Source organism: Bombyx mori, chromosome 21, assembly GCF_030269925.1.
Source record: "Bombyx mori chromosome 21, ASM3026992v2".
Classification (NCBI taxonomy): Eukaryota; Metazoa; Arthropoda; class Insecta; order Lepidoptera; family Bombycidae; genus Bombyx; species Bombyx mori.
Genome location: NC_085127.1, coordinates 10,719,735 through 10,791,823, shown reverse-complemented (window position 1 = coordinate 10,791,823; position 72,089 = coordinate 10,719,735). Strand labels below are relative to the sequence as shown.

The 72,089-nt window shown below is 39.5% G+C and overlaps 1 protein-coding gene across 1 annotated transcript; it reads left to right on the top strand.

Annotated features, from left to right (window-relative positions):
• Positions 1-33,559: 33,559 nt before the first annotated feature.
• Positions 33,560-64,852, top strand: LOC119630099 (uncharacterized). Its single transcript, XM_038018418.1, has 3 exons — positions 33,560-35,480; positions 35,708-37,203; positions 64,640-64,852. Exons 1-3 carry the CDS (start codon positions 33,560-33,562, stop codon positions 64,850-64,852), a joined length of 3,630 nt encoding a protein of 1,209 aa, XP_037874346.1.
• The last annotated feature ends 7,237 nt before the right edge of the window (positions 64,853-72,089 follow it).

Below are 72,089 nucleotides of genomic sequence, written 5' to 3'. Positions count from 1 at the left end.
TTAAAAAATGAGTAAAATTCTAAAAGTTATACATTTTTATTTTCATGAACAATGCGAAATTCGAATTCAATAAACTTTTTTGTGGCCAGCATTCTAAAAGAAAAGTTTTTACTGTGTGACAATACTTATGACCTGACTAGTTATATGTTCATTTTTATATGACTACCGTCACAACGGATGGCTTCTAATATTTCAATGCACTCGTAAGTATCTTACTATTTTTGATTTCACACAATCACTTTTTGAAGAATTTTGTATCAAAAAAAAAAGCGTTGACATCCTTATTCTAGTAAAATACCGCATACAGAATAAGTTTTTGCAAATTGTCATACTCAAAAGCTTGATGTAATTTTTATTTTTTGGTGCTTAGATGGGTGCGCTCGCGACTCGGCTGCTTAAGAGGTTTAGAGCTCATAGACGTAGACAACGTAAATGCCACCATTCACCTTGGGACATGAGTTCTATGTCTCAGTTTTGTTGTAGAACGGCTGCTCTATCAGAAATAGTTTTTTGTACATGCTCAAAGAGAATTATAGGATCCTGATTACGCAGAAGCAAGTCACCGTCGTCGCCCTAGAAACGTCCTTACGGATCCATCAGATCCGATAACTCTTGCATTAGACGCCTTCAGCTCTAACACTAGGAGCAGGCTTAGGGGCCCCGGTAACCGTACTCGTCGAACTCGACAAAGAGGTCGACGTGCAACCTAACCCATGAATCAGCTCGCTGAGTTTCTCGCCGGATCTTCTCAGCGGGTCGCGTTTCCGATCCGGTAGTAGATTCATTCGCGAAGCAGCTGCTCTTGAGTTGTTAGGTTTCCATCGGAGGCGCTCGGGCAACTGTTAGCAGATCCCACCCCTCCTGACTGAGCCTTTGCTCGCCCACCTGTCCTGGTGAAACTGGAAAGGCTTTAGGGCCACCAGTAAACTCTCAATCATAAAAAAATAGAATTATAAAATAGTGAAATAAAAAAAATGAACACAATTTCAAAGTGTTCTTAATCCCGGTTATAAATATCGAAATTATACTATTTTTTTCATTCTAAATTGTATTTTTATCCCATATACTTTATAGGTCTGAGTCACATCTAACCCAGGCGACGGGGCAATGCAAAACCGCCGTCACATGAAACATGTCTTGTCGGATGCCCCGGAATAACTTCGATGCTTTTAGGCTCTTCAAGCACCGGTCACCGCCTTCGTAAAAATCGTCGATTATAAATTAGAGTTTGACTAAGAGCGAACTAACCCATAGACACAGCCAGTGAGTCGCCATTCCGATCCGGTCGTAGATAGGCGAAGCACACTGCTCTTGCTATGACCAGTGTTAGCAAATCCTCTCAGGTAGAAATCAGACATAGGTCTGAGTACGCCGCGATATTAGTCTTATCCTAAAGTCCCTGGAAACCACTTCACATCAGGCGGGTCGTGAGCTCGCAAGTCTATAGTTATAAGTCTAAGGTTTTTAATCTGCTTTTAACCATATCAACACAATATAAATCAAACGAAATGTAACTTCAATGCTCAAATAAAAAAAAAAGCTCAATTATCGTTTTTATTATGACAGCGCGTATTGACACACACCGGATAAATCGAGCCTTGCATCAGTAAATCTCCATATCCATTCTGAAGTGAAACGATTTCGCAATGGTGTACCGCACCGAGACAAAACTAAGCACGAGTTACATCGTATCGTAAAATTTTATAACCAAGCGAACTGCCTACGTACTATATCGACGCTTGAAAGGCAAATGAGACTAAGCGACAATGCGTGAACTTTATAGTAGACTAACTTAAAGTTGAAATACCTGAAAACAAAATTTATTTTAACGAATCTAGCTGTAGTAGAATCTAGCTAGTAGCTGTAGGATTGAAATGATTTTAATAGACCTAGAAATATATTTTTTTTGCGCATCGAATATGGTTATTGCCTATCATTTATGTACAAAGCAGTTATTGTTGCTTAGTCAAGTTTGCCTTTCAAGCGTCGATATGTAAATGTAGTGTTCGTGAATTGATAGTTTTCGATTTAATGCACCTATTTATTTTAATCATCGCACACAATATGATGTTTACGTTTTGTAATCTGCGTTCACAGCTCGAGCCGCGCTTTGCCTGTCTTCCGTCGAAGAGTCCGCCCGGGTAGGTATCAACACCGCGCCTATTTCTGCCGTGAAGCAGTAATGCGTTTCGGTTTGAAGGATGGGGCAGCCGTTGTAACTCATATCTCAAGGTGGGTGGCGACATTTACGTGGTAGATGTCTATAGGCTCCAGTAACCACTTAACACCAGGTGGGCTGTGAGCTCGTCCACCCATCTAAGCAATAATAATAAAAAATGCTGATTCGGGCTATCGCATAGCTACGACCACTAGAGACTCTTTTCGAACCACGCTTGAAGAATACTAAAAATTCATGGAGTTACGAAAATGAGCGTTGGTAAATGTATTGTTGTCACTACCTATTCTGGTGATCTCGAGGGATCATACTAGACTCATCGAGCCAGTAGGTGAGCTCACGGGGTCTAACCTGGCGAATTTGCTAACACCCGCCCTAGTAAGGGAAGTGCTTCGCATAATCTACCACCGGATCGGAAACGCAACCCACTGAGAAGATCCGGCGAGAAACTCAGTGGGCTGTGTCTATGGGTTAATTTGCTCGTCGAGTCCTTCGTCGAAAGCGACGGGTTCTACGAGAACGGTGATCGGTGTTTGAGATGAAGTCCACTGATGAATGCGTAACTATAATAGTTATTTATATAATAGAAAATTGTTAAAAACATTAAAATCATGTCTCCCAGTGAAACAATAAATTAATATCATGAACGAATCTAAAAACAGGTAATACACGTAAACGGATTGATCGCAATGATATTGTAGTGATAATTATTGAAATTCTCACGGCACGATACCGAAGGCGATTAATTAACAACGATACAACAAATTGTCGCCATCAAAACAGACATAGATTAATTAATTGAAATACAAATTATATCTGAAACTACGCGTTTACTGTTCACTTGTAAAGGTTAATCCTAGGCTGTGGTTCCGATGCTGTACATTTATCAATGTCAAAAACAATATCGATTCTAGTGACGTTTCTTATAGCATATCGATTTATTGTTCTTCAAATTTATATCTTAATGAATATTTATCGCTTGATAATTGTTTTGTGCGATTATATTGTATTTATTATTGACGATATTAATTAATCTAAGATCTTTAATAGGTATTGTAAGTAATCTATGTCAAGTTTATCATAAATTAGTAATTTCTTTTGTACAGAAGTATTTGCGCGTTTTTATTATGTTTTCTGCGCTTTTTTTTAAATTATTCTCTATTAAATATATATCAATAGTAATTTTCTAAAAAAATCATGATCAAATATGTAAATACTTATTTCGATAATGCATTATCTCATCACTAAAATACTTAGCAAGGTCTCAACTAAAAGTTTAATACGAGTTAACGCGACAAATTAGTAATTCACAAAATTGGGCGCGCCCGTGAGAATTTCATCTTTTGGCCTCTAACCGTTATAGCGTTCATTAATTTTGGTAGGATTTGACACGAGACTTTTGACTGCCTTCAAACGATTATCACTTGTTATTATAGATTGCTCGAAGTACCCGTGTGTGGGCGTAGAGCATAAGAGGCACGCGATTTTCACTACATAGTATAAAACAAAGTCGCTTTCTCAGTCCCTAGATCTGTCTGTTCCTATGTATGTTTAAATCTTTAAAACTACGCAACAGATTTTGATGCGGTTTTTTTAATAGATAGATTGATTGAAGAGGAAGGTTTACATGTATAATAACATCCATTAAATAGTGGAAAAATCAATAATAAATTACAGTTTCCGAAGCGAAGCGTGGGCGGGTCGCTAGTTATTGATAAAATAACATGGACATATACAAGTAACAACGTTAATTTAATTCGAATTTTAAAAATGATTTTTTTATGGCCTAGTTTTCATTAGAGACGATTCAGTTAAAAAAATGTCTAATTGACCAAAGGTAAGAGGTTAGCGAGTATAATTTTTTTGAGTCAATTCAAAATAAGTACTGCAATTGAGAAATTAAAATAAAAATTAAATCGCTTTCGCTTACGTTTTATGCTTTAAAACAAAAAAAAGTGTTCTCTCACGGTTACAACAAATGCTTTATCCGAGTGCTAATTGCGCATGCCAAAGTTTTTGTTCGAATCGCGACTTTAGTGCGATCGTATAGGAAATCGATTTGTTCTTAATTGTATCGAATTTGCCGTTCTAATAACAGATAAAATGCATTTTGCATTGTATAGGAACTGAAAGATTATCTGTAAGGTCGTTTTCATCATGATTTTTGTTGAATCTTACTTCTATCAAGTTATCATTCACATTCTAAAAGGAAGAGCGTGATGGTCAGCCGGTAGGTCTGCTGCTATTAAAAATGTTTACTTCATATCAACATTAAATTATACGGTCATTATTAACTTGATTTCAAGTACGTCTGATTTATTAACGATGTGCAATTTCGTGAAGTTGTATTCAATATTAATTTTTAATTTGTATTTTGTATTCGGTTTCTCAGTGATTGTTACTTTAACATCTCTTTTTTAATAACGGTTTTTTAATAGTTGATAGGGGCATCTAGCCGCACTTCGCTGTGATCCATCCACCTTTTTTATTTTTATTGCCAGATGGGTGGATGAGCTCACAGCCCACCTGGTGTTAAGCGGTTACTGGAGCCCATAGACATCTACGACGCAAATGCGCCACCCACCTTGAGATATAAGTTCTAAGGTCTCAAGTATAGTTACAACGGCTGCCCCACCCTTCAAACCGAAACGCATTATTGCTTCACCTAACAAATGTTGATGGTAATTTGAAAAAATCTATCCAAATATGTCAAGTCAGTCGAGTAAAACATGTACTACTACATAATTCACGAACAAACAAGCAGATAAAAATACATTTTTGTATGTGACAATTCACGTCTCACTTTTATATTGTCCTGTATTTCAAAATCCATGTCTTTCGGTCTAAATAAAATAAACTGTTCATGGTAATATTGGTTGTTGTTAGTTGGATGCTATAATTATTAAATCTAGGATCATTTCATTTCACTTTTTGGTAGTTCGGTGAAAAATTCCAAAGTCCGGCTAGCGCACGACTAGTGGAGGCTTTTAAAAAGCATTACAAATGAAGGCGAAACGTAGACTAAAGTAAGCATTAATTAAAGCATAATCAGCTCTGAAACATGTTCAAACAGCCCCCTGAATTTACAATGATTCAAACATCCTTTACGCCGAGCAAATATTTCAACAAAAGATTGTTTTACAAGTTACAACTTCCCTTTTTTGTTGTGTCAAAGCATACTTGATCCTGTCGGTTAAATAAATTCGTTGTGTTATCGTTAGTGGCGTTTAGGGAGGAGAAACCTATGAGATCTATGGGAAAAGCCGCCAAAGCAAATATTTGAAAAGTTCGCCAGTAGCTCGCAAGCACCTGTGGTCACCCTTGTAGTGTCCACTCGATTGGTGAAGTATTAAGAGGTGATACGTCGTATTACAAAATTAAAATTTCAAATTGAGATGTTCTTAAATTTGTTTATAATATTCTGTTTGCTTGTATATTTCACTAAATGACTGTACTACACAGTCATTTAGTGAAATAACCCTCGGCGTCATGTCTGATATGGGTGGTGGCATCCCAGTTATGATGTCGATGGTCACGTGAAAGATAAACAACTCTTACCGGAGGCGGATTAGTTAGTGTCCCTTAGTAGTGGGGGCGTTTGATACCCGCTTCAAGCTAATGTTCATGTAACCAGCAATCTAACTGCTATCTCTGACCTAAGGCGTTAGCTTAAAACGTGGGACAGCGATACAATAGAGATTTTGAGCTCATAATCTCAGGTGGGCGGTGGCATGCATATCATAATCTCTATAGGCTCCAGGAACCTCTTAGTACCAGGTAGGCCGTGATCTCCCCTATCCTAAGTCACGCTTAGTGGTCGCAAACGTCAAAACTCAGCTATCACAATATTTCGTACAATCTATATTATATCTTTCATTTCGCTTCGTCGCTATACTCTTGACAGAGTGGAAGTGACTGCTTTCAGTAACGATTTTTACAAATCGGCGCTTCCCTTCGCCTCGTATATAATTTATAGATGATATTATTTACAATTTTATCAGCTCGATACAATTCCACGCTTACTTACAAAAGGTTTTTCTACAAACTCTTTCCACCCTTATTTTACTTCGCGACTCAATACATTCTCTATTTTGGTCGTTCGTATTTGCCCTTTCCCTTTGTGAGAGTCCTGAGGGTCGGCGAGAAGAATACTGAGCGCGCCCTTTAACTGCCAAGGGCCTGAGTGGCGAGCGACCGTTCCTTTTTCTATTTTATTAGTTGTCGTACGTGGTCAGTAATTGTATTAGCTCGCTTCGATATGTGGGTTCTAGGGATGTTGTTTATTAGAAATATTATGTTAAATAATTAACATTGCTTTTACGGTTTTATCCCGCGTTTCCCATTGTCATTATACACTACTATACTAATATTATAAAGCTGAAGAGTTTGTTTGTTTGAACGCGCAGGAACTACTGGTCCGATTTGAAAAATTCTTTCAGTGTAAGATAGCCCATTTATCGAGGAAGGCTATAGACTATATAACATCACGCTAAGACTAATGCAGGTTAAGCACCAATAAATAATGTTTGAAAATCGGGGTTTTAATCCCTTTTGAGAGCTTCCACTGCGTGCGCTGCGGAAACAGTTAAAGTTTCGCTAAAGTAATGTATGAGAGAATCGTTCCCCTTTAAAAGTTCTAAAAAAGGTCCGCGACAGCATATGTCTACATGTTAAGGTTGGCTCACTATAATGTTTCTTATGCTAACCAAATTTGTTCTAAAGCAAAGCAAGTACATTTGTGAACTATTCCACGCGGACGAAGTCGCGGGCAAAAGCTAGTTATACATATTATTAGAGACGTTTCGAATAGTTTATTGTTTTTATGTTCACGGACGACTAATGTGTTATTCAGCGACATTTGAAAATTGTGGTAATTGATGATCAGGCTCAAGATTGAGCCGCAGAAGTATTTTAAGTTACAAGAGTAAAGAGAAAACAATATTTAATCTATTCTCAATTTGACAGACTATAACTGACAGACTGCAAAGAAAAGTTTGACAATAAACAAATAGTATGCATGCGTGTGTGTGTCAAATACATGGTAGTGTGTGTAATGTTTTCTTTATTGATTTAAAGTATCCTTTTTTGCATTATTTTAAAAAAATATTAGCATCGTGCACTTCTTCTCTATATTCTCTATATGTGTGGAAAATTTCATACTCCTCCGTCCGCGCAATTTTCGTAAAAAGGTATACAAAGTTTTTGCTTCACGTATTAATATATTTTAAGTTATATCTATAACTTCCGAAATCTGAAATTTATTGTGTTATCATTTGTGTAGTTGGTACTAACTAGAATGTCGCTCACAGCTTCAGACTGTTACAAGTTTATTTAAAAAATAATAATCTTAAAGAATAGTTAAAATAAACGAAAAAAAAAATCTTACTACGGCTAATTGATTTCAAGTGTAGTGGTAAGTGACATGGTCACTACACAAGAGGGTCACGGGTTCGAATCCCGCCAAGGGAAGATATTTCTATGATAAATATAAATGTCTTCTCCAGGGTTATGGATGTATATTAAATATATGTATGTGTATAATAAAAATCTTACATTTATAACCGTTATCTGGTACCTGTAACACAAGTTCTTTACGAACTTATCACGGGACCAGTTAACGTGGCGTGAAAGTTAGTAAATAAAAAAAAAAAAAAAAAATTCGCTTAATTAAGTACTTGATTTAGACTCTGATAATTTTACCTACTAAATTAGTTTTGCGGTTTTTTTTTGATAATTGCATTAGGTAAATAGACTAGCTCAGCGCCCATTCGTTGTTAAGTGTTTACCGAAATCCATCATTAACACAACAAATCTTTTTCATCACTTAATTTATTCTAATTAATTATTATGTTCTGCATGATCTCCAAATGCCGCATGAGATTTTTACGAGACTTCAAAATCTCAAAACAGCCTATAGAATTGTTAGACATTAGCGAAGATGTCCATTTTTGTAACATTCACAAAGTACATGATGCAGAGTAGTTAGTTATTCTAGGAAAACATCTGCAGATTGCGTCGTCTTAAATAGGAGTTTTCTGGCATTTAAGTGTTTGGTGGACGTCTAAAATTAATCTTTTTGCCTTTTTTTGGGAACACATAACTGCTTCGCTTTATCTTTTTTCTTTTTTTCTCTTACCTATGCTAATAGCCTTGAGCTGAGACTATATCAGCGTTACACTAGCGTATAGCTGAGCTCTCGGGGCTCAAATCGGAGGTGTTGCTAACACTGGCCCTAGCACGAGCAGTGCTTCGCAGAATCTACCACCGGATCGGAAACCTAACCTAAAAGCACCGTTAATTCATCGGGAGGATCCGTAATGACGTGCTTCGTTTAGAAAGAAACAGTGCTATGGTTTCCATGAAGATTTATTAAATCCCATTACCAATATTTGTTATAACAAATATTTGTAATCATTTACGATGCATGGAGGAATACATATAATTATTTTATATTTCAGTTGAATCAAAACATGTCTACGTGGCTTAATCCTAAACGCAGACAGAGTTAATTAATCTCACGTCGCGTCGTTATCTTCAGAGAGCGGTCTTTCTTGGAGACTATTCCGATATGCCCTGGGCTAAGTTACCTTCTGAGACACGTTACAAAGAGTACCGAATTTAGCAGAACGTACATTAATTTTAAAAGTTTAAAGATTTTAAAATATTTAGTACGGTAACTAAAAAAATAAGACTTAATAGTGAGTCAAACTATTATTGTTATCACTCGCTCACACGTGTACAAATTGTCAAGTTATTCGGATATCTTCAATGTGAAAATTGTGTTGAAAGATTCCATTATTTACATAGATACATAGTTAAGATTTATGTATAAGCATGCGATGTATTTCTGTAATCACTAGACAATACGATTGATATTTCATTCGTTTGCTCTTTGTCTGGGGGTCCCGAATAATTATAAATTGAAATGTTCATATTTAAGTATGTTATATCAGTATCTTGTTATTGTAGCACAGGAAATCCTTATTTAGGGTCATATGATCATGCGTGATTTGTGCCCGATGACTCATTTATTGTCATTTTGTTTACATTCATGCATAGGACAAAAGTAGTTTTAGTATATTTAAAACAAACCAATTGTTTTATTCGATTTCATTATTTGTACGGTTTCTATACATTAGCTGCTTATTTTTTTGAGTTAGTATAAATATAATATGGGTAGGCAGCGACTTGGCTGTGCCCCTGGCATTGCTGATGTCCATGAGCGATGGTAAACACTCACCATCAGGTTAGCCGTATGCTTGTCTGCCTAAAAGAGCAATAAAGACTAAAAACTAAAAGACTAATATTTAAGCAATGGGGTATTTATTGTCGTTAGTAATTCTTCGAAGGTTATTATGCCATACTTTAAGATAGATATAATTCGAATTTCATGCGCTTGGTGATGTTTACAGCTAAGTGTAATAATTAGTATTAGTAAGTAGTAATTAAATACTGTGTCACATTTTGTAACACATAATTATTATTTTTATTGCTTAGATGGGTGGACGAGATCATAGCCCACCTGGTGTGAAGTGGTTACTGGAACCCATAGACATCTATGACGTAAATGCGCCACCCGCCTTGAGATATAAGTTCTCTAAGGTCTGAAGTTCAAAAAATTATGTTAAAATTATGTCTAAATGAATTAAAAACTGAAACTAACTAACTTTTGAAAAATTTTAACTTCTCTATATCAAACTAATCTATGCAACACCTACGCACCGCAGAGTGCTTAGGGCTTAAGCCAAGCCCGTGTCTAATGTTGAAGACAATGCCAGCATTTAGGTATTGTTAAATATCATAATATGATGTGATTTACCTAAATAATGCGATACGGTTGGATCGGCTTACGGCCCACGGGAATACTTTACGTGGATATTTTGAAAATTTGCATGGTGTGGGTGTATTTTAATGATGGTGGTAGGTACTAGTGGTAATTAATAAACGTGGTAAGAATTAAAAACCAAGAAAGAAATTAAAAAGAATTAATTTCTTTTTTAAATTAATTCCGAACCAAAGATCTTCGTCTTGTTTCACTCTCTGCCACCAGCGTGTTTCATTTGCATTACATGAGATGATGATGATCATTAGATGATGTTGTCACCTTTATCATGGAAGTCGTCCGTGAATACATCTTTAGTACGGAATTAATTAAAAAAAATTTTTGTTTTTCTATATGCGAATTTCAATTCCAATGACGCACGCGTTTTCAAATTGAGTGTCATAGTGGGAATTTTGAAAATTTTAACTATCTATGCATAAGCCGGTTTTTCACTAGATGGCTCAATGACGTGACGGCTCAGTTTGAATGGGTTACTAAAGGTCATAGGTAATACAAACATTATTGACATCCACCTTGATAGTTTACTTGGAAGTCTCATTTTTATTATAAAACGCACATTCCGGATTTAAATAAATAAATGAACTATTGATAAAACCTTCCAGTTCGTGTGTGCTTTTAATTAAAAAAAATCATTAAGAAGAGTTCCCTACAACGAGTTGTCATGATCTGATGAGGAAAGAGCAGAGTATCCCAAGAATAAAGCGTAGAATGCCACAGCACAACATACAACAGTAGATCTTCCGTAACTACTCTACTTTTTAGTACGGTGCGACCAATGGGCGTAAGTGTAGAAAGTAACCCAAATATGTAAATAAATTTCCCACCCACTTTCAAAGGTCTCGAAAAAGAAGGAAAAGTTTACTGGTGGTAGGACCTCTTGTGAGTTCGCGCGGGTAGGTACCACCGCCCTACCTATTTTTGCCGTGAAGCAGTAATGCGTTTCGGTTTGAAGGGCGGGGCAACCGCTGTAACTATACTTGAGACCTTAAAACTGATATCAAGGTGGGTGGTGCATTTACGTCATAGATGTCTATGGGCTCAAGTAACCACTTAACACCAGGTGTGAGCTCGTCCGCTCATCTAAGCAATAAAAAAATAAAATTTTTAAGAAAGTAAACAGTTCCCAGTTAAAGCTATACATAAAGTCTAGCAGCACGAGCAGTCCTTGTCGTTTACGTGACGCAGCGATTATTCGCACTATCACGTCTCCAATTGAAATATTGCGCACTTCACGAACAAAATGCAAGCTATTTGCTACCTGTTTAAGTGATTACAGTTCGTGATGCGACACGGACCCAATGCTACAGTTTGACATTTCATAGAATGGCCTGATTTCTGTCCACTGTCTAATGGAAAGGCGCATTAAGCAAACTTAGGAAGACCCTTTTATGGATTTCGTTAACTGTGACACTGAGGTCAATCGAAACTTGTCTTTGTGCCAATGTGTCATTAGATAACCACGCCTGGTACTCGAGCATGAGTATGGTATTATTGTTATTCGAAACAATAATTCCCTTGAAAGTGCATGACATTAAGAAATTGTTAGGTTGCGCTGCATCCGCGTAACGCTTGGGGCTTCTAAGGCTTGCTGCAAACGTTCATTTATACTAATTTCTAGAATTTTTCTATTGCTTGATAAAGACGTAATCGATTTAAGGTTATGTTTTTTTTTTTATTTATTTTTTTTTTTATGATTGAGAGATTACTGGTGGCCCGAAGGCCTTTCCAGTTTCACCAGGACAGGTGGGCGAGCAAAGGCTCAGGCCAAGAGGGGCGGGATTAGCTAACAACTGCCCGAGCGCCTCCGAAGGAGACCTAACAACTCAAGAGCAATTGCTTCGCGAATGAATCTACTACCGGATCGGAATCGCGACCCGCTGAGAAGATCCGGCGAGAAACTCAGCGGGCTGATGCATGGGCTAGGTTGCACGTCGACCTCTTTGTCGAGTTCGACGAGTACGGTTACTGGGGTCCCTAAGCCTGCTCCTAGTATTAGAGCTGAAGGCATCTAATGCAAAGGTTATTGGATCTGATGGATCCGTAAGGACGTGTCTAGGGCGTCGACGGTGACTGGCTCCTGCATGATCAGGATTCGGTGAGTAGTCAGCGGCGGCAACGATAAGGCGATTATCATGACGCATAGCCTTATCGAAGTACCGTTCCGACGCTGACTTCATGTATTTCTGGATTGATTCAAGACCCAGGTCGTCGTGTAGGTCAACGTTCCTCACGAACCACGGAGCCCCGACGGCTAACCTGCAAAAGCGGGATTGTAGGGATTGGAGGGTGTCTATGTGTGTGCGGGCCGCGTGAGCGAACACCACACTCGCGTAAGTCATGACCGGCCTTATGCAAGTTTTGTAAAGTGTCACCTTGTTCCGAAGGGACATTTTACTCCGCTTACAGATCATGGGATAGAGTCTGCCGAGAATGAATGCGGCACGGTCGCGGACTGTTTTTATGTGTGGGCGGAATGTCATGGATGCATCCAGGGTGACTCCCAGGTACTTAACCTTCCTGACCCAGGGTATAGGTTGGCCGAAGAGGGTGATCGGGGGGTTTTAGGTTATGTCAGACACTGGTGTATATTATGAATTATTTATTGAGACAAAAGTGTTTTATGACTGATCCGGTGGTGTAGTGCGATTTCCACATCGGACATTGTTTGATAAACTGGGCCGTTGGCTCTTTGTTTGGGTGCTTATTTTTTTATTATTATTTATTTAATATATTTTGTAAACACAGCTGTTATAAAAGACACGACAATAAGAATACAGAGTTATTTTTTTATTTTTTATTTTTTATTGCTTAGATGGGTGGACGAGCTCACAGCCCACCTGATGTTAAGTGGTTACTGGAGCCCATAGACATCTACAACGTAGACGCGCCACCCACCTTGAGATACAAGTTCTAAAGTCTCAGTATAGTTACAACGGCTACCCCACCCTTCAAACCGAAACGCATTACTGCTTCACGGCAGAAATAAGCAGGGCGGTGGTACCTATCCGCGCGGACTCACAAGAGGTCCTACCACCAGTAATTACGCAAATTATAATTTTGCGGGTTTCATTTTTATTACACGATGTTATTCCTTCACCGTGGAAGTCAATCGTGATCATTTGTTGAGTACATATTTCATTAGAAAAATTGGTACCCGCCTGCGGGATTCGAACACCGGTGCATCGCTTCAACACGAATGCACCGGACGTCTTATCCTTTAGGCCACGACGACTTCCATCACTACAAGGGCACTACTTATTTCATGTTGAAATCTCTTCCAGTAGGCCCGCAAAAGGAAAGAAGAATTAGGAACACAAACCTAGTGCATACAGTAAACATTACATATAATAATATATACATATTACAAGATAAAAAACAATACAAATACACACACACATATATGGTACACACACATATTATACATATATGGTAGGTATAGCATAGGTATGTTTATCGATATATTTTGAAATTCGTAATTCAAATCGTAACTCTCGCGAGAAAAGAGTGCGAATATTGGAACAGTTATCAGACAATTTCCGTGTGCAGTATGCTTTAATTCTGGAAACCTCTAAGACAGGAGACGTATTGTAACATCTGTACGTGGGCGATGGGCCCTAGGCTCCGTATACAGTTGGAACAGGAACAACACGTGGCCGATATTTAGTATAGACGCCCAAGGGTTCAAGTTTACAGTAAAATCACTTTAAAGGTTAATTTGTAGTTGCATCGCCATTGTTCAATGATAATAGCAGTTTAATATTAATGTTAAATACTTGGGTTTTACGGTGATTGTATCATGACCCTATTTTAAAGGTAGGCTGGCCATAAAACAAACATTTGAGATTTTAAAGTCATATTCGGATGTGCGGAAATATTGTTATAAATGTTTTCCTTGTTTGGGACTGAATAGCTGCAAATAGACTCTCCAATCCAATTGACGATCCACTTCAATAATTATTACGTATCACCTGTGCCTTGGATTCTTTTTATGATTTAAACCAAAAAAAGACCAAACGCCGCTACTACGACCATCGAAATATTGCTGAATTCGATAATACCGCCATATATAAAAATACCTGTCGAACAAAACTGGCAATGCTTACAATTCAATAATTCGTGACGATTAAAATGAGATACTAGTTAATAGCTTAGCAGGTTTTGAATAACAATACGAAAACGCTTACAGCTATTAAATGCGTTTACAATAGGTGAGATCTTTCTCAGGGATGCTGCGGGAAATGAAATCCTTTCAAGGTTCGTTAGAACTTTATCGGGGATGTAATATCTGTTAATGGACTCTTGATTTGTGGTAAGCATTTTAATTAGGAATCAATTTAATGAGTTTCGTAATGAATAGTGCAGATTTTAATTCGTGTAGCGATAAAATTTTAAATTAAATCTGGTTCTGTCTAATGCGTAACAAGCATGGAAATATATGTTGCTCGTATTAAAATAACTGTTGGAATTCTATTTATTACAACTAGAGGTCCCCACAGTAGTCGAAATTTATAAGTTTTATCATTCTTATTGGTTATATTGTCAAAGACTATTATTATACTTCTGCAATTACAGATTTCGCCAAGATTACACTATAGACAAATAATGTTAAAGACAAACAATATTAATCTTTTTTTTTTCTGAACAATAAAAAAAAAAAATTTATTCTCAATTTGATCACAGACTTTAAAGAATAACAAAAGTTTCACAATTGAAAATTTACAAAGAGTATATTTATACGTATATGTTGTATCAAATACACGGCAGTGTGAAATGTTTTTTTATTGATTTAACGTATTTTTAATGCATCATTTTTAAAAAATATTTCTCTTTTTTTTATTTTTTTTTTATTACTTAGATGAGTGGACGAGCTCACAGCTCACCTGGTGTTAAGTGGTTACTGGAGCCCATAGACATCCACAGCCCAAATGCGCCACCCACCTTGAGATATACGTTCTCCTTAGAACGACCTTGCCGTTGTAACTATACTGAGACCTTTCTCAGTATAGTTACAACGGTTGCTCCACCCTTCGAACCGAAACGCATTACTGCTTCAGGGTAGAAATAGGTAGGGTGGTGGTACCTACACGCGCGGACTCACAAGAGGTCCTACCACCAGTAAACGCGTCTTGTGATCGCGTGGGTAGGTACCATCATCCTGCCTATTTCTGCCGTGAAGTGGTAATGTAGTTCAGTTCGAGACTCGGAACTCACGACTCGAGCTGGCTGCATTTACGTTGGCCATGTCTATGAGCTGCAGTAACTACTTAGCACCAGGTGCATCGTGAGCTCACGGTCAATTTTGCTGTTAAGTAGTTATCTGATCTAGCGGTAGGCAGCGGCTTGGCTCTGCCTCTGGAATTGCTGAAGTCCATGGGCGACGGTAAGCACTCACCATCAGGTGGGGCGCATACTCGTCTGCCTACCAGGGCAATAAAAAAAAAAATTTAGCTTTGCTCGCCCACCTGCATTGGTAAAACTGGAAAGGCCTCCGGGCCACTAGTTATCTCTCAAAAAAAAAAAACCTTATAGATATCAACGACGTCTCCTACGATAATGAAGAAGAATATAAGAAACGATTAATATAAACACAAGGAACACACAAATAAAATAAAAAATTAAAAAAAGAAGAATTGTAAAAGAATTCACTGACAAAGTTTTGTTAAACAAAAAAGAAAAGGCTGAATTGCAATTATTTTTCGACATTAATCCTAGAACGAACCCTACTATGTGTACTGATGAAGCGAAACTCGAGTCTTTTTGCGATACAAGTACACCTATCTATATAAAATCAGAAGGGGTCGGTCGGTCTGTCTATCACAAGCGAGTAATTACCTTTCTAGTGAGCACAAGGCGAATTCTCAATGTCACGCCATATGTCCCTGAACGGGGGACGGACTTGGGCAGTTAATTTATTTAATGTAAAAAAAATACTGGTAAAATTTTTACTGGCGGTAGGACGTCTTGCAATTCCGCGCGGGTAGGTAGCACCACCCTGCCTACTTCTGCCGTGAAGCAGTATCGGTTTGAATGGTGAGGAAGCCGTTGTACTATACTGAGATCTTAGAATTCATATCTCAAGATGATTGGCGGCATTTACGTTGTAGATGTCTATGGGCTGGGGTAACCACTTAACGTTAGGAGGGCCGTGAGCTCATACACCCTAGTCTTCTTCTTTTGTCTCCACCTTATCCCATTAGGTGGGGCCGGCACAGGAAATTTTTCTCTTCCATTCTCTTCTATCAGCCGTCATCTCAACACTTACTCCTCTCTCTCTCTCTCTCTCTCTCATATCGTCATTCACACACTCCATCCATGTCTACTTCGGTCGACCTCTTCCCCGTCTACCTTGCACTACCATTTCCATACATCTCCTCGTAAGCAATAAAAAAATAAAAAATACATGTGAGAAACGGTGTTGTCATTATTAAAACAACTTTTACAGTCTAATCACGCGTTAATTGTTATCATTATATGAGCTCCGACGTTTCGAATATTTGCAGTAAAATCTTATAAAATGATTAAATAAAAATAGTTAGAATTATGTCTACGACTCGGGAAAACCGTTGAAAAAACTAGTATTGCTAGTACTCAATATAGGGAATACCGCAAAGTCGGTTGACGTCATAAATTACTTTATAAATACTCTTAGTCTCTAAAGTAACATTATGTTTTTCAATATGCAATCTAACGCGAATGCAAACTCACTAACAAACCACACGAAGCCAGAAAATTTGGAAATAAAAAAAAGTGATGCATTTCATACAAAACGTTAGTAAAATATTGAAGTTATATTTTTTAGTGTTGTCGATCTGGTCGTATCATAACTGCCAACTGCTTTGCAGAAGTACTCCAATGTACCCATGTTTTCTCTATGTATGTTTTTGGGATTCAAATTATATAGTTGTGGATAAGGCTAGAAACGCCATAGGCATTTTTTTTAATTTAAAATTAGAACAAACCCTCACGTTTTCAAACACGAACATTATTATTTCGAATGCATATGAAATTTCGAACTAACTTGACAACATAACTTCACCTAGAATAACAAAATTTTTAACAAATATCCGTGGAGCTTGTGGGAAAAACAAGAAAAATAAAATCCGTCGCAACAACTCAGTCACGTACTCTAGTAATGTTGTGGTAATTTATTATGTAATATGTCAGTGGGTAATCCGGCCCTGTTGTCGTTGCCACCCCATCACTTAACGTCTGAAGGACACGCTGCTTCAGTTTCTTTCGGCTGCGGTTTTAGTGTTATCGAATTATCGTTATTCGAATATTGTTGATCATATTTTGTTATGATATAAATGATTATATACGAATGTATCTTTCGTGATTAAAACAGAACAGATATATTATATTCCAAATTATTCGATTTCATTCTGCAAATCAAATTAAAATGTACACTTCCTTTTATTTGAATATCAAGAACAGATACATTGAGGTTTTTGTGATATTGATCAATACTTAATGTTATCATTTTATAGGAGTAAATGTCAATATTAAGTGTTTAAATAATTTATTTTTCGAATTCTTATTCCGCACTAAAGTTATAATTAAAATGACCATTAAACTATTGAAATGTATTTTTTTTTGTATATTTTTCCTCTAAGCGCTTAGAAAGGAATTGTAAATTTGGTATAGTTTTTATGGGACTTCAGATATGGTTTTCTGATATTTTACGGGTCAAATAGCGGCAGGTAACCGATGCATAGTTTCTGCAAATATGTGTGTTTTCAATATCTTTTTTTTCTTTTTTATTGCTTAGATCGGAGGACGAGCTCACAGCCCACCTGGTGTTAAGTGGTTACTGGAGGCCATAGACATCTACAACGCAAATGCGCCACCCACCTTGAGATATAAGTTCTAAGGTCTCAATATAGTTACAACGGCTACTACACCCTTCAAACCGAAACGCATTACTGCTTCACGACAGAAATAGGCGGGTTGGTGGTACCTACCCGTGCGGACTCACAAGAGGTCCTACCTCCAGTAAGAAGTCCGACCAGACATCTAACGACAGTCGCATATAAAATCATTGTCAGGTTTCACTAATTAATATCGACATTAAAAATCGCTTTCCGCTATTCTTCCATCACTGGTATTAGTCAAATCTCAATCGAGGAAACATGTTTTCGTACCTGCCCTACACGACAGCAAATGGCCCGGCTTTTCCTTTGCCGTTTCTGGGTTGAAATATCGTGTTGTGCTAAATCGTGTGTGAGGACAAGGGTCCAGCTTTATTCCTTGATGATTGCTGTTCAAATATCAATCTGCGGTCTGCGGCTTATTTCGAACAAGCTTTACGAAAGTTTAATAAGATTGTGGAAATGCCTATATTGTGCGTCGAAAAAGGTGGCGACTAATAATTAGAAGATACCCCTAAGTTCCAGCATACGATTTCTTTTACTGAAACTGGTGTTATGGTATTCTTGTATGTTATTATTATTTTAATTTCACAAAATTTTTCAGTTCTTTGGCTTGATCAGTAAATCCATCAAGTCTGAGGTTATTCGACCGGTCTTCCACAATGAAGCACAGACAATGTTCTTTAACCAATGCTAATGCGTACGTACGTTTGACTTGTCATCTCTTTTTACTCAGATTAAAACCATTGTTATGTTTGGATATAAATGAAGCACGCAATAAGTATGTTACCAATTTAAAGTAGAAGCTTATACTATTATAGTTTCCACTATTAGTCGACGGGTTGCATCGTACCGCGTACCTATGAAGAGACCTTAAGTTACTTACGTAAACTGCATCAAACACGCGCCCCGATAAGCCACGAGCACGACAAATTGGCTTACACAATACAGTAATTAATGAAGCCTATGGAAATTTCAAATTGATATACCGTCATTAATGTGGTGTCTTTAAAATATTTTTATGTTTCGAAAATGCTCGTGAGAAAAGAACTTCAGTTTTGTTCCTACAAACAAACAGGTTAAGAAAACAATAATTTTTAGCTCTAAACGATTTCTATCGTATATAGAAAATCGCCGTGAAGTTGCCTGGAGTACACAGCGTTTGCCCTTTGACGTTTATTGATTCTATTTTCCGTGTTAGTCAGGGGAATTCTATAGACTGCCTAAATTAAAAAAAAAGTTTTTTATGTCTTAGATGAGTGGACGCCCCACCTGGTGTTAAGTGGTTACCAGAGCCCATGGACATCTACAACGTAAATGCACCACCCACCTTGAGATATAAGTTCTAAGGTCTCAAGTATAGTTACAACGGCTGCCCCACCCTTCAAGCCGAAACGCATTACTGCTTCACGGCAGAAATAGGCAGGGTGATGGTACCTACCCGCGCGGACTCACAAAAGGTCCTACCTCCAGTAATTACGCAAATTATAATTTTGCAGGTTTGATTTTTATTACACGATGCTATTCCTTCACCGTGGAAGTCAATCATGAAGTTTTGTTGAGTGCGTATTTCATTAGAAAAATTGGTACCCGCCTGAGATTCGAACACCAGTGCATCGCTCAACACGAATGCACCGGACGGACGTCTTATTGTCTAGACCACGACGACTTCAATTTAAAAAAAATATCAACAAATATTTGTTTTTTTTTGCTGAGTATACGAGCTTACGGTCTACTTGATGATAAGTCCATATTGTCCATAGTCCGGATTCCAGAGATATCATAACGCCAGAGTTTGAGATACAAGGACGAAATTTCAATTCCTGATTATAAAACAATAATTCTCTTAATAACGAACATTCGTAAAGACTTTGTTGTTTTTATTGCATCTAAGAAAACATCGTCACGGATTTCTCAAGTCACATTGCAATTAAATGTATTGATGGAGAGTTTGTCTGCGAGTTCGGAGGGACACGGCGTCGGTTCATTGATTCGTAATTACCGAGGGCATTCCGAGGAGGCGGTATTGAACTGGATACTGCTCACTGTGTATTGTGGTTACGATTTCCGATATGTTTTATTAATTGACTAGGAGCTGACTTTCCGCTCGGTTTTAAGCTGGTGCATCGAAGAATCACGACGGAAGTGTCGCCAAATACCTTGAAAAATGAAGGTTACATCTTGTCACCGACATGTCATATTATTTCAATTTCCTCAAAATAGAACATAGTGGGAGTATAAAAAGAGCAATCCTACCATTATTCAATTCATTAATTTAAGAATTGGCCTTTTTTCCTTCCTAAGCTGATGGTCTAGAGAGACCATATCAACATAACTTTAACTAGTTAGTGGGTGAGCTCACAACAACAAGTCAATAGGCCCAATGTCGTATTAAGAATAATTATTATGATTTTATTACCAGCGGCTTTGCTTGGTCAAAGAAAAATGTCAATATAATATAGTTTCCAGATGAGATGTTCTTTCGGGTTAAAATATTTTGTCACTCTCCTGATATAAAAATATATTTTGAAAAATCATCTCAATCCGTTGCTTCGTATCGATTTGAAAGAAGGCCAAATGAGTACACTTTAAAATGTATGGATATGGATTATCATTGTCTTTGGCACATAGCTCTAATCAGAAGCTAAGCCAAGCGTCATAGTTTTTTCTCAGTTGATTCTTTGTCCGAATTTATCAATACGATCATTGTTAAATTTGCGCTGGATGTTTTGCAATCGCTTTATTACTTCGGAGTTCAGCAAAGTGTCCTCGGTCAGTCATTAAATTCACAGTCTAAATGTGGTATTCAAACAGCTTAATCGGTGTTCGAAGGCGTAATGATAGGAATGACCAACTTCGTCATAAACCCGTAATGGTTCTCGCTTGAAGACTGCACTTATGGTTGCTCGTGGAATAGACTTATGTAGAGATTTTTGAAATAGAAATTACATATTTGCGAGGCTCTTTTAATTTTTTTTTCTTTTCAGGACGTAACTCGACGTTTGTGCATAGATTTGTAGCAGTTTTTATTCGTGATATGGTGTGTTGTGCCAAACGTGTAAGTAGCACTACTTCTACCTGACATCACGTTAATCAAAATCCAGAGGAGTCATGTGATGTTTTTGGAGTTCGGTAAGCATTTAATTTTGAATATTGCAGTGCAACATATCTGCTGTATTTTTTTTCAGGATTTCTCTAGATAAAAAGGGTTGTCTGGAAGATAAGACCAGTCAAATTTCACGAAGTTCCCGCTTCTAGAGGGTACACAGGGTATATAGAACTGGATTGTCCGCTGATATTGGGAGCAAACTACGGGCCCAAGGAATGGAATTTTCCTACCCATTAAACGATTTCCCTGCACTCTGCAAGCGCCACCACCCTTGAGGTCAAAACTCAGGCGGGGTAAGAGGTTACCGAGGTCAACACTGCAAGTAGACAGGAGAGCTCACACCAAGGATGCCTGTTGACTGTTTTTCAATTGTTTTTGGTATGCAATAAATATAATTGAGTATATTCTCTCTCTCTCTCTCACTCTCTCTATTTCTCTCTCTCTCTCTCTCTAACATCAGGTGAGTTCGTGAGATTGTTTCTAAGCTACAAATGACATGATGATAATTTTAATCTGTGATTGTTCTTAAACAATTATATACCTACAAACAGTGAACTATTAAAATAATTGTCGAACATAGAATTAGTAATAAACTTAAAGTAGCAATAAAAAGATAAGCATTAACATCGATATATTCTCGTAAGTCTAGATATGGCAATTTGCGTAGGCTGCAGCCTCCAGGCGCTAGCGTTGACACGAAACTTTCACCACGGATCTGCTGCATTAAATATCTTAGGATTTACGCTTTAAGAGCTTTAGTTTAAAAATTTAAGTTTACCATTCATAATGGTAACTTCAACTTTTCAGAACTTTAATCTGGGGATGGAATGTTTTAAACTTGAACAGTATTAGTGATGTTTTTACCTAAGTGTCGAAGGATAGATAGAGGTTGATAGGCGTTCACGGCTCACCCAATGTTAAGTGGTTATCGGAGCCCATAGATGTCACAACGTTAATGCCACTACACTTGACACATTTTAGACATGAGGGCGAAGACTCTATCGAATAGCTTAAGGACCAAATACCTAATAAACCTAAAAACCTAATATTAGTCTTTAAACAAATTTATCGCCTTTAAGTTTGAGATATAAATTTTAAGTCTTTATTGTTTTTGACGTGACAACATCTTATAATTCGATGGAGCCGGCTGCACGCACGAAAAATTATGACTCATGCGGCGTTACCTCGCTGTGAGGCGTTCCATATAAGGCTTGAAGAGCAAGCGAGAGCGCTCAACGAGCTACAAAAAGGCACAATCGGCCTCTGCGTTCGGCAGCGTTCGACATCTGTCTCTCTCCTACTTGAGTGAGCGATGCATCCACGTGGACAGCTGCTATACAATAATACATTTACATGTTTTCGTCAAGTATGAAGTTCAGTGAAAAGTGAAAGTACAGCTAAAGTACAGTGCTCGGAAATATCTATCACACATATAAAATTAAAATTTTCTTTTGAAAAATGAAACCATTCCATCAGTTTTCTTATGACGTTGTCACGTTCAACTGTCGTCAGTAAACCGACTTTGCAGACAACCGATTTTTTTACCATGGTTTGCAGTCTATATGATGGAACCTATCCTACGAGCTCGTGTCCCAAGGTTGGCGACGGTTCGTCAGTAAAAATAATAATAATAATGGGTTGAGTATTTTATTACTCGGAGTACAGTTGGTCGATACCTTCCCCAACGATAGCGCCGCCGGCAGCCGGTACAATGCCGATTGTTCGTGCGCTCTTCTCTCGATAACGAATCCACCTCAGCCTTTATTTAATGTTAACAACAATCGCTTGAGCCTGCGATCGCGGCCTTTGTACGGAAAATCGATTATGCACTATTATGTAGGTTAAAAATTTTTTTCAATGCATTTATTGTGGTATTGTGAGCACTGGTCCGACATATCACTATTTCGTCGGGCAGTCGTATATTTAATTAGTGTTGCTTCGTGCTGGGATGCAAGTTAGTGTTCCATGATGACCTTGATTCAGTCAGTTAGTATCTACAGTCGGCATTGCGCCACTTTGAAAAGGCGGCACGACATGAAAACCCTCTTGTCGTGGCCACTGGGAATTACATACCCGATCACATTGGTAAAAAGGATTCCAATATGTATTTAGGTATAACCGAATATCCTTTGTAAACCAGCTTTACCAAGTTCATGGTTTCTGTATTTGCGCCATATTCACAGAACGTATATCCTACGAATATAGAGCTTTTACTGTATTTTGCCATGAAATCTTAATAATACTATTTTAAATAAATAAAAATTATGATTGAGGGCTTACTTGTGGCCCGGAGGCATTTCTAGTTTCACAAGGACAGGTGGGCGAGCAAGGGCTCTGCCAGGATTTGGGATTTACTAACATCTACCCAAACGCCTCCAAGGGAGACCTAACAACTCAAGAGTAGCTGCTTCGCGAATGAATCTACTACCGGATCGGAATCGCGATCCGCTGAGAAGATCCGGCGAGAAACTCAATGGGCTGATGCTTAGGTTAGGTTGCACATCGAACTCTTTGCCGAGTTCGATGAGGTTTAAATTCTGCCATGCTCTCTTCAAACTTGACAACGAATTGTTTTAATACATTAAAGTAATTCAAAATACAGTCTTCATTAATGTCATTGAAGGACACTGATATATAAATGCGATTTGATGCTCAATAAAAATCATTTACCGGTACTTGTAATTTCGTGAATAATGAATGTGTTTTACAGAACAGGATACAAACGAGCCGTATAAATATACACGTATCGATAATACAGAGGTAATAACTCGTAATTTTATGTCAATTGAACGTACGATCTCTGACATTGAAGCAGCATTAAAAAACAAAATAATTTGACAAAAAAAAAATACGTCACGACGGAAAACCATTCCGTCGTCTATGATTACGACTGATTACTACTCTTCGATAATAATATCGATTCTCAAAATATACATAGGCATACCCCGTCCCCCGCTGTTCTTAATTCGGCGGGCGACATAGGGGCCTGTGGATATTAATTGCGGGTCACATTAATTTGACACGTGGAAAGGCTATAGACGAAAACACATAACTGACAAGCAATGACGATGGCACAAAAGGCTGCCTTGCCAGTCTGGCCCGTCACGTTTACCGATGATTCTTGTAATTATGGCCGCAGATTTAATAGAATTTTTTGGTAGCGACTTCTCACATCCTGACATTGGAATGTCAATGTCAGCTGTCAAGCGCTGCATGTATGTAACATTGATTGATTATTGTGTTTATTTGCATTGTGTATAGAAAATTATTGAACGTTTTATGGCGTGTTTTATTGTGAGTATCGATTAAGGTAATCGATTTAAACTTGGAATTCGTATGGGTTACTAATTGTTCGAATTGTTTGTTGACAAAAGATACAAGTTTATTGTTTTTTTTTTGTGTTTTGTGAACCAGATTTATTTGTCAACGTGAATAATCTTCAATCGGTAGAGGAAATGTCTAATTACGATTACGGCGTCAGATATTTAAGAAACTTTAAGAAGGAAATTTAATAATTCATTTTAATCTTTAATGCGAAACGTCAAATTACTGTGAATTTAAATCATTGCAAAAAGTCGTAACGTTTTATTTTTATTTTTTATTGCTTAGATTGGTGGACGAGCTCACAGCCCACCTGGTGTTAAGTGGTTACCGGAGCCCATAGACATCTACAACGTAAATGCGCCACCCATCTTGAGATATAAGTTCTAAGGTCTCAAGTATAGTTACAACGGCTGCCCTACCCTTCAAGCCGAAACGTATTACTGCTTCACGGCAGAAATAGGCAGGGTGGTCTGCCTATTTCTGACGTCTGAGAAAGCGGTCATTTTGAATGTCATTCTATGGTATTTGCTACTTTAACTATTGATTACAAATTAGTGCGTCGTTTCTTATGTTAATCAAAAACTACTGATTCTTATATGAATAAAGTTATCCAAGAAAGTCGTGTGAAATCGAAAACATATAAAACTTTATAACTACATCAGAAAACGAAAACGTGTATACTTTCCGTCGTCACAATCAATTTGACAAACGAGAAACATCAAACCGAATTTCATAATCCATTAAGAATAAATACGTTATAATTAAACTATCGGAGACGAGAGCGCCGCCTTTAATTACTGAGAAACAATAATTTTCTAGAAAGATCTCTTCTCTTATACGATTAATAATAATTTTTTTTTTTTTTTGGAGAAATTGACACAAGCCTCGAGCGATCAAAGGCGGCGTGTATTTCAATAAAACCGATTGACTAATAATGATCGCGACCGAGATGATCGAACTGATCTGTCGTGAGAACTTCGATGCGTTAACTAAGACTTTTACAGCTTCGGGACGGAAGCTAAGAAACTAGCGAACGATGTAAGCGGCAGTAGCGACGGGGCTACAACAAGCAAGCAACGTAAGCGACACTAATGCTGACTGATGATTCGAAGAACTTGATTTCTACTGGTGGTAGGACCTCTTGTGAGTCCGCGCGGGTGGGTACCACCACCCTGCCTATTTCTGCCGTGAAGCAGTAATGCGTTTCGGTTTGAAGGGTGGGGCAGCCGTTGTAACTATACTGAGACCTTAGACTACTTTATATGTAGAAGGAAAAGGAAGGAAATTTACGTGAGCTCCAGGTGTCGGACTGGCAATGTGTTACGCAGCACCGGGATTTTTTTCCTACCTAAGCTACGTAACCTTAACTAGTAGGTGAGCTCACGGGGCTCAAACCTGAGGGTTGTTAACACTGACCCTAGCAAGAGCAGTGCTTTGCAGAACCTACCACTGGAGCGGAAATCCGGTCAAATTTATTTACCAAAATTATGAATTATAAAGAGGTATTTATAAATTGCACTTGTCGTGGTACATATACAAAGAAGGACTTCGGTGCCTCTACGGCTGGAGTCAGATTTTAGTGGCCCAACATTAACTGCGACTTTTACAGCAGACACTCAAAAGAAATCCACCTATTTTGAATTCGTCACGCAATTTGTCAATCAATTCACCATCGACGCTTCACAGATCGTCCATACTCCATTATTGTGTCAATTTAGAAAAAAAAAAAAACTCTTTTAGTACGCCGCTCGCGTATTAATTCCTATAAAATTAATTGCGATGACAAATCCATTAATTTAAATTGCTTTCGACTGGTTCCGTCATCAGATAAGACGTGTTCTCGGTTAATAGTTGTCGGGCTTTTAACATTTGAACTTGGTTTCGTGTCTTACAAATACGTTTGTGATGTGAATGTTTGTGCAAATATTGGTACACGCACTCTTATATAACCTTTATTACGAGAACACCTGTTAGATTATTTTGTTTTTCATTTCTTAATTGTATGGTTAAATAATTAAAAAGGGCAGGTGAGTTTACGTTTCCTTGTGGCCAGAGTCCAGAGACATAAGGCCAAAGTCTTAATTAAAAAAAAAAAACAAGCGCATGACTTCGTTGCGGCAGAAAAAGACCCTATCGTGGACCTACTTAAGATGGTTTTAAATACGCGATACCAGTAGTCATTTCGTCAGCTTTGAGCCCCGCGAAATCACCTGTTTGTTAGGTTACGCTGGTATAGCCTCTCAAGGCTACCAGCTTACGTAGGAAAATAGAAACCGGTGGTCATCATTTGCTGCTGGTAGGGCTGCAATATTCCCCAGCGTTAAAAAAAAGATGTGTGGTGTCGTGGGACACCGGATAGGAACGAAGTTCCTTATAATTAAAATATTAATTTTAAGTTCTATTCGAGGTAGAAAATAATTATTCGGGTATACATTTCTTATTATGATTTTTTTATTGATAAAAAAAAACTACTTTACAAAGTTATCAACTTTATTTTATTCACAATGATTTATAAAAAATATATAATAAAAAGATGTTACTTTTTGTACGTTATTGCAAAGTTAAGTCGTACACTGTGTGCATTACTAATAAAAATCTTACGTTACGGACGTTTTTTCCCGGTTAGGGTACGCCTTCGCATCGTCCCATAAGGAGCTTCGTTCCACAAAAAAAGGGCTGCAATATTCAGCCTAAGTTGCCAAGGTTTTGTTTGTAAGCTGACCATTTGATATAACGATTATTACCTATAATAATAATACCTTTTGTTCATAGCTTCTTGCATCAGTCTCGTTGGAACTTGTGAAAACGTCGAGTGTGGCCTCTGACACTGTTCTTCTATTTTATAGTTCTTAAAAGTATGTTGGTTGCCCATCTACTTTACAACGAACATCTCGAAATTTTATCGTCGTTTTGAAATGACTCTTAATAATTGTAGAAACAGGGACGTAATCAGAATAACCAACGCACATAGATTGGTCAATGTTAGAAATTAAGAATCTTAAACTTAACGCCACATAAAAGCAGTGTATGTAAATTTATATTATAAAAAACATGGTTAAATAAAAAAAAAAAATTAAGTTCCATGATGATGATGAAATGATTAGTTGTTAATTTCATATTATGTTTCTAGCTCCATGATTATTATGATTTATAAATATAGCAGTCCACTGCTGGACATAGCCCTCTCCAATTGTTCGCCACTGAGCACGATCCTCGGCTTCTCTCATCCAGCTGACTTAAACATTGTGATCCAAATGATCACAATGTTTAAATAATATATAGGCGACGAAGCATACAGAGTCATCTAGCCTCAAACTAGAATTACCTGTACTATGGGAACTATATATAGGTAGGTATACTGATATGCGCGTCCACAATGGATAATAATAGTTATCATTGTACGTCATTTCTTTAAATATTTGGCCTTAACATTGAGTATTTGAACGCAGCCAAAAAACCCTAAAATCAAATTCATATAAAAGTTATTTTTGCAAAAAAGATTAGTCACTTAAATGTATTTAGTGTTGGTTTGCTTCGATTTTCACGAGTGGCAGACATAATTAAAACTACTTTTATGGTTTAATCTCGCGTTGTTTTTATTGTCATTTTATTGTTATTATTTCCAACGTTTCGTATACTTTATAATTTTCGTGGTAAGTATCAAATTTTATTACAATCTATATTTTTTATCTCGCTTAATCTCGCATTGTTTTTATGTTCATTACATTATTTCCAACGTTTCGTATACTTTATAATTTACGTGGTCAATAAGTATCAAATGTTGTTACGATCTATAATTTTATAATACCCCTGAATCCGGCTCTGTGATCATCCCAGTGTCTCGATAAAAAGACAAAAATGGCAGTATTAAAATAGGAACGTGTGCAATCAAGCAAATTTTATGTATCATACAAATGTACCGTATATAATTTTTTATTAGTGGGCATAGTTTTACATCGTCAATTAAAACGTTCACTTAAATTAAGTGTTTATAATAAAAAGATTTGGAAAGTGTCAATTTTGTGTGTAATTCGATTTGATTTCACAAATTTTCCAACTTAGTCTAAAAGTGTGTCGTTATATCAAAATATCCAATAATAAAAAAAAGAGAATTATAAAAAAAAAAGATCTTTTTTACTTTGTATTTTACTTAAATAATTTTTCAAGTAGTTGTTCAGATAAGAAGTTAAACAAAAGAATGAGAGAGAGAGGGAGATATAGTTTCGAAGTTCTTGGCCTAAAGGACGCCCGGTGTATTTGTATCGAGCGATGCGATAATACCTATGTTCAAAATAAAAAAAAATCCATTTAGAAAATACATACTTGAGATGTTTTTAGGAATAAAATTTATAAATTTGTTTCATAGCCTGCAAGTAAGGTGATTTGTAAGCCCGCGGAGAAGGTATCGGAAAAAACTGTCTATTGCTACTGGGAAGCAGTCTAGTGATCCAGTTTTTTGGGTGGGACAGTCGTTGTCCTGTAGCTGTGAGACTTCGAACTCATGTCTCCAGGAGGGTGACGGCTTTTACGCTGCTGATATCGTCACCACTGAACACCAGATCAGCTGTGAGATCCTTCACTTATTTAAGCAATAAAAATAAGTGTTCATCATCTCCAAAGCATCCCGGAAGGAGATAATAAAACTTGAGACTTGATTACGAAGATCCATTCGACAATATTGATTAGAAATCGTTGTGCAATCTACATGTCACGCGTCAATTAACACGCATGTGGTTATTTTAATACCAATTAATAGAAAGTACCGGAATACTTGACAAACAAGTGGATTTCATGGTAACGCAGTCCACACGTCCGATACGTGTTTGTGTATTTCTTAACTGTCGTACCGTGGGATTTTTGTTTGTTGTTCATAATATGTTGTAATTGTTTTATCCTCTTTTCGCGTGTGGGAGAGATGTGTGTTTGTTAATTCGACTGATCGCAGACTATCAAAACGTCTGAGTCTGCAGGGCTACGTTCAATGCCTCTTTCGGACACTGTAACATTGGATTCAGTATTACCTGTTGGATATTCTTTGTTTTATATTATTATTTCTTGTTTGGCTGCTTGTTTGGCCATTTATTTGAACCGAGTATTTGTTGGTCTATATCAATACGTTCTCTGATATATATCAGCACATTGCGATAGCTCTTGTGTTGATGTCATCATCTTGCCTATTTTATTCATGATGTATCCATTCCAGTTCGAATTATGAAACAGCGTTCCTCAACAAATGATACTCATTAAACCTTACTTCAAGTTCATCGACAATAACAAAATAATGCGAGCCAGTTACATTTGCGTGTCGTCAACACAACACAACGAAACAAAACACACATTTGCGGCTATGAATGCTATCTCGAGTCTTTTGTCTTTTAAATTATTTAAATCGAGAACAATGCGCGCCAAGATGGTCTTTTGTTTACATGTAGCCTATTGTTGAGGGCACTTACCGGAAAATTACACTGTACATAATGTACCGCAGTGCGAGATATATATATTCCATTGTGCGTTTCCCATTGGACGGGATTGTCAAAGCGACGTAGCCAACAGACCGAGACAGTTTGAGCCAATGTGAAAATAATTTGCCGCCGTTTTCAATTTGAGCAATTACTATTGTTCGTCTTATCGTTTATCTGTGACACCGTGGCTGTTTGAGTAACGAATTTTAGCAATACAATTCCGTTCCAAACGTTTGGGCAAACCGAAATCTAGATTTCGATTCAGCAAGGATTTATATTCGTGTCTTATTATCCGAAGTCTTCGGTACAGCGTCCAACTTTCTCTTTGGTCGACAGGATAGTATATCAGCTAGCTAAAAAAAGTGTCACGTCTTTTTTCTTTTAAATTATCAAGTTTTTACTCAACCATTTTCTAAATTTCAACATCAAGAACGTTTGTGAATTATGCTACTACTTTCAAAATATGAATAACAATCGGAATGTCACTCTCACGCCAGTAAAACTAAATCGCATCAAGTAATTCCACATCAAAGAAGGAATTTGACAAAACCCCGCCAGCCTGGGGGAAGAGTTGTGTGATGTTATTATGTAAATATCTAAGGGATCTGATGTCTTATACCAGCACTGGGTTTACATGTTGCCTTGTTTTCGGAATAAAATAATGTTTAAAATTGCCAATTCGTTTTCGTTACGTGATATAATATAAAACTTTAAATACATTTACTTTTGGTTTGTTGATAGTCATGTAGGCACATACCACTACATGAATAGTGCCAATTTGTGTTTTTTCGGTATAATTTGGGACGATGCAGTCTACTTTCTGAAGATTCGTCATTGCTATTGCTGGAGATTCAGCAATGTCGCTGACTGTATAGTAGATACCTAAATTTACGTCATTTGTCCACATGTAACCCGGCCACGGAAATTAAGTGAGAGTGGTGACGGAATGCCAAAAATTAGGGTTCACATGTGACTAGGGTTATTATGAAGACTGAATTGAGAGACTAACGCCTTGAGCTCCACATTCCTGGATAATATATTCTCTGAACGATTTTCATATGTTTGTTATTTTGTTAAGGTGACTCATATAGAAATTCCTGGTTAATGGTAGTGCTATTTTCAGCGTCACTGCCTCTATAAACACCATACAAGGAGGAGATCAAATAGAAAAGCGTTCCCTTTTAGTCTACTCACCGGTATGTCTGTGATCCTTGATTTTTGCTAAGTATGCATGGTAAGTATGGGCCCTGGGAAAATATGCCCAATGCTCTCGGCTTAAAACTGTAGTTATCAGTTTTTTTTTTTTTTTTTTTTTGGTCCGGAGGAAATCGCCGGACTTCCGCCCTCCCCTGGGGATGAAGGGCGGGGCATGTCGGAGTCGAACTGACTAAAACCTCCTGTCGCTCAACAACCCGCGTCCGAACCTCGCATGAGACAGAACCCATGAAAAGGCAAAGGGGGGAAAGTGAAGCGTTTAGTGCGGAGCACATCTCTCCCATCACCCTCCCCCTCGGGACGCCGGACCGGTGGTCGTCGGCGCCACGACCACCAGCCCTCTCGGTCGGCAGGCTATCCGGAGCCCGCCTAGATGGCGCCGGTTAGAATGGGTTATCCTACGGAATACCCCGCTGGATCAAAACCAGCGTGGGTCGAGGATAGCCGGCCTTCCATCACCCGGATGCTCTTGCGTAAAACGCGTGCAGAGCAGCTTGCACGTCGTCTTCTTAGGCCCCCTTTGCCGGTCCCCAGACCGACGTGTAAAGGGGACCCGAAACACTTAGAGGGCCAGGGCTTGGGCGATATCCGCCTCCCTGGCCCCCGCTCGACGGCGGCGGGCTTGCGCGTCTCTCACGCGCCCCGCCGCCTCCTTCTGCGAGATGGTGCACTCGCAGAAGTCGAGCATCGCCTTCCACGACTCGTCGTCGCCGAGCATCGATGCCACAACACTCGGCAACGACAAGTCGTTTCCTATTTTTGCGACGAGGACACGGCGCCACCCCTCCCATGCGGGGCAGGCAATGAGCGTGTGCTCTGCCGTGTCCAAGTCGCAACCACAATGGTGGCACTCTGCCGTCGGCTCGGCTCTGATCCGGTGCAGGAACTCACCGAAGCAACCATGCCCAGTGAGCACCTGTGTGAGCCGGAAAGTGAGGCGTCCTCTGTCACGATTCGCCCAGTCCACAAGGACTGGGCGAATCGCCTCGACGGTCCTACGACCAGCCGAAGGATCGGCCAGCCGCCTGGACCATGATTCCAGCACGGACCGCCGAGATTGGGCCCTCCGCGCTCTGACCACACTGGGGCTGGGGCGCGCCACGCCCCGGGCACGAAAGTCAGCCCGCCACTGATAGTCAGCGGCGAGCGCCTCCGCTTCCAGAACCCAAGGCGGCGTCCCAGCCAGTACACACGCCGCCTCGAAGGAGATGGTGCGATAGCCGCGGATGACCCTGACCGCGATGGTGCGTTGTAGTTATCAGTTAGGGAATAATTTACTGGATTACATTTTTCTAATGATTCTTGGAAATGCAATGTGGGTGAAACGGAACTTTTTCTTATTGCCCTTGTAGGCAGACGAGCATACGTACCACCTGATGGTGAGTGGTTACCGTCACCCATGGACTTCCGCAATGTCAGGGGCAGAGCTAAGCCGCTGCCTACCGTTAAGGACTCTTTGCTTTTGAAGAACTTTTGTTTTTTTGCTTACCTAACTGCTAGTAGCCTCCAGGGGATATTCTGGCGGAGGGGCCCACTGGGCTCGGCTTGAGGACGAACCACTCCAGCTTGTAAGTAAGTTATTAGAGCCCTACCAATCCGAAATACAAGGATCTTTTCTTAATTCTTCATTCGAAGATATAATTACAATTTGTGTTGTTATTATTAAGAGATTTGTTACTGGTGGTAGGACCTCTTGTGAGTCCGCGTGTATAGGTACCACTACCCTGCCTATTTCTGCCGTGAAGCAGTAATGGGGTGGCGCATTTACGTTGTAGATGTCTATAGGCTCCAGTAACCACCCGGTCGTGGACGAGCTTGCAGCGCGCACTCTGCGTGCTGTGGGTCTCGTCTGCGGGGGAGTTGCTGGACTTCGACCGGGCGCGTCCGTAGGTGGCGGATCACGGGCCTCTGGGCAATAGTCACAGGGGCATCGCTCCTTCTCTCTCGTTGTGTTACGGCGGGAGAGATTGAGCGACGCGGACCAAAACCAGCATCGGGGGTTACACGCTCTCCTCCCCCTTCACTTGCTGAAGGGTGGTTCTCGTGGAGATGCGAGGGCCTCCACTTTTTCCCTCTTTTCCTTGTTGTTTTATTGTTTTGTTCACACTGTCCTTTGGTTATTTTTATTTATTTATTAATTTAATTTAAGTTTCAATCTGTCTCTTTCTCTTCTTTTGTTTCCGTTCATTGTTTTATTTTACACGCTTTTCTATTCTTCTTCTCCTGTGGTTTTATTTTGATTTTATTTGGTTTTATTTTTATCTTCTTTCCTTTTATACCCAATTCTAAGCTCTGACACCCGGCGAGGGAATGAATGGCTGGTGGGCGACCAGTCGCTAGGGTGTCCCAGGGAACCGAACCCTGGGTTAAAAAATATATAAAAAAGAAATAAATGTAATGGCTAGTTTTAAAAAGATACTACCCCAGGAGGGTACCTCCCGCTCCGCGGGGGGAGAATCCCTCCGTGCGGCCGACTCGTCGGACGCACGCTGCCCCACGTACTCTGGGGGGGGCAAAAACTGCCTAGACGTCAGGTCCGGGAAGGACGGAGTTCAGAGGAAGATGTCCGAGAAGGACCTTGAAGTAAGCTCCTTAAGAGCCAATGTCGTGTCAGACGATGACATGGCCACAGTCGGTTCGGCCCAATCGTCGACCCGCTCGTCGCCGACACGACGACAGCGGAAAAGGGTCCTTAATATAAGCTCAGACGGGTTGAGCAGCAGCTCCGGTTCGGAGGCCCAGGGCCCGTCAGTTGCGAAGCCCAGAGCCGTGACGCCATCAAAGCGTGGAAGGGGACGCCCTCCGACCACGAGGCAGTGCGTTGGCATGGCTGCTGCCAGGAAGGCGTGCCTTAGGGCCCAAAGAGAGGAGAGGGAGTTCACAGAGAGCGCGCGCACCACGCGCCAGAAGAAGAGAGCGGCTGAGGGATCTGTCCCTAAGCCTGATGCCGAGCGTAGGCTCCATCAGAGTGCTGAGGTGGCTCTGACTGTGGCCGCGAAATCTAGTAGCCCGAAGGGCACGTATGTGCGTGCATTGAAGGAGTTGGCGGCCACCGTCAAGGAGGCCACGGAGGACCTTGTGGGCCGCACCGCAACTGAAGAGGCTGAAAGGCTGCGTGCGATCAACGCCAAGCAGGAGCAGGAGATCCTACAGCTTCGCAAGGAGCTTGATGAAATTAGGAGGGAGCTGGCTACGGTCTCGCAGGTGCTAGGAAATGCACCAGCCGCAGCCCCGGCCCCAAACACCGAAGAAGAAGAGGAGGAGTTGCGCCTCCAGCGCATTATGCGAGCTGTCGGCACGATGCTCGACGCTCGCTTTGCGGGGCTAGAGGGACGGCTTCTACCGGAGCCGCGAATGCGACCACCGCTAGCGGCGGACAGGCGGAAGAGCCGCGAAAAATCACCGGACCCTCCTATGGTCGTAGACGCTACACTGAATTCGGCACCATTATTGAAACCAGTGCCATCTACAACATCGGCGAAAAAGAGGATACGAGGCCCCAGAAGAAAAGCCACTGCGCAAGTGGCTCCACCTGGAACGCCCACCCTCCTCCCGGCTCCAGCTTCCTTGATCGAGAGCTGGTCAACGGTCACCCGTAGGGGCACTCGGCCGAGGGAGGGAGCAGTGAGGACGGTTCCAGTGGTAGCACCCGCTGAAGCGGGAAAGAAAAACCCGTCCTCTGCAAAGAGGAAAGAGAAGATGCTGCGTCCTCCGCGCTCTCAAGCTGTTGTGCTGAAGCTGCAGCCGGAGGCTGTAGAAAGAGGACTCACATACCGCAGCGTACTCGCCGAAGCGAGAGCCAAGGTGGACCCCGGGGCACTCGGAATCCCCATCCAGCGCATCCGGTCTGCAGTGACTGGGGCCAAGGTGTTGGTAGTGGAAGGTGCTGATCAGAGCGCCAAGGCTGATCTCCTGGCCCAAAAGCTTCGTGAGGTTCTGTCCGCGGAGGGGGTCATCGTGACCCGGCCAGTGACGACTGCAGCCATCCGCATCAGCGGGCTGGATGACTCCTTGACGCCGGAGGAAGTAGCCGCTGAGCTCGCCCGGATTGGCGAATGCACTCTTGAAGCGGTGAAGATCGGAGAGATCAAGTCTGGCCCAAGTGGGATGGGTCAGGTGTTGGTTCGGTTGCCCGTCGCTGCCGCGACGAAGGTCCTCGCCGTACCGAAATTGAGGGTCGGTTGGAGCGTGCTCCGCGCTCATCTGCTAGAGGCTAAGAAGCTACAGTGCTTCCGATGCCATGAGCTAGGGCACGTGAGCGCTCGATGTCCGTCGTCGGTCGACCGCAGCCGTGATTGTTACCGGTGCGGCCAGACCGGCCACGTAGCGTCCGGCTGCTCTCTAGCGCCACACTGTGCTGTATGTGCCTCTGCCGGCAGACCGGCGGATCACGTCTCCGGGAGCAAGGCTTGTGCCAAGTCCCCGAGACCGAGACCTAGAAGAGGAGCTTCCGCTGCGCTTGAGAATGCGCGGAGGCAGCCCGGTACGGCTATGGAGACATCGAATGACGCCCTGTTATGACAGGTGTCCTTCGATTCCTGCAGGGGAATCTCAATCACTCTGCCAGAGCTCAGGACCTTTTGTTCCAGAGCATGGCAGAGGGGTTGACCCATCTTGCGGTGGTCGCCGAGCCGTATCGGGTTCCTTCGAGCCCCGATTGGGCAGCCGATTTGGAGGGCCGAGTGGCTATCATCCGACGTTGTTGTGTAGGTGCTCCGCCCAGGTTCGACGTTGTCGAGAGAGGTTGCGGCTTTGTTGCTGTCCTCTGGGCCGAGGTATTCATATTGGGAGTGTACTTCTCCCCAAACAGGACGCTCGCCGAGTTTGAGGTTTTTCTCAGCGAGCTCAGCCGCGTCGTTGGGAGGTCGCACTCCCAACGGATACTCGTTCTCGGGGACCTCAACGCCAAGTCATTGGCTTGGGGATCCTCGAGGACGTGCCCCAGAGGTAGGGCGGTGGAGGAGTGGCTGGTCGGAAGCGGTCTTCTCGTCCTCAATCGTGGCGCAGAACTCACGTGCGTGCGACGTTTGGGCGGGTCCGTGATTGACGTTACATTTGCCACGCCCGACGTGGCGAATCGCGTACGCGGTTGGGCCGTGATGGTCGGCGAGGAGACGCTCTCCGACCACCGCTACATTCGTTTCGGTGTCGCAGTGCCTCCGGCGGAGTCTATCCAGGGCTCTTCCTTGCTCTGCGGTGGCGGCGCGGGGGGTCCTCGTTGGGCCCAGAAGCGCCTCAACGTCGAGAGGTTGTGTGAGGCGGCTGTAGTCCAGGCATGGCGTCTTGACTCGCTTGGTGAGCCAGCAGACGTGTGCGAGGGGGTGGAGCATCTGCGCGAGGCGATGTCGCGGGTGTGCGACGCCGCTATGCCTCGCATTAGAGCTCTCGCTCCTAAACGCAGAGTCCACTGGTGGACTGAGGAGATCGCTAGCCAGCGCCGGTTGTGCGACGTCAGTCGTCGCGCATACCAACGGTATCGACGTCGAAGAACGCACCGGGACCCCGATGAGGAGGACCGACTGTACGAGGTGTACAGGATGGCCATAAGGGCCCTGCGCGTGGCTATCGGGGAGGCGAAGGAGGCTGCTTGGAACGACCTACTAGCTTCGCTCGACTGTGATCCGTGGGGGCGGCCCTACAGGCTGGCGCGCAATGTGCTCCGCCCTTGGGCCCCCCCCGCAACCAGCACCCTGCCGCCGGAGACATTGCAGCGGGTAGTCGGGGGTCTGTTTCCGGATTTTACCGGGACGGCCTTCGTCCCCCCTGTGATGACGACGATGCGGGTTGCTGATGGCGGGGAGCCTGCGGACGTTTCGCAGGCGGAGTTTGAATCGGCTGTGCAGAGGATGCGGGCGAAGCGCACGGCTCCCGGTCCCGATGGGATCTCGTCCCGAGCGTGGGCGCTCGCCTTGACGGGCGATGGTTTGGGGCCTGCCCTCCGAAGGCTGTTCAGCCGGTGCCTCCGTGAGGGCAGATTCCCAGAGCCATGGAGGACTGGTCGGCTCGTCCTTATTCCTAAGGAGGGTCGGCCACGTGACGAACCGAACGGGTACCGCCCAATCGTCGTGCTGGACGAGGCCGGTAAGCTCTTCGAGCGCGTCATCGCTAATCGCCTTGTCCAGCACCTGGAAAACGTTGGGCCTGATTTGGCTCCTAACCAATACGGTTTCCGGAGGGGTCGCTCGACCGTGGACGCGGTCTTGCGTGTCCGCCATCTCTCCGATTGTGCGTGCTCCGAGGGGGGCGTGTTGTTGGCTGTGTCGATTGACATCGCCAACGCCTTCAACACGATCCCCTGGAGCACGATCGTGGAATCACTTCGGTTTCACCGCATCCCCAATAGTCTCCGCACCCTGATAGAGGACTACCTCTCAGGGCGGAGCGTGATTTTCCCCGAGAGAAGAGGATGGGGACGAAAAACGGTGTCGTGCGGGGTCCCACAGGGGTCGGTATTGGGACCACTCCTGTGGGACATCGGTTTCGACTGGGTCCTCCGCGGTGCTGGCCTGCGTGGCGTCGACGTGGTGTGCTATGCCGACGACACGTTGGTGACGGCTCGCGGAGCTGACTACAGGACCGCAGCGATCCTTGCAACGGCGGCGGTCTCCACCGTCGTTAGCCGCATTCGGAGACTAGGTCTTGAGGTGGCCCTCCACAAGTCTGAGGCCGTATGCTTTCACCCGGTTCGGAGAGGACCCCCTCCGGGCGCGACGCTCATAGTCGGTGGAGTATCGATCGCTGTCCAGCCGAAGCTCAAATATTTGGGCATCGTGCTGGACAGTCGATGGCGCTTCGACCACCATTTTGGTGAGTTGATTCCGAGGCTACTGGGCATGGCAGGTGCGTTAGTCCGTCTTCTGCCCAACGTTGGTGGTTGCAGCGTCGGTGTCCGACGCCTGTACCTGGGGGTCGTGCGCAGTATGGCCTTGTATGGCGCTCCCGTGTGGTCGCCCACACTCTCCGCACGCAATGCGGCGCTGCTGCTCCGAGCTCAGCGGGCGCTCGCGGTGAGGGTCATCAGGGGGTACCGTACGATCTCCCGAGAGGTCGCCTGTGCCCTCGCTGGTTCCCTTCCTTGGGATCTCGAGGCCGAGGTATTGGCTACGGTATACCGGCGCAGGACACAGTCCCTGGGTCGGGGACGGACACCCGGCCTGTCGGCTGTCAGTCGGTGGAGGCGTGCTGCGCGTCATCTGGCGTACGCTAAATGGAGGGAGCGGTTGCTGGAGGAACTTCATCAAACCTCAGCCACCCGCCGGCGCACTCTCGAGGCCCTGGTGCCCGTGCTGGAGACATGGTCAGATCGGCGACACGGCGTGCTCTCCTTCCGCCTTACGCAGGTCCTCTCGGGGCATGGCTGCTTCGGGAGGTACCTGTGGAGGGTTTGCAGGAGAGAGCCACATCCGGGTTGTCACCAGTGCGGGCATCCGGATGATGACGCTCAGCACGCACTCGAAGCGTGCCCGCGTTGGGAGCACCCGCGGCGAGATCTCATCGCGGTGCTGGGGAGGGACCTCTCCTTGCGGGCTGTCATTGCCCGCATGCTAGAGGACGAGAGTTCGTGGGGGGCCATGGCCAGATTTTGCGACCTGGTCATGGCGTTCCGCGAGGCTGAGGAGCGCGAAAGGGAGTGGAATCCCTCTTCGGCTCCTCAGCGAAGAAGGCGGGGTGGGCGACGCGGGCACGATGCTCCCGTTAATCTCCCGTAGGGACTGTTGGGTACTGGGTGCGGGGGCGCCCGGTGCTCTGCTGTCGGTTCCGTGGTGAGGCGGCGCAAGGTGGCTCCTATGCGCCACTCACGGTGTCTCCTGAGACGACGTCCTGTGGGATCTTCCCGGGGATTGGATCCCGTCCTATTGTCAGGATGGGTACCGGCGACGGCGAGCCTGCGGCGCGCATTGTGCGGTACCGTAGGTTTCGTGGAGTCGGAGTGGTGGAGCTCGATGGGGTTTAGTCGGTAGTCGGTTTTGCGGGGCGGGTCCTGCGTGGTAGACGCCGCGCAGCGCCTCGCGCGCCTTTCTCAAGGCGTAGTCTCCCGGTAGGAATTGGAAGAAGAGGAGGACTTTGGTCTTCCTCTTCTCCCTCTTCTTCTCTGGAGGCGCCGGAGTCCGACATAACCCGGTCTATTACCCCTCTCGACCGGGTATCCGTAAATGGATTCCCCAGCGTTAAAAAAAAAAAAAAAAAAAAAGGCTCCAGTAACCACTTAACACCAGGTGGGCTGTGAGCTCGTCCACCTATCTAAGCAATTAAAAAAAAAAGTTGTTTAACGAACGTTATATGAAAAACCATTTTGAATTTAATATTTAGGTAGCAATCTCGACATTATGTTTTGTCGGTTTTTTTTTGTTCTGCTGGTCTTTTCTCATAATAATTCGACATCCTGTTATCTATAGTAACCGATCTTTAATTATCAACCAACCTGTAATAAAAGTGGTAATAATTTCAAATCTTACAACATTTGCAGGGACGTATTCGGAAGTTCTAATATTGAATCTTACCGCTGCATGTTTAATGTACTTCTTCTCATCAATAACAAGTATATAAGGTTTATGGTATTTAATAATGGAGTAACAAAATAATTATGGTAATATGAAAATTCTCTTTTTTCAGTTAACATAAAACATGAAATTGAAAAACAAGGTATTTAGTATAATTACGGCTACACTGGCAAATGTAAGCATCAAATAACTTCACAGACTATGGCGTCTCCCAAAGTTCTCCACAGCTCTACGCTTGTGTTTTCAGATCTTCTAGAGCATCTCTATTAATACTTCATCATTAGTCCGTAGTTGTATCATGACGTCATATTTATAGAACTTATTTTAAGTAATTCTAACGATTAGCAATGGTAAGTTGTGGTTTGAGCTCACCCGGGTTTGTGTCATCATTTTGCCAATACGAGTATTAGCTACGAAGCGCTTACTAGATTTTATTTATTGCTTAGATGGGTGAACGACCTCACAGACCACCTGGCGTTAAGTGGTTACTGTAGCCCATAGACATTTACAACGTAAATGCGCCACCCACCTTGAGATATCAGTTTTAAAGTCTCAAGTGTAGTTACCACGGCTACCCCACCTTTCAAACCGAAATGCATTACTGCTTCACGGCAGAAATAGGCAGGGCGGTGGTACTTACCCGCGCGGACTCACAAGAGGTCCTACCACCAGTAATTACGCAAATTATAATTTTGTGGGTTTGATTTTTATTACATGATGTTATTATTCCTTCACCGTGGAAGTCAATCGTGAACATTTGTTGAGTACGTATTTCATTAGAAAAATTGGTAGCCGCCTGGGATTCGAACACCGGTGCATCGCTCAACACGTATGCACCGGACGTCTTATCCTTTGGGCCATGATTCGACGGCTTACTAGATCCACTCTGAAGAGCGACATTTATTGTGTATATTATTATATGAAATGACTTTAAAAAGTTTCTGTACATAATATGAAAATTATTTTATAATTCGACCCACATCAACAGCCTGAATCCGCGCCTGTCGTCCACCCGAGCGGCGATGGTCACCGCTAGTCGCATCGTTCTGTGACCGTTCCGGAGGCTGAGCATCTTTGAATTATTCATATATATGGACTTGTTGCTCGGCCAGCTTACGTTTGCCGTCGGCGAGTTGACGTCACAAAGCGGTTCGCAATACAGCGTGTACCGAGCGGTCGTGGGTCGCAGACTGTGACAACTATCGCCAACAGCAAACATAATTTTGCCCGTTCACAATTAAAAGTCTTGCCGATGTAAAAACTGCTGACACCTTCCTGTGGGATTTGTGAAAGGTCTCGTGGTATGTGATTTAGTGGATAGCTTAATAATAATAATAAAAACTCATAAACTTAACAACTCATGGGGAAAACATAGGGCAGGCGTGTTAATGAACCATTGTTATATTAAGTTTTTTATGAATACCTTTAATGACATTCTCTTCAGTAGGTACTTGTACATTGCGTCGGGTCTTATTTGATCTGAAATTTTGCGTTTTTATAATTTTAGTTGCTTCTATTGCTTCGAAGCGTGAACTAGCTCAATTCCTTTCTGATATTAAATGATTACCGCGGCCTACATGTCTGCTTTTGAGAAAAAGTTCTAATTTCAATTGAATGGTGGTAGGCAGCGGCTTGGCTCTGCCCCTGGCATTGCTGAAGTTCATGGGCGACGGTAACCACTCACCATCAGATGGACCGTATGCTCGTCTGCCTACAAGGGTAATAAAAAATAATAATAATTGAACAGCTTAAACACTTCGAGGCAAACATTTGGTACCATTTTTGCCACGGTGGGTCATTATAGGAGTTATCAAATACCAATATTGAATAATATGTAGTTGTACGTGAAAAATAAAATTAATATCCACATTGACGATGATTGATTTCGGTAATATGTCGCTTGTTGTGGCAATACGGTAAAAAAAAAACGTGATTAGATGTTTTAATTAGCATCACAGAAGCCACTGTCCGAACTTTAGACTGATTGGGTTGTTTGAATATTAATTGACGATGAATATGTCCTAAAATATTGATTGGAAACATTTTATTTTGGACATTAAAAATACCCATATTCGGATCGAGACATTGATTGTAATATCATATTGTGTTTATACCGAATGCTTTATTTGTGGCTCTTTAATTTGATCTAAGATCATGTATTTTTTTTAGTTCTACGAAGAACCGGATGACGAGGTATAAAGCTATTTTTACGTTATTTTTATTGTCTGTGTGAGTATGTATATGAGCTCACAGCCCTCCTGGTTATTGGAGTCCATAGGCATCAATAAAGTAAATGCCGCCATCTAAAACTTGACATGTTCTAAATTTGAGTTTAAAAGTATTAGGAATGACCAATACAAGCTGAACTCTAGTTGTGTTTTCGCATTTTTTTTATTGCTTAGATGGGTGGACGAACTCATAACCCACTTAGTGTTAAGTGGCTACTGGAGCCCATAGACATCTACGAGGTAAATGCGCCACCTATATTGAGATATAAGTTCTAAGGTCTCAAGTATAGTTAGAACGGCTGCCCCACCCTTATTTTTTTTTTTTCCTATCTATGCTGATAGCCTTGAGAGGCTATTTCAGCTTCACCCTAACGTGTGTAGGGTAAATCTATGTTAAATTAAAACGCGTAATAACATTGATATTTTAAACAGATTGTTGGTAATCTGTGACGCAATAAACTATTTAAAAACTAAAAGCTTAGACGTAACGTAATTTATGGTCAATTAGCATAAATAGAATTATTCTAATTAACTTGATTTATGTATGCGACAGTCATTAGTTATTTATTTTAAATATAATAAAAATAGAGACGTTCGCATAGAGTTGAGGTAAAATAAATCATTGGAACATATTATTTTGAGGTTACGGATAAATGTTTTGGAGGCCCGCTCTTAAATCACAACATTTATACCTACATCGGGAGTTAGAGAACTTATAATTACAGTTGATCCACGGATTACAGTTTAACTGTAATCGTTTGCAATTTTCTCTTAATTGTTACAGATACGTACAGCCAATGTTACTTGAGCTTTCAGATTGAAACAAAGCATAGTTCTCAACTCGGTGGATATAGAGAAAACTATAACTTATTCTTAAAACACGAAGGACGTTAATTGTTTTTTCTGACTCAACTTATACGTATGTTTACTGATTTACTGTCTCACTTTATACGTGGCACTTTTGAGGTATGAGTGAGAGAGTGACAGGATCATCGAAAGAAATTGTTTTCTAAAGTTTTTTAGTATCGCAAGGGACTAATCTGTTCTGGTCGGTAGGACGATTTTCGAGACATTTGGACTTATGCGATAATTTTAGGGTGAGTACAAGAAATTTGATAATTCGCGGTTAGGGAAAACGATCGTTTTAATCACAAGTTGGGTCGCATTGTTAGTTAGGTATTTAAGGAACATGGGACGTCGTGGAGCAGTTATCGTATTGTGATATTTTTTTCAAATGACTTTTACATAACTGAATTGTGATTTAAGAAAATAAGTTTTTAATGTAACATTTTTTTAATGCTTAGATGGATGGACGAGCTCACAACCTACCTGGTGTTAAGTGGTTACTGGCACCCTTCAAACCGAAACGCATTACTGCTTCACGGCAGAAATAGGCAGGGTAGTACCTACCCGTGCGGACTCACAAGATGTCCTACCAACAGTGATTACGCAAATTATAATTTTGCGGGTTTAATTTTTATTACACGACACATACAGAGTATAAAGAGCTAAGTCTTGTAGCCCATGTTATGATAAGTGGTTAGCGAGATACATAGATGACGCGAATGGCGCCACAAATTTTTGAGACTTGCCGTACCTGCCACCACCATTTCAATCTCCATTACCCAATAAGACATCTTCCCGTTACAACAATATTAAACTATCATATCATATTTATTTGTTTATTTATAAGGCACACAATACACATCACAAGCTAAAAGGATACATAAAAACACAAGTAAAAAGAAACAAAATCTGGCTTGCAACATAAGCCATGTGCGCACAACCAAACAAGATAAAGTGCTGAATTTGTACACAATGTTCCTTACAACTATACGACAAAACAACACGGTAACAAAAACTACTGTAACCTATAATGTAAGGAAATAATTTTATTCACAATATATAATTAAACAATTATACTAACCTATTACTAATGTGACTTCATAAGTTAAAAATGTTATAATATTCTAGTTACACCAATTTGTAAACGCTTATGCATTCTTTAAAAGATAATTTTCGTTTTAATAAGTAACCACATCAATATCATTCGCAATAATATTTTTAGCACAGGGAAACTCCACGCCTTCGCCCGAAGAACATTTAAGATGGCCATTTATCAGAAAACCGTCAAAATATAATTGTCCTCCGCTCTAACCGGTATTGTAGTCGTAATAACGCCTTTATTTTTTTTTTTTTTACACAAAAAAAACTAAATATATTTAAGTTTTTACTAAGAGCATCAAGCAGAGATGCAATTTAGCGGGTATTCCAAAAATTTCAGGGTTTTTGATGCGTCGCTTCGGGGGCTGAGCCGAAGATGATATTACAATTTTTAAGTAAATGGTCAATCATATCTTAAGGATCAATATAAGGATACTTTTGCTTTTTTTTTAATTCGATTCTTTTTTTTAATAAATTTTGTTGGTATGTATCTTCTTTTTAGTAAATCTTGTGATGTTTTTTTTCTTTTACGTATTGGATTTTTATTCTTGTCCGCAAGAACACTACTAACATTTAAAACAATATATTTTTGGAAAATCCTGACGAACATTTTTGGTCGTTTATTTCCGTGTTAGTCTACATACTGTTATTATTTTTAAGTTAGAGGCTAAATCAACTGCTTTATAGAATTCGGACTACAAGGGCCTGATCGATTAAAGTTAATAAACAAATGATGATGATAGTACTAGATAGTAGTATACTGAAACTAGATTTAGTATACTGAGTTAGTGGTTAACGGAGCCCATAATTCATACTTTTGTTGTATGTGGGCTGTTTCATCCTTTATACGGAATGCTAACGGTTTGGCGGTAGAAATTGGATATCTCGCCTGATCTTCTCAGCGGGTCGCGATTTCGATCCGGCAGTAGATTCATTCGTGAAACAACTGCTTTTAAGTTGTTAGGTCTCCTTCGGAGGGCAGCTGTGAGCAAATCTCACCCCTTCTGGCTGAGCCTTTGCTCGCCCACCTGTGTGGTGAAACTGGAAAGGCCTCAGGGCTGCCAGTAATCCTTCATTAATAAAAAAAAATCGGCAAGAAGGTGTGAGGTTTTATGGTGTTCATGGTTTATTGTGCGTTCTCCTCTGGAAACCTCATTAGAGTGGACATTAAAACACTACGTATAATTACATGTTTATTCGCGTCAGCGACCGCGGTGGATCGCTGCACGTTGACCACTGACTGACTAACGTATCTGCTCATTACTATATGCACAATAACTGCATAGTAAGCTAAGCGGGGCTGGGTATCATTCCCCTACAAAGGTATCTATCTCTTTTTTACCTACCTATTCGCTGGTAGTCTAAGAGGCTATTCTAGCTACGCCCAGACGGGTAGGTGAACTCATGGGCTCAACTTTGAAGACTTTGCTAACACTAGCACTAGCAATAGCAGTAGTACACAGAATCTACCACCGAATCGGGATCGCGACCCACTGAGAAGATCTGGTCAGGAACTTAGTGAGCGACTATCTATCCTTTCCCGATCCACTAACGGTGCTTCTAGGTACTTCAAGCACCGGTCACCGTTCTCGTCGAACCCGTCGCTTGCGACGAAGGGCTCGACGAGTAAATTAACTCTCAGACACAGCCCACTGAGTTTCTCGCCGGATTTTCTCAGTGGGTCGCGTTTCCGATCCGGTGGTAGATTCTGCGAAGCACGACTCTTGCTAGGGTTCGTGTTAACATCGTCGTCAGGTTTGAGCCCCGTGAGCTCACCTACTAGTTACGGTTACGCTGGAATAGCCTACAAATTAAGTAATTAAATTTTTTTTAAATCTTCTAAGTTGTTGTTTTTTAAAACATCTGTAAATTACAAAAACAAAAACAAAGAGTTTTTTGTCGTTTTAATTTCATAATACGATCGTGTTCCCAAAATGTGTAATGGACTAATCGTTATTCCGAATCCAGCCGGCTCCCGCGGAGGCCAGTCCGGCCCTCTCAATGAGATTGGATATTAGAAACGCCTATTCAACCCTTGGTAACATTAAAACCATGTAATTTTATTAAACGCCAATCGTTTATCCACAGACGAATATAGCCCACCATCAATCAATTAAATTAGATTATTATTGCTGTGCGATTTCATCTTGTCTATTATAATTGTTTCAATAGCACCACGAACTTGTCCTAGTGATAACAAAAAAAAATTATTCTGAACTTTGTCTCTGATTTATTTTAGCGAGTTACAGAACGAATGTTTTTTTTTACAATTGGCAAATTCTGTTTTTTTTTTGCTTTCATGTTTCCAATGCGCCTGATTAAATAATTAGCTCAACAAGCTCAAAAAGAAGAGGTAATGTACCGATTATTTCCTTGACACATCCTAAAAAGTTGCCAGCACAAAAAGTGATTAGATTCTCATTTGACGTTACGGCATTGGCTTTGCCGTCCGACTATCAATCACTCGGTGTGGGATGCCTCTAATTATAGGGATTAAGGGTGAATCGGCTCCAGGTAATGGTTTCCAAGCCGTCCCTTTTAATATGAACTAAAAAGTACGGTGTCGTCGTGGCCTGTGTGTTATATTAAAAAAAAAAAAAACTAGCAATGTTGTTGGTGGCAATTTAAATTTCGAAATTGGTATTTTAAGCGATTGCTTTGGTAGTTTGTAGCTTGGATAACGGTTTTCGTATTTTTGTGATTTGACTTTGTTTTTTTGTTTGTTTTTTTAATTTTTTTAATTGTGTAACGGGAAAGGCGTTTACTGTGCATTACTTAACCGTTTAAAATTAAAATTAAATACTATTGTAATGAAACAAATAATGTTTTACGTTTTTCTTGTTCGAATTGTCATTGGTTTGACTGAATTTGAAAATATGGCTTTCAGACATACTTTTAGTTGTTTTTTTATATTTTTCTTGCAACAAAACCCAAGAAAATACTACAATATAATATACTACTTTTTTAAACGTAACAAAAAAAATGCTTTATCCCAACAACTCAATGAACTACAAAACAAACATGGTATTTAAATGATATCGTCCCCTACTATTTTAGTCCTTTATTCGTTTCTGTCAATATTAATTATGAATCGAACCGAAAATAATGATGATAAAACACCGTTAGCCCGTTTAAATGAAAGCTTTCATATCCCCCCAACAAAAATACAAGCCAAATTGACGGATGACAAATAAGGACGTTAACACTGAAGTCGCGGTAACAAACGGCCAGCGTAAATTGACCTATACGAACCATAAGAGCACCTTTGATTTACTGTAATTCTAAATGACGACGGGAGGCAGGACAATCGTTATTGAACTGGTCGGTGATTGTAAATATTTCTACCGAAGCTAAATGTGATAAAATATATCAAGACATTGTCGTTACAGCAAGATAGATGGGCGGCCGATGTCGGTAACACATTCCTATGAACGAGATTAGGTGGATAGTTTATTTGTGTTGACTGTACCGAAATTAGTGTTCTTTGTTGCTTTCAATGGATAATGTGTTGAAAAAGAAAAAGACATAAAAAACGCGGCTAAATGTTTGATTTAATGGCTCATGATAAAATAGTTTCCACCTTGTGAGTCATTTCATTACAACGTTAAATTTATTTATTACGTTATATTTATAAGTACCACCATTTTTTGTTGTGGTACTTATACGATAATAGTTTTACTACCGTCCTTTTTATGAGTTAGCTTAGAAGTTCGTGCAAGATTAGGTGAAACATGATCCTTAAGGTTTCGTTAGTATTTCCAATACTTTATTTTCTATTGACTATGAACATTAAGACAAAGATATATTAGTTTAAACAACACAAATTTCAAACGCAAAATATCAACTGCCAAACAGTTCTACCCACAATGACATGACTACCATCCATCTAAATTGAAGAATCTTATCCTATCCTTAGTTTAACTTTAAAAATCTACATATACTATAATAAATATACATAGTTTGCGATGAAACCTTCCACAATGGAGCTCCATTTATCTCATTTCGCCTCTAGTGAGTACTATTTTTACCTTAACAACAATTGAGACAAAGGGCACGACTCTGAGAGCTTGGGTGTGGCAGCCTTAAATTTTCTCATTGACGGCCCAAACTGCCTCTAGGGACGGGACATACTCGGTTTGCTTTTATTCGGAACTGCTAATGGAGCTAGTTTACGACTTCTGTTGTTATTCGCGACCTGAGTGGATGAGTGGTACAAGTAACTCACTTGTTTAATGTTACGGTAATTTAGTTTTCAAGTTTCCCGAAGGCATTTGACGCAAACGGATGTGCGATCGAGCCACAATTTCTATTGTGTGCAATTTGGTAACATATAAACATATATAATATGTACCTCGACATTAAGTTGAGTTTAGAAGACAGGATATTGTAATGTCGCCATTAAACTTTTTATTTGCTGAACACAAATGCGGTAAATAAGAAAGTTTGACATTTAAAGCCGTTTCTCAAAATCTCACTAAATTCACAATTCAATTCAAAATTCACATCCTCAGCTGTAGTCCAAGTGATGTTGATTAATTCAAATATGATTAAAAAACAATCAAAATTAAAACGTAACAGTCAAATATTTTGTTTCCTTATCTAAATAGCACTTCATTTAAATTTCTGAACAACTTTTTCAAATTTAAAAACAGGATTATTAATCTTGTTTTCATATTTATTTAGATTGATGATGTAAAACTCTATTGTATAGATGATGAATCTAATAAATCTATTTGTTGTTAAGACTAAACTAACAACTTTGACGTATCAAAATTTTATTTCTCATAGAACTAGAACTGAAACTTAACAAAAGTTATACAGTATTTAATTATTCTGTAATTTTGTTCTAGTCTAGAAAGGGTATGATGCTAGTAGTGTTTTCTTGAATATTAAGCAAGTCATAGACATAATTGAAGTTCACCGGCAACTGTCGACCTTAAATATTGTACGGTAATCGAAATATGTATATGAAATAATAATTACTAGAGGTCCCGCAGTAGTCGAAATTCGACTATAATTAATTGGAATTGTATAATAAGTTTGTACACTATTATGATTGTATTTTATACTTCTATAATCACAAATTTCGCCAAGGCTACACTATAAAAAATATTAATAAAGAAAACAATATTTAATCTATTCTCAATTTGACCACAGACGTCAAGAACAAAAGTTTGACAATAAATAGTATGCATGCGTGTGTGCGTTAAATACATAATATGTAGTGTGTGTAATGTTTTCTTTATTGATTTAATGTATCTTTTATGCATTATTTAAAAAAAATATTAGCATTGTGCACTTCTTCTCTATATTCTCTATAAGTGTGGAAAATTTCATACTCCTCCGTCCGCGCAATTTTCGTAAAAAGGGATACAAAGTTTTTGCTTCACGTATTAATATATAGATAATGAGAATAATATACGGGAGATTATAAAGCAGTAAAAGTAGTTTCAATTGAATATTATAATTTTATTAATAAATATAATAATATTAATAATAATACATTTTGTTTAAGAATAATAGTATTTTGTGCTTCACAGAGACTTGCATTAAAATCACCGTATTATGTAAATTACAAAGTTTTCACTCCGAATGCTGTAGTGGCAATTCGTTGCGATATATTTGTAAAATGAATTAAATAAACAGAACAATATCTAGTCTTAAGGAATAATTGGATCGAACGAAAATGATCAGTTATAAAGTACCTTAGTCTTAGATATTAAGCTTGTGGCCGAAAAAAAAAGTTTTGATGTCGATTTCTTCACATCCATCTCTCATAATAACTCGTCACCGAATGAATCCAAGCTGGAGATCAAATGACTTATACGAAGGATGGGGTCCAGTCATCGATCAATGTTGAATGGAAATTTAGTTCATTGTTCCTTCGCTTCGTTCCCTTATAAATGACCCTTTGCACTGGTCACTCCAACGTTGTTTTGACATGAACAGTATCCAACGAATAATAATTCATTAATAAATTTAGCCTTGTTTATAATTAATACATTTCTATCATTAAATTACTCTACAAAAGTATTATAAGACGTGAAAAAATCAAAACGTAGGGAATAAATTCCGCACCTCCGCGTAACAAAACGCGTTCCTATGCGTACAAATTTTAGCTAAGCTATAAGCCGATTATTGTTGTAGGCAGACCTATTGTTAACTAGTTACTAGCTTATAGATATCAGAAATGGCAAGGGCACAACCAAGTCACAGTCTACAGCTATTAGTTTTTTCCTTTTTATATCAAATAAATAGTGCTCATACCAAATATTTATGTTAAGTAAATGGTAGTTAGGACAATAAGTTAAAGAACTTTATCCATAGACACTGCTCACTCGCCGGATCTTGTCAATGGTTCGCGATTCCGATTCGGTGGTAGATTATGCGTATGCTCTTGCTCTTGCTAGGGTTGGTGTTAGAAAATTACTTAAGGTTGAGTCCGTGAGCTCACTTAGCCGTCCGCGTGTGGCTGGAATCGCCCCTTAGGCTATCTGCGAGTAAGTAAGTAAGTAAGTAAGTTTCAACGCCTATTGTAGCGCTATGTTACTACAGAAAAAAAATGTGCCTCAGGACAAATACTTTTTCTGGAGGAAAGGTATACCTATTCTATAGCTATAATACGTGACGCAAAAATTAAAATACGATCGATTGAATGATTAAGACGTAAAAGCGTAACAAACAAACAAATCACTTTCGCATTGGTAACATTATTTATTATAAGTATAGCATTATGGCTGAATGAATAATTTAAAAATTATAATTAAAAGATACTTTTACGGTTTTAATCCCGGTATTTTTATTGTCATTATTACATCACCTCCGAAGTGTCGAATATTTTACATTTTCGTGGATCCGGAAGACCGAAAAGTATTTGAAATCTAGAAAATAATATATTAATAATAATAAAAAGGGACATTAAACCGTTAAATTGGTTTTAATTAATTGGTTTTAATACGACTTGCCAAACCCGAAGAAAATACTAATATAAAAAACAACTCTAATCGTCTATGTCGCCTGCTAGATGTCAAGAGGTAATCTATTTCGTAACCTGAATCGATTTTCACATACTATAGAGACAATATCATAATGTGGCCGGGATCGATATTGCGACCCTGGTAAATGTGATTGGACATTAGTTGTCGTGCGCTAAGCAATATTGACGTGTTCATTAAACGCTTTGTCTTATAGGAGGGTGGCTGACTGGAGTTCAGGAAACAAAACCATAATGCATATTAGTTTTATTAAGGACATCCCGTTATTTTAGTTGTTTGGGTATTTTACGTTCGACGTTTTTTTATTACTATGGAACTTCCGTTGCTGATTGCATGTTTAAGATTACAAATTAATCGTAAAGATGATGACTTCTGGTCGGATCCAAGAAATTCTTCCTTTTTAATTACGTTACGAATCATAAATAACTATAATACAAGTACTGTATTAAGGATGATTAGAGTTAAGAATTTATTGAAACAACAAGACATATTTTGATACGATGTTATATTATTAAAAATTGGATATTGTTGAAATATAAATTCTTTTTACGGTCCAATTAACATGGTAACTAATATACACGGTAAAACTACAATTTGTCGTCTAAAATACAATACTTCTGGATATATGAATATCTTTATAATTCAAGGTGCGTTTTATTTGGTATTAGCATCAACAGTTCGATGTTTTTAATTTAAAACTTCAATTACTCCATTCAAATAGCTAAAGAAGTATTTTTTGTTAAGTAGGTTATATTTTTTATAAATTTTAAACTTGAATTGGCTCATCTGTAAAGTTGCAAAAATGGCACTTTAAACAAATAGCAAATAAACACAACTGCCCGTTAATAAAATTCTAATTAAAATTAATACTTGGTGATATCACCACAGAAACTCACACGTATTTTCTTGTCATATCTCAGCCCTATGATTTACGGTTCCAATTTAGCGTCATGGTCCCGAAGTGGACAGTGTCCTATCTGATCAGTTGCCTCGTAAATTATACTTGGACTGTATTTATCATCGGAAAATACCGAAGAAGAAGTTAGGAGAGGAATTTCTGTAACGGAAGAGGGATTGTTTGTTTTTGATCACTAATCAAGAACAGATTAAAACTAATCTTGCATTCTTAAACACTAACTAGATTTTGTTTACTTAACTAGATATAGCTATATCTATCGTTTCCCATGCCGAAACGATAGTGAAATACTGTTGGCCAAAAAAGTTATTTAAGATTTTTGTTGCTTATAATAAATAAAATGGAGTGTTGGTTATATCAGAAATAACGCGTTTTTTCTTTAAATTTGCAGGTTTGATTTTTGTATGTAGATATAGCGACGAAAGAAAGATCTTCCATCGAGAGAGTGATACAGCTCGGTAGTACGGCGGTCCAATGCTATTGTTCAGAACTTGTAAGTATATACGCAAGCTTATCTTGGAAATGTCATAAGCAGGATTCAGGCATCTGTCAAATATCTTGCGTTGCATGATGGCTACCGCTACATGTTAAAAGACTCCACGATCGCAAAAGACGTTCATGAACAACTGTCAACTACTCATATGCACTATAGGCAGTATTTTCCACTACTATAATTGGTATCTGCCACACAATGTCCTGTGACATTCAGAGCGATGTTATAGCCTTCGCTTTTCCTTATTAATAACCAGAGATTTTGATAATGTTCTTGAGCGATGACCCCTTTTTTCGGTCCTATTTCCTTGAGAGGCTATATCAGCCTTACCCTAGCATGTAGGGGAGCTCTCATTGCTAACATTGGCCCTAGCAAGAGCAGTGCTTCGCAGAATCTACCACCGGATCGGAAACGCGACCAACTGAGAAGATCCGGTGAGAAATTCAGTGGGCTAAATTACCACTTGTCTGCTGGCGGGCTAATACCACTAGGTGGTATAAAAAGTAAGTAAAAATTCGGTATACTCGATAGTTTGAAGCTCAGTGAAACGAAAAAAATACACTAAAAAGAGACACATGATTTGGTCTGCTAGAGAATGACAAAGAATACTTCTAAAGGTTTTACTTCTACTTCGTGTAAATTGCACACATGTTTCCTTGAACACAGTCCATGACCGCTGACATATTACTACTACTAACAGTGAAGCTTAATCTACCTGTGTTCAATTATGAAGGTAATATGAGCATTGCTCCGCATGTTCATATTACCGAATGGTTTGTCAATGTCAATTTGAAATAACGTTCTTGAATCAATTCGCAACGGTATATTTCGTTTACAAAGATGATCACTCGTTATTAACAATCTCCATTTTAGACTTAATCTTATGCTATTTGTACTAGCTTTGTCCCAGTAGTCAAAATTGGACCTCAATGTGTGTACATATTATTATGTTTGTAACGTCGTCGTGGCCTAAAAGATAAGATGTCCGGTGCATTCGTATCTTGAAATGCACCGGTGTTCGAATCTCGCAGGCGGGTACCCCATTTTTCTACTGAAATACGTACTTAACAAATGTTCACGATTGACTTCCACGTTCTAGGAATAACAGTATCGTGTAAAAAACGTAACGTTAGCGTAATTACTGGTGGTAGGACGTCTTGTGAGTCCCCACGGGTAGGTACTACCACCCTGCTTATTTCTGCCGTGAAGCAGTAATGAGTTTCGGTTTGAAGCGTGGGGCAGTCGTTATACTATAAAAACTGAAACCCTAGAACTATATCTCTCAAGGTATATAGGTATATATCTCAAGGTAGGTGGCGGTATTTACGTTGTAGATGTCTATGGACTCCGGCAATCACTTCACACCAGGTGGGCTGTGAGCGCGTCCACCCATCTAAGCAATAAAAAAAAGTATGTAATTTATGTGTGTATATCTCAAGATCTAAATTCATTCAATGCATTTTCTTTTGTTTTGTATTCATCTTATTAAGGTGGGGAAAATCTATGACCAAATCTCGTTATTGTTAATACTTAATAAAAAATTATAAATAATAATGTTAATTACATGACGTCTAAGTCTCAATTGTATAGTACAATGGCAACGTCCTTCAACCCGAGATGGATTACTAGACATAGACATGGCGGTGCAACTCACCCAGTCAGAGCCTTACTACCAGTAAAACTACGTCTAAGCTTCCAACATTCAAATTAGTTCTTTTCCTGTGAATATCAACAAGAGTGTAAAGTCACAGAAAAACAAACAAGTCTCCGCACGAATTAAATATATCCTCCATTAGCATTTAAACGGTCGCGTTGTGAATGTCGCGACCAACTGAATTCATTAGTTCAGCTCTCCTGATTTTATTTAATTAAAATGTACGTTGAACGGTTCGGTTTCACTATGCTCTTAACCGATGATTTAAAAACGATTAAGTTGTGTTGTATATTTACTTTAACACACCTGCTTAGGCTAGTTAAGTTAAACAAATATATTTCTGAAGTGGAGTGTGAAACAAAATTGTCAAAATTATTATTTTCAATAATTATGTGAGGTATTTTAATTACTCTGTGCGTTGTTTCTTTTTTGTCTCGGGACTGGAATGAATTTTATTATACGGTGTTATCTGAGTACTTAGTCTTTTACGTGTTTTACAAACCATATTTGAAAGAAGTCTTTAGCTGTAGGAAGTGTTGTACGTGAGCATACGTTAGCACTCATAATCGTTGTTCAGTGTGTTTGTGAATGTTAGGTACTATTCGAGGTCTGAATACACATTTCTAGAGTATTCTAGAGTATATGTCCAGTACGGACAACGCAAGAGCTAATTTTAGTTTCGGGACTTTGAATGGAAATTCTTGTTTAATTATCTTTTTAAATACATTTGACACTTCTCAGTCATTTTTTGCTACTTTGAAGTGTCAAATGTTTACAAAATTACTTTTAACCATGGTTTAAGTTTAATCATCGAAGTTATTCATACTGAAATATTGTTAACCCGCCTTTTCAAATGGTAGAAATGAAATATGTACGAAGTAAAGTGTCTCGAACTCGGAAGATGGTCAACAGACCGTTACTTTGGGAACGTACCGATTGTCACTGGTCACCCCTAATCTTGTGTTAATCTGAACTCGTCGTTTTAATTACCATATTATAATAAGATGTTTTGATTATTTAAATTTATAAAGAGATTTGAAAAGAGGACAGCTAATTTTGCTGCAAAGCAGTAATGCGTCTCTGTTTCGATGGTGGGGTAGGATAGCCGTTACACAACAGAATTCAGTCTTCGGCGTTAAGTCCTATAATGGGTGGCTGTTTTTTTTCCTACCTAGGCCTTGCCTTGAGAGGCTATGTCAGCGTAACCTTAACGTGTAGATGAGCTCTCGGGGTTGAAACCTAGGGGCGTTGCTAACACTAGCCCTAGCAAGAGCAGTGCTTCGCAGAATCTACCACCAGATTTTTTTTTCCTACCTAAGCTGATAGCCTTGAGAGGCTATTTCAGCGGAACCTTAACTAGTAGGTGAGCTCACGGGACTCAAACCTGACGATACCACCAGAAGGATGGCGGTATTCAATATACTATCTATCGACTCTAGTAATTACCCACGCAGCTATATCCCACCCGATATGTCGCTAAATAGAAGCGATTACATTTAGTTTACTGGAAAAAAAAAGTCACTGAAAACTCAACACATCAGACTCATTTCAGACTTTTTGCACTATGATTCCGATGTATCGTTATGTACAGCTTAAAAACAGTACAATAAGTCGCCAACCTCTCGTACCGAAGACGTAAAAGTATTTTAACGGTCAGCCCGTAATCACTTCGCAAGTTCATTATGCCTAGCGCTAAGAGCGGTGAGACCAAAGGACCAACAATGTATTGGATGCACGTCACAGATTAACGAGCGCTTACTACAACGCTAAGTTTATCTATAAAATTCCTGAGGGTTTTTTTTGTCTAACAAATCTATATCTATATATATAAAAATGAATTGCTGTTCGTTAGTCTCGCTAAAACTCGAGAACGGCTGGACCATTTGGCTAATTTTGGTCTTGAATTATTTGTCGAAGTCCAGAGAAGGTTTAAAAGGTAAATAAATGTGAAAATGCTCGGAATTAAATAAAAATAACAATTTTTTTTTTATGTGTCCCCCGTCGGATGAGTTTATTTTATACAAAAGTTTTAGTTTTTGTTTATCGATTGAGGCACTACGAAGTCTGCCAGTCTTAAATTAATTCGTTAGTATAAGCATATTGTAACACAACACGGATAGGCATCATTAACGTGATTATTTCTAACGCAAAGTTTGAAGAGTGGGTCATCTATTTTACAGTACAATTGTACCTACTGCCACATGCTTCAAACTGAATCTAAAATCTATTGTCATTTATATCCTGGTTAAAGAACGAACTATGTACAAATTTTCTCTTTCACTATTTTGGTCTCGCTTGGTTGTAACTATTGGAGATTTTATGAAAACCATCTATTTATTTAAGCTACTTGCGCACGGTGGCTTACCTATCATACGTAGGCACAAAAATCTTTCTTTGGGGCTCCCCCAATAAGTGTACTGAACTTTATCACAATCGGATGAATGGATTAGGAACGCACAACCATCAACATTCATGTTTTTTTTTATTTGTTTTTTATTGCTTAGATGGGTTGACGAGCTCACAGCCCACCTGGTATTAAGTGGTTACTGGAGCCCATGAACATCTACAACGTAAATGCGCCACCCACCTTGAGATATAAGTTCTAAGATCTCAGTATAGTTACATATCTAGAGAATCAATTAGAATTTGATGATAATGATATAATCTATCTGATTCAATAGTTAGTAGCTCTGAATACTATATCATGGAGCTTATTCCCGATTAGACACTGGATATTATTTATCTTTATTTTACTTCTTTAAATTTTATTTTTTAACAAACATCATTAAAAATCGTGGGTTGTGAACCTAGAGTCCCTTCCTTTAATAAGCCACATTTAATTATTATGATTACTTGTTAAAGATAATTAGTATTCGGGACCTAGATGTGCATGTTTGGCCGTACCCGTACCCATAACACAGGGGAAGATAGAGGATCCTGGCTGAACCTCCGCTCGCCCACCTGTCCCGGTGAAACTGAAAAGACCTCCGGGCCACCAGTAATCCTTCAATCCTAAAAAAAGGGCCGTCTAATGGGGTACGCTTAAATATTTTACTAGAGATCCCGCAGTAGTCGAAATTCGACTATAATTAATTGGAATTGTAAGTTTGTACACTATTATGATTGTATATACTTATACTTCTATATGTATACTTATACTTCTATAATCACAAATTTCGCCAAGACTACACTATAAAGAATATTAACAAAGACAAACAATATTTAATCTATTCTCAATTTGGCAACTGACGTCAAGAACAAAAGTATGACAGTAAATAGTATCCATGCCTGTGTGCGTCAAATACATGGTATATAGTGTGTGTAATGTTTTCTTTATTGATTTAATGTATCTTTTATCGATTATTTTAAAAAAATATGTATTAGTATTGTGCACTTCTTCTCTATATTCTCTATAAGTGTGGAAAATATCATACTCCTCCGTCCGCGCAATTTTCGTAAAAAGGGATACAAAGTTTTTGCTTCACGTATTAATATATGGATTTTATAATATCAGACATAACGCGTGTGTTGTAACGCGGGTAACATTTTGCGATATTTATAGCGTAGTTTATTAAAAAGAAAACTTTCAGATCCCTACAGCGTCGTAGCGTGACCGATTACCTAACCTCCGCGCCCGTTTCCTTCCGACTATCGTGTCGGCCACTCTTCGGTATTGCCGATGTAGTGTACCATCGCTGTTTTATTACGATACAAGGTATAATTGTATTTTTAACGTGAAATCTTTGAATGTTATAATTTATTCTGTTTTTGTTAGATTTCAAAGGAGTTTTTTTTGTGACTGAGGTATTTATTACTGGTGGTCCGGAGGTCTTTCCAGTTTCATTAGCACAGGTGCGAGAGCAAAGGCTCAGCCAGAACGGGTGGGATTTGCTAACAGCTACCCGAGCGCCTCCAAAGAAGACTTTACAACTCAAGAGCAGTTGCTTCGCGAATGAATCAAAGGTGATGCGTGACTAAATCGATAAGAGTGATGGTGTTTTTGGTGCATCGACTTTTAAGTCAGAATTATCTTGCAAAGTTCAAGGCCATTAGGTCCTATTGCGAGCTTGGAGCCATCCTCATTATTAATTCTGCAAAAAAGTTGATAAGGTAAAAAGGGACAATCGCTTTACAAAAAAATTGAGGGATTTAGAGATATGACCTCAGGTCTCATGGTGGGTAAGATTCATACCGTTATTTTCATATGTGTCCATTTCTCGTAAGATGTTAAATATTTTGAGGGGAAGCCTGTACTGTGCAGTGTACAAACGATCTAATGTACAAAGATAATATTAATGAACGTAGAGAGTAATTAAGATATAAGTACGTAATTTATTAAATAATAGATTATACGTAAATTTCAATGTATAATAAAATAGTTTCGATCCGGCCTGACCGATTTAAAGAAAGAAAGTAAAAAAAAGTAATTGATTGGAAAAGCGGAAGCATCGAAAATTAGACACTGATTTTCATAACTATTTTCTGTGTGTCTGTTTGTCTGTTCGCATGTCTCCAGAATTGTTAACCGATTTTTTTTCTACCCAGGTCTATCTCCACTATGGCAATGTGGCATTACTGTCATGTTTGGCTAATATATGTCTGGCTAATAAGCCAGACGAGCAATCCTACTTGATGGTAATAGGTCATCATCGCACATGGACATCAGGCATGCCAAGGGCTCAGCCAAGTCGTTACCTACTGGATCAGATGTTCCTAAAATGTTCCAGTCATTTAATGTTTTGGAAATTACTTTCGTATTGTCTGATTTAACTGTCTGATACAAAGCGGTTACTCTACTCTGTTTACATTTTCAAGGCCTTTTTTTCCTATCTAAGCTGATAGCCTCGAGAGGCTATGTCAGCGTAAACTAACAAGTAGGTGAGCTCACGGTGCTCAAACCTGATGACAATCACGCCCAAACCGCAGAGTTGATTTTGGAAAAAAATCGGTATAAATAGTTAGCCTCTGTGGAATAATATGGGCTCTCATCATACCGCTGATCAAGGTACGAATAGAAAGAAGGAGAGACGATGTTTTAGTGGTAATAATCGTAATTTGGAACTAAAAATATCCGATAAAAGACTATAGCTATCTAACAATGTTAAGCAAATAAATGTAGCTAGAGTCGCACACCACATGTGAGCTCACTTTAAATCAACGATCAATACTCGTATGCCATAAACCTACCGCAGTGTATCTACATTGCTTCATTCTCCGAAAGGCTCATATATGCCGTGCTAAGTGTTTGTGCGGTCAACCACGGATTCATTTTTCTATTATGTACTGGAGCCACGTGCATAGTGGAATTGGCTTTTTGCTATTACTGCCGTATTCGGCCAGGCGAATTGTTCAGGGTGAGTAATACCAATACCAAAAACCAATACCCAACGAAATTGATGACGTTTTCAATTACGATTTGCTTCTGTTTTATGGTATACTATTCTGAGACCTTCGAACTTACATCTCAAGGTGGGTAGCGCATTTACGTTGTAAATGTCTACGGGCTCCAGTAACCACTTAATACCAGGAGGGCTGTGAGCTCGTCCACCCATCTAAGCAAAAAAAAAATGGATTCAAAAAACATACGTATGTTTAAGGGGATAAGAGTTAATGTTGACGTCCAGATGTGGAATACTGAATATCGTGATAATTCATAGGACGTCGAATTTGGTCCTCATGTTCCCTCAAGCGGCGAGGTCTTTTAAAAAATGATGGCTACGTACTCTAAAGAAATATCAACAGATAATTGTATGTATTACTTACAGCAGTGGTAAACAGGTATTTACTTCGCCCAGCGCGTAATCCTACGGTGCTTGAAGATCATAGAGTTAGTTTCATGATAGATGAATTTCGTTTTCATCTTGGAGTAAGCGTGTTATCTGGTTTGATGAATGATTTGCTAAGCTGCGGTCTCGAGTAATCCAAACAAAACATATAGAATTATAAATACGAATCATCATACTGGTGGTCTACTGGTAATACTGGTGGTAGGACCTTTTGTGAGTCCGCACGTGTAGGTACCACCACCCTGCCTATTTCCGGCAGGCCTATGGCCGTGAAGCAGTAATGTGTTTCGGTTTGAAGGGTGGGGCAGCCATTGTAACTATACTGAGACCTTAGAACTTAAATCTCAAGGTGGATGGTGCATTTATGTTGTACATGTCTATGGGTTCCAGTAACCACTTAACACCAAGTGGGCTGTCATCTCGTCCAGCCATCTAAGCAATAAAATAAAAATATAAAGATAATCGAAATCGCATTTCAAAACGAGAACCACAATCACCGAACCAACGAAACAGGTCCGAATGAAATCATTACAACAGCCAGAGAAGACCCACGTAATTAAAACAATTGACACAAAAACGTCTTGCGTTACGCTCGGCCGCGGTGTCCGCGAGGGGCCATCCGCACTGGTTTGTGCAAGAGTACGTGCGCAGCGACCGCGACCCATACATATTTATGAGCTCACATTTTATACACAATTTTCATGTTATCTACGTGTAATGCAGGAAACGGACTTGATTGTCTTAACGGACGCCGGCGAATATTGTTATTCGTCTATGTAAATTTGAATTATTTTGAAGTTGATGTACGTAAGACAGGTTTCGCGACGGCCGGTCCATAGAACGCCTCGTTGTACAGGGAAGCGTTGATGGTACAAGACTGCGCGGGAGGCCACCAATGCGGTGGACCGACCAAATTAAAACTGCAGTGGGAGGTCCCCTAAATGTGTGCAGTAGAATGGCCTCGAGCAGGGAGAGATGGCGCGACATCGTGAGACGCATCAAGTCTGCCCCTTCCAACACTACATGACGATCACGACCACTATGTCAAGAGTGACACGACTGAGAAGAAGAAGTACGTAAGATAGATGAATTTCGTTTTTCTCATCACCTTCGAGCTCAACTTAGGTAATCAAAGAATCATCAAAAATCTCTTAAATAGTCAGTTTACTATGTGAAGTATTTATTTCAAAGTACATTTAGGAACAATTCAAAAATTCGTCTACTACGATTTTTACTGGTGGTAGGACCTCTTGAGTCCACGCGGGTAGGTACCACCGCCCTGCCTATTTCTGCCGTGAAGCAGTAATGCGTTTTGGGTATGAAGGGTAGGGCAGCCGTTGTAACTATACTGAGATCTTAGAACTTATATCTCAAGGTGGGTGGCGCATTTACGTTGTAGGTGTCTATGGGCTCCAGTAACCACTTAACACCAGGTGGGCTGTGAGCTCGCCCATCCATCTAAGCAATAAAAAAAAAATTTTTTTTTGTCTCATTTCCAACCGGTTTGTAGAAATTAAATGATCACTTTTCAGATTATCGCCATATAAACTAAAGTGAATTTAACCTTTCTATTGGGTTGCTTAGCTTAAAAAATCTAACGACACGATTCTACCAATAATGATTCGCAATGGTCTTGCGAAAATGATTCCAAATTAGATTATTACAGTATGTACCTACAGCTGGATGTAACGCAAAAGTTTTGAAATGAAATGTGCTAATAATATATGTAGTAAATTATCAGCTACTATTTCGATTAAATATTGTATCAGCCGCTTCTATTATTAGTAGGTATTAGCCAATTTATTAATAGCAATGAGGTTTCATTAAAACTTGGCACGATACACGAAAATACCAAATCAATTTATGTACCATTTATTATGTCAGCATGAATTGACTTTACGCCTTGATAAGCATCTACGTGAATAAAAAACTTGCTTTTAATGTCATATTTAAAAACGTGTCCGTCATTAAAATACAGATGACTTAACTAATATTGGTAATTAAAGTTTTTTATATTACGAATGCTCACTCAGAATTCGACATTCGACATTAGTATGTTGAGTCAATGTTTCATAGAATCATCGTTTTGGCTGCGAGGAGCCAACATAAATGAGCGCCGCCAAAGTGTTTGATTTGACAGCTCGATGTGTTCCCTCTGAAGCTAATTAATAAGCAGATACAACCACTTAAGATAAGTAAAAATATTTTCACCCCGAAACTGCACCGGATATAGATCGTATCGGCATGACAAAGCGTGGCGCCAACAAAGTTTTTGTTAATATTATCGAAAAACGGTCTTCTTTCCTTTGACCTTAGATTCATTATTGTAACACAACATTTCATTTTACCGTGACCTAAAAATGCTAGTTCTAAAATGGACTGAAATAACATTAGCATAAAAACCATTTTTCCTTGATTCATTAAAGGCTTCGTTAACATTGAAAGATTTGTCAGCAACATTTCTTCATCAACCGATTTTATACCTAAGCGCTCAAAGATTGAGAACTAAATTACCTTGAGAATATCGATCTGAAGTGGATCCATCGGAGTCAATCGAAGCGTCTCTAAAAGCTTCACAATCTCGAGTGCAGGTGGTATGACTCCTGTGTCTCCAAAAATAAATGGAATGGTCATTGAGAGATAAGATTTCTCAGTACACTTAAAGTACTAATGTATCATCATCAGGACTTACTTTGAACTGAGGAAATAGACACTACTTTCATGATACCTACTCGTACTTAATACATGAGTAAGTAATTCTGTTCTCAAATAATCTTTTTGAATGAAGATCCGTCTTTAGTTACACATCTACTATGAGTACAATGATGCAGTGGTTTTAAATATGGAATCTTAGATATTTATTTTCTACCAAGCTGACACATGGTGTGTGTCAGGTGATATGAGGTTTCGTGAGGTGAGAAGTCGTCGTGGCCTAAAGGATAAGATAAGCAATAAAAAAAAGACCAAAAACATTATAAAATGTCTGTTGTACCATTGAAAAAGCGTTATTTGAAAATACCTAGCCGTGTAATATGCCAATTCTGTTCTATTTCTTTTAGGCAACCAGATTGTTTTTTTATCATTCACTGTGCCTAAAAACTAAAGGTTAATATATAGAGCTCGTATTTTAGTACGATCAAAGTAATTGAAAATAAGAACCTACTGCCGTCTTCTTTAATTATTTGGCAAACGGCAACGGCCGTCTGGTGTAGTGGTAAGTGACATGGTCACTACATACGGGGGTCGCGGGTTCGAATCCCGCCAAGGGAAGATATTTGTATGATAAATTTAATATAAATGTCTTTTCCAGGGTTATGGATGTATATTAAATATATGTATGTGTACAATTAAAATCTTACATTTATTTCCGTTATCTGGTACTTGTAACACAAGTTCTTTACGAACTTATCACGGGACCAGTTAACGTGGCGTGATTGTTAGTAAATATTTAGTTATTTATTATTTATTAAATACGTCGATGGAATGTATTAGATGTCATTTTACTTTCTTTATAATTTAATAGTTACGTTAAAAAGATAATTACATTATTTAATTTCAAATTTGTTACTCTATTGTTTCTAATATATACACCAGCAAATTAAGTTCTAAAATGATTTATTTATTGTAATTCTTTCAAAAGAATCCTTTGAATTTAATGTTATATTATATTAAGTGTAATCTGTAAAGTATATAATATATTTATAATGTTTTATAATACATCTTTTATTAAAATCAGTGAAGAATGCGGTCGATCTGATCGTCACCACAGTGACATATTATTATTTAATTTTTTATAATTTTAATAAAATATTTTTTTTTATTGCCCTTGTAGTCAGACGAGCATACGGCCCACCTGATGGTGAGTGGTTACCGTCGCCCGTGGACTTCAGCAATGCCAGGGGTAGAGCCAAGCCGCTGCCTACTGCTTAATACTCTCCACAAGCCTCTTTTAAAGAAGGACATGTCATAGCGCTCGGGAAACATCTGGAGGGGAGCTCATTCCATAGCCCGATGGTACGTGGCAAAAAAGACCTCTGGAAACGCACTATCGATGAATGCAGCGGTTCCAGATAATATGGATGAACTCTGCTCCGATGACGGGAGGTGCGATGATAAAAAGGAGATGAGGGGATCATCTCAAACAATTCCTCAGAGCACTCCCCATGGAACATACGGTACAAAATACAGAGGGAGCCGAAGTCCCTCCGCAGACCCAGAGGTTCCAAACGATCCGTGATCCAAATATAATTAATCAATAATTAATTTTTATAAAGTATACTTTAACATATTTTTTTTACTATTTTAGAAAGTTAAGCTTCTTGTCTGTTTCCCTGGTATGACTGATACCCGTGGTGACCCCCGAAGGCTACCATTAGATCAACTCGTATATGTATATATGGTCGTCAGACTTTAATGAAAAAAATATATTTAATTCTGCAGTTGTTTTTTAACTATAAACCATAAGAATATCTGACTTAGTGTTATTTTAGTGAATTCCAAGGACGTAATTGTAAGAAAGTAAAAATATATTATAAAGATCATTAGTTGCTTGTAATCCGGGATGATACGGGCGCCCCTTGGGTAGATTGCCTGTGTTCACAGATAATGGTGTCAATGTTGTGCAGTCGGAGTAGATTTTTGCCATTAATTCTCTAGGGTTGTCTCTCACGTCTAGTTATATATTATTATTTGTCGTTTCAGAAAAGTGAAATTTAATAGATTCAGAATGTTTGCCTGATGAAAAGATACTTTTAAGGGTTAAGGGATAAAGTTTGATAAGTAAAACAGAGGTATAATATTCGCAATTGAGCAAATGATTTACTGATTTTTTGTTTGTTTTCAAGGATGAAGGTATGTTGGCCAATCTGGTGTTGAGATACCGAAGCTCATCGCTTTCAGAATGTGCTTCAAGACTTGAGCTTTAAGCCTCAATTATAGTTTAAAACATACACATGTCATATAATATAGCGGCTGTTCATCATATCGGAATATATGAATACTCCGCGGCAGTAATAGTAGTAGTAGAGTAGGAAGGTGATGCCTAATCTACTGTTGGTACTCAATATTAACTTGCGATCGTCTACAATCTACAAAGAGTGCTTTCTAAGCTACCTTGGCCATATAGGCCATGAGAAAGGGAGACGAAAGCTTGGAGAGGTTAATCGTTGTTGGAAATACAGAAGGCAAAGGTCACGGGGCCAAGCACCAGCTCAAGGGTGAAGAACCACCTCAAAAATTCTATGATGTAGTGACGGACGTGACGGACCGGAATGGATGGTGTGAATATGTTCGTGCTACAAGGGTGATCACCGACTATGATCATAATGGACACGATTAAGCCCTTGCGGGCTTACAATTGCTGTTTTTCACCTTCAGTAAGTTAAGCCATGCCGATTGGGTTTCTCGCCGGATCCGGTGGTAGGTTCTGCGAAGCACTACTCTTGCTAGGGCTAGTATTAGCAAATTCTGTAAGGTTGAGACCGTGAACTCACCTACTAGTCCGGGCGTAGCTGGAATAGGCCTTTAGGCCGCCAGCGAATAAGTAGAAACAAAATGCAAACTAGACTCAACGTTTATTGTAGAGTTATGTTACTACAAAAATAAATGTGGCTCAGGAGAAATACTTTTTCCGAAGGAAAGATATAAGGTTGAGCCCGTGAGCTCATCTACCTGTCTGGGCATAACTGGAATAGCATCTTAGGGTGGGTACCAGCGAATAGGTACCCACCCTAAGGTAGATAAGATAGGTAGGTAGGTAAAGGTAGACAAGAAAAAAAAAGATGTGTGGTGTCGTGGGACACCGGATAGGAACGAAGTTTCTTATTATAAAAATAATAATTTTAAGTTATAAAGAAAGAAAGGTAGAGAAAGAAAGAAAGAAAGAAATATAGAGGTATAAAGAAAATAATTATTCGGGTATACATTTTTTATTATGATTTATTTATTGATAAAAATAATAAAAAACTACTTTGCATAGTTATCAACTATATTTTATTCACAATTATTTATAAAAAATATATAATAATAATATATAAAGAAACAGCTATTTATATGAACAATAATAATAACCGACATCACGTAGACTTATACATTAGACACTGTATAGCCATCATACTGAGACTATACATTAATAATAAAAATCTTTCGTTACGTACGTTTTTTCCCGGGTACCCCTCCGCATCGTCCCATAAGGAACTTCGTTCCAAAATAACAATAATTGCGACATAGAATGCAAATCAATTTTCATTTATTAGACTATCTTATTATTTGCTGTGCCGGTTGAGAGTTGAGTGGCACTGACTTCTATATCGAAGCATTACCTACAGCACATCAATATATTTGTGAAGGCATTTAGGTATGTACTTATTTTTGTCTTGTGTGTCAAGAGCTAAATAGAGTGTATCAAAATCTTAACTTGATTTTAGCCGTAGAATGTGAAATTGATTTTTCTTAATAACGCGCAATGTATTGAAAAATATTTCCTCACCCCAAAACGAATGTCTCCTATTTACGAAGTATTTGATGTAGTTTAAACAATACGTTCATAATGAACCAAAACACGTTTCGAAATCTACCCCGTGTTAATCGAAAAGGAATGTTTGGAGAAATCCCTCGTTATCCAAGCTTGTGGAAAGGGCCAGGGCGGACAAACGCCTCAGAACGTCTTGTAGTGTCTTTGGGGATAAACTAAAAAGAAGAGTAACTCAATAAATCCGATTATTTGATTTTGTGGACATGGACTATATTATGAGTTACTTCAAATTATTTTATACCTAATATTTCTAGTAATAATAAGATTTAATTCTGAAATTTTAAGATCTATAACTTCTACCCTATATTTCTTCTTTTATGTAAAACTATAAAAAATGAAAATTACATTCAGGATTCTTTAGATCATCAAATGCGGTATTAAGTAGTACAGTTGTTGCTAATAGTGACGTTTCTTCGTCTAGCTAAAAAGTGTTAACTTTATATGTGATATAGCGTAACAATTTGTAGCTTCATCCGTCAAGTACGGGAATGAGAATTACAAAAAGTACCTTGTTTCCCCGAAAATTCAAAAATTTTGGTTACGCCCTCATCCAAGTGGACATAAATTCGGTCTTTTGGACCGCAATCAATGTCCACATTGAGTGGCACGTGACACGCACCCTTATACCAGACTAATTCGATGTGTGTAGAGCGGAGTGCACTGTGACAGACTGACAAGCGCGTCTGTGTGAAAATACCGAAACAAAAGTACCGTCATATTAGTGGAATACTAATTTCAAGTTAAATTGTTTCAATTATACAGAAAAAGATTGTTCAGATTCTCGTCAAACTAGATATCATGGATTTGGAACTCCGGGGAGATCACTCAACTTTACGTTTAAGGGACTTTATTTTTCCTCAGTGTCAATACCTATGTTCCTTTTACATTGCGTGTTTGAGTTAATGGTTAATAACAAACCGTATTTTTTTTAAAATATCTATCAATATAATACTTTCAAGTTGTTGGGTCCTGTAAGAAAATTAATTAGGAACTGATTGATTAAGTTGAATTCAAATTAAATAAACGTCAAAATGTTTTCAATTGCCTTTGTAGACAGACAAGCATATGGTCCACGTTGGTAAGTAGTTGCCGTCGCCCATGGACATCAGCAATGTCAAGGACTCTAAAGCTTCCTTAGGGAAAGGACATGTCAAAACGGTCGGGAAACAACAAGATTTATCTCTATAAAAATCTACTTAATGACGTACTTCTATACTAATATTATAAAGAGGAAAGATTTGTTTGTTTCGAATAGGCTCCGAAACTACTGGACCGATTTGAAAAATTCTTTTTCCGTTAGAAGCCGACATTGTCCCTGATGAACATAGGCTACTTTTTTTAATTTTTTTTTTTTTTTTTGTTTGTTTCATGTGTGTTTTAATGTTTCCGAAGCGAAGCGAGGGCGGGTCGCTAGTTGTAATATAAATCGCATAACACTGATACAACAGACTTTTTTATTTTCAGTAAATACCTTAATTTCATCTATAGATATAATAGGGAAATATATTTTAAATAGGACAGTACTTATTGATTCTATTGTTCCAGAATCAATTTTTTTATTGTATATCATAACGAGTTCACTGTCCACCTGGAACTCAAAGGCTAATTAGTGGAGTCTATAGACATCACACCATTAGACTGTCAAGTCTGAGGTCTATTGTAGCGTACAGCAACTCAGCATATTTGAACGAAGCTCCCTATGGCGTTGTTTAAAAAAACACCCATCTCATGTAATATAATAACTGAAAAAGCTCATAAGCTTTATCGCGTCCCATAACGTGTCGTATCTAAATGTCATTTAATATCGTCGACATTATCTACAAGTATTAGTCCTGCAATCAGTGCTCTGAAGTGCCATAGTGCCACCTGGACGGTTCCCATGATCTTTATATGGGTTTGAGGTTCCGTAGTATAGGTTCATGGATGTTTTATTGTTTCTGCTTGCTTAGAATGAATTTCGAATTTCCTTATAATGCGACGTAGTGCGCTCATGACTAATGATCACATCATCGGACTTGCAAACAGACAGCGTAAACGCCGTCACCCACCTCGAGTCATAACTTGTCGTACAAGTAATTTAACTTTTATCTATCTAGAAATAATAGCAATTAAGTACCTTCGCCGTTAAAAACTCTAATTAAAAAAATAAGTAGTTTTTTTTTATTACCTAGATGGGTGGACGAGCTCATAGCCCACTTGATGTTAAGTGGTTACTGGAGCCCATAGACATCTACAACGTAAACGCGCCACCCATATTGTAACTTTAAATACTAAAAAACATACGCTTTTTTATTTTATTTATTTTTTATTGCTTAGATGAATGGACGAGCTCACAGCCCACCTGGTGTTAAGTGGTTACTGGAGCCCATAGACATCTACAACGTAAATGCGCCACCCACCTCGAGATATAAGTTCTAAGGTCTCAGTATAGTTACAACGGCTACCCCACCCTTCGAACCGAAACGCATTACTGCTTCACGGCGGAAATAGGCGGGGTGGTGGTACCTACCCGATTCCCAAGAGGTCCTACCACCAGTGATTACGCAAATTATAATTCTTGCGGGTTTGGTTTTTATTACACGATGTTATTCCTTCACCGTGGAAGTCAATCGTGAACAATTGTCAAGTACGTATTTCATTAGAAAAATTGGTACCCGCTTGCGGGATTCAAACACCGTTGCATCGCTATATACGAATGCACCGGACGTCTTATCCTTTAGGCCACGACGACCAAGCTAATAAAAGCGTATTAAAATAAAAACTGTACATTCACAATAACGTTGTCAATTCGAGATGAAAGTACACGAAATAAATAAATGAATGAAAACAAACGGAACTGTAGTATTTTCGTAATATTTCCACCGGGTTCTTATCTTAAGAATGCATGATTGATTGGTTGTTGGCAGTAGTATACGACAGTTTATTAATCGCACCCCCGAGTAATCTTTTAAGGTGGTACAAGCGATAAGCGATTCACAGGAAAACTTAGGTAAGCTAGTTTTACCGTTTTATATTACGAATATTGTTTCGGTTTCAATACTTTAGACTACTTTAGAGTTTCTCTGGCCACGGAACTTACTCGTTCATCGTTAAAGTAATTTTAGTTATGCCTACGACTCGAGAAAAGCATTAAAAAACTCAGTAAAAAATTATCTTCAGTGAGGTAAGACGCGAATATAACATACGAAAATTGTATCCTATTTATTTGATATTACGATTACGTATTACCAATTACTTAATGATAAATATAATAATAAATGATGTGACCTCATTTTATTGAAACATTTATTCAGTGTAAGCAATAAAGAATTAGGGTGCAGCTAAGATAATATTTGCAAAGCTTTCATGAGAAATATGTAAAATAATCATGCAAACTATTTCCTATAACGACAAAAGTATCTATATATTAATACGTGAAGCAAAAACTTTGTATGCCTTTTTACGAAAATTGCGTGGACGGAGGAATATGAAATTTTCCACACTTATAGAGAATGTAGAGAAGAAGTGCACAATGCTAATATTTTTTTTAAATAATGCATAAAATATACATTAAATTAATAAAGAAAACATTACACACACTACATACCATGTATTTGACGCACACACGCATGCATACTATTTATTGGCAAACTTTTGTTCTTGACGTCTGTTGTCAAATTGATAATAGATTAAATATTGTTCGTCTTTGTCAATATTTTTTATAGTATAGTCTTGGCGAAATTTGTGATTATAGAAGTATAAAATACAATCATAATAGTGTAAAAACTTACAATTCCAATTAATTATAGTCGAATTTCGACTACTGCGGGACCTCTAGTCTATACTAATGTATAAATCTACAGTGGTTTTTACGGATGTTCCGTTATAACTACTGAACTATGCATCCGATTGACTTGAAACTTGGTATCCATGTAGAAAATACATGTACTTAATGGATAGACTAATATTTATATGAGTGTTGGACTCCCTATACCAGTTGCGGGGGCGTTAATGATGAGAATGTTTGTGGGGGTGAGAAATAATAATGTTAATTTTAAATGCCCAGCGAAGCGGTCGGGTACAGCTAGTAATTTATAAAATGTTTGTTCAAATTGTAAATTTATTTGTAGCCTCTGATTTAGACCAACGTCAAAAATTCCGTCTGTTAACTGTTGACTGTTGACAAGCGAAATTAATATTGAACGTGAAGGAAAAGAGGGGAAATCTGGAATATAACCTTTGGACTAAAGTGACGTGTTATAGTGAAAGTCTTTTTTTATTTGAACTTCGTAATCTCGTCACTGCGATTCTGATCCAATGGTATATTCTGCGAAGCAATACTGTTGCTAGGGCTAGTGTTACCAATTCTTTTTTTATGATTGAAAGATTACTGGTGGCCCGAAGGCCTTTCCAGTTTCACCAGGACAGGTGGGCAAGCAAAGGCTTAGCCAGGAGGGGTGGGATTTGCTAACAGCTGCCCGAGCGTCTCCGAAGGGGACCTAACAACTCAATAGCAATTGCTTCGCGAATGAATCTACTACCGGATCGAAATCGCGACCCGCTGAGAAGATCCGGCGAGAAACTCAGCGGGCAGCAAATTCTCTCAGGCTTAGCCGGAAGCTCGCGTAATCGTCCACGACAAGCTTGAATAGCCTCTATAGGCTACCAGCGAATAGATAGGGCAAAAATTACCGTGCACTTGATGCATACCACAACGTGAACGCCACCTTCTGGTTTGACGGATGATACCATAATCTCGAAGCTATTGGAAGTACAACGGTCGTCTTAAGCATCAAATCCGAACTACTTTTTTTTTCGCAGCAAAATAAGCAGGAAGGTGGTTCTTACTAGTGCTGGCTTTGGGCTTAGCATAACACTAATTATTATCACGGGTGCCTCACACACCTTATACACTGGTGGTAGGACCTCTCGTGAGTCCGCACGGGTAGGTACCACCGCCCTGCCTATTTCTGCCGTGAAGCAGTAATGCGTTTCGTTTTGAAGGGTGGGGTAGCCGTTATAACTATACTGATACCTTAGAACTTGTATCTCAATGTGGGTGACGCATTTACGTTGTAGATGTCTATGGGGTCTGGTTATCACCACCAGAGGGGTCGTGAGCTCATCCAATCATCTAAGCTATAAAAAAGGCAGATGTTGTACTATTAAAATTAAATTTAGAACATCTCATTTAGTTGGCGGCGTTTATGTTGTTGATATCTATGAGCTCTGATAACCTCTTGACACTAGGTGGACTGCGAGGTTATGTACTCATCAAAGCATTAAAAAAAATTTTTTTTTCGTATTCTCTTGGTAGACAGTTGAGCATGCGGCCTGTGTGCTTAGTGCAAATTTGTATGGAGTTGGAACAACTTCCCTTCGTTTGCCGCTAGGGGCGCTGTTCCTAGTTCATACAAATTTGAGTTAACTTTTACGCGGTCGAGAAGTAAAAAAACTCGCACTAACCACACTGATGGTGAGCGGTTACCGACGTTCTTGTACATCAGCAAGGGACGACCGCCAGCCTCTGTCAGTGACATTAACATTTGCTGAAATATTGTTAGACCTTTTTTTTGGTCAGGAGGAAATCGCCGGACTTCCGACCACCAATGGGGATGGCAGGTGGAACATGTCGGAGTCGAATTGACTAAAACATCCTGTCGCTCAACAAACAACGTCCAAACTTCGCATGAGACAGAACTTATGAAAAGGAAAAGGGGGGAAAGTGAAGCGTTCAGTGCGGAGCACATCTCTCCCATTACCCTCCCCCTCGGGGCGCCGGACCACCGGTCGTCGGCGCCACGACGACCAGCCCTCTCAGTCGGCAGGCTGTCCGAAGCCCGTCTAGATGGCACCGGTTAGAGTGAGTATTGTTAAACATGGCCTCTGTCATAAAATTTCTAATGGAAGTACTTTAAAACGTTAATGGTTAATTAAAGTTGCCGAACATCGAAAATGACTTCTGCAATAAACAACTCGTCTTTTTTCCAAATAAAACAGCAGATCGTTGCTTTCTTCCTAATCACCTAAACTACACAGTAATTCAATTCAAGATTGCTTAGCC

Bases quoted from the DNA above. Each gene is read 5' to 3' on its own strand.
- LOC119630099 (XM_038018418.1), top strand. From the start codon at position 33,560: ATGTCCGAGAAGGACCTTGAAGTAAGCTCCTTAAGAGCCAATGTCGTG. The intron at 35,481-35,707 runs GTACGGCTATGG...GTTGTTGTGTAG, and splicing joins GAATGCGCGGAGGCAGCCCG to GTGCTCCGCCCAGGTTCGAC. The intron at 37,204-64,639 runs GTCCGCCATCTC...TTGGCCATATAG, and splicing joins CCGTGGACGCGGTCTTGCGT to GCCATGAGAAAGGGAGACGA.